Raw genomic sequence first — 60,315 nt, 5'->3', positions numbered from 1 at the left:
TTACCCAGCCTGGACAATTTTACTGCTTGCAAGGGTTGCAAGTTGCAACGGACCCCAAAACAGGCACAAAAAATGGCTCTGCTATAAAACATGTGTTCCATACAGGAGAAGTCTGTGCTGCAAGTGATGTCTGTTTGTGTGATATCTTCCCAAGAACCATCGAAAACTTGGAACGAAGTATGAGAGAGCCATTCCGGGGTTACCAACTTTCAAATCAGCGTTTGCAGTTATGCCGACCGAAGAAGTTATGCCTTTATATGTTTTGTTATTAACATTTGCTGGTGGCCTCATAACATAGTCCTATTGCAAAGATTTAGCAGTACTTAAGCACAAATTGTTCCAGAGAATCTAGTTGCAGGAATGGAGAGAAATACAGTGTTAATTAAAAAATGCAATCATGCTCCTATCCTGTACTTGTGCTTTGAGTGAGTCTGCTTGAATGATGGATGAAAGGGAGGCGGGTTCTCCCACACATTTGTGTCACAGCACAGAAACAGCGAGCGTTCCCAGGTTTTCGACTGGCCCTGCTTCAGTGCCTTTGCCCACATCCTGACACTCAGAAATTCAGAAGGCGACTCTTTTCTTATGAGTTCTTTTTCATGTCAGGAAAAGTTCCACATGCTAAGTTTCTACAGACTAGGCTGCCCTTAAAGAGACAGCAGAACTATTGGTGGCAGGCGGGCGCGGAGGGAGTTGGAAACTCTAGAAATAACTCCAGCAAATCCTCTACAACTATTCCTGAAGACAATGCATCTCAGGAGATTCACCCTCCATCTCCTGGAAAGACCTTTTGGGGTCCCATTGCTGGAAATCGGTTGCCTGCACCCTGCCCCTTACTGGTAATTTGTCAAATCACCCAGTGGACTTGAGTGTAAGTTGAGTGGTTGGAATATGCAGAATTGGACAAAATGACGGGAAGAATCTGGGAACAGCGGGACCAGAAATTCATCAAAGGCTGGTTTAAGTTTACGAACTATTTGAAAGACAATTTGCAGTTGAATACGCTAATAGGACTTCAAGAAGCTTTGTAGTTAATGTGTAGAAATATTATTGTAAGTATGATAGTTAGAGTATGTATGAGATTTAGGATAAAGTAAGCAATGGTAGATTAAAGAAGTATAATATTAAGATACAATTTTGAAAGCCACGTGGAAGGTCTGAAGGAAGTCACGTCTATGTTAGCCAAAATTGGAAAATGTATGAGAATGTATGTTTTATTTTTTGTAGTAGTATAGTATAAAATAATAAAAATTATTTTAAAAAAGAGTGTAAGTTGAGTGGTTGAGGTGCATAACTGATCATTGTGAACATTCACCAGGCCTTGTGGAGAATGTGCACACAATCCTTCATTGAACAGGGAATTGTGCACATTTCCCAGTCAATATGAATTCACCTCCCCTCTTCCTGCTGCTCTGTGGGAGCTGGGAGGGTATGTTGTAGACAAGAGGCAGCAGAGAGGACACAAGAGTCCGAGCACTCAGTTAGTTGGTTGGTTAGATTGCACACGTTTATTATTTTAGTATTATTTATTGAATATATAGACCACCCTATACATGGAGGTCTCAGGGCGGCTCACAGAGCAAAACCAGAACACAAAACCACAAAATATATAATCAAAATAAAAACAACAACCCAATAACCCCCCTTCTGAATAAGAGAAAGAAAAAAGGCACGTTTCTTGGAGACCATGCATACTGACTGGAGAATGTGCATGTTGCCCATAGAATGTGCAGGATGCAGTTGATAAATGTACATCCCCCAAGGCCTGTTGGCTGTTGGAGATTATGCATATTGGCCAGGGAATGTATAAAAGTTAATTGATTTATGCATAATTCCAAAGGCCTGTTGGAGATTATGTGTATTGTCCGGGAAATATGCACAATAGCTGGTTGTTATGCACACTACTGCTCAACTTACATTTCTCTCTTTACAGCTACAAAATATATGATATGTACAGGATGATATCTACTGAATGTCCTTACAAGAGAAAGGCTGCCCTTTTCTGAAGCTGTGTTAATTTTCCTTTCCAGATCTAATTTACTTTCCCAGTCTGCCACTATAATAGCAGCTGACTGTGTCTGCATGCTTGACCCAGAAGTTAAAAGACCCACATCCTAATAAGCTTGGTACATTTCTTCACCCATCCCCCACCGCTTTCACTGCAGATGAATCTGAACTTGTGTCAAAAGAAATGAATGCTCACATTTGATGTGGGAATCTGATAAGCTGCAGAGCACTCTTCGATATGTGCTTGTTAATTGGTAGGGTATTTAGCCTGATGGCCCGGCTCATGATCAAGGTCACTTGATGCATATTATAAATTAGCCTTTGAACACTGTTTATCCCTGCTGTCATGCTGACCATCAGGGGGGCTAAAGGGTGTTTTTAAAAGGCCAATTCCCACCTGCATCTTTCAGCATCTTAATGACTGTGAGTAGGGACTTTGTGCACAACACCAGCTTAAAATGCAACTTAGGTTGCTAAATTGACTCAGAGAGGGCCTGTTCTTTTAAGACTCTATGCCACATAAAAATCTTGCTCTGGGACAGGGTTCCCCAACCTTGGGTCTCACTCCAGCTGTTCTTGGACTACAATCCCCATCATCCCTGACCACTGGTTCTGCTAGCTAAGGATGATGGGAGTTGTAGTCCAAAACCAAAAGAGCACCGAGTTTGGGAAACCCTACTCTGGGACCTTTCCTGCAATGGAAACAGGTGATACCTATAGCAGAGATGGGGAACAGCTAGATGATGTTAGGAGTCTAGCTTCCATCATACCCAACCAGCAGAGCTATTGTTCAGGGATCATGGGAGTTGTAGCCCACCCACATCTGGAGGGCTCTGCATTCCTCACCCCTCACAGATATGCAACTCTTGTGTGACCTTTTTTTCTCAAGCTGTTTTGCATCCATGCCAATGCAGGCGGGGGGCGGGGCGATTTTTGGCACTTAAAAGCACTCACACAGGTAGGTCAATTGACCTCAGGTTTCGTTAGCCCAATAAAAAAGTTCTCCATCATAGCCATTTGGCGACTTCCAGTGAGGCTGCAATGCAATTGCATTGATGACCCTGCCTCCCGAGTAAGCATGGCAAGGATCCGGATTCCGGAGCACGGAACAATGCGGCAGATTATCAAACTGCGGTTTATCAGTCTTCAGATTTTTACTTTGATCGCGTGGGTGGAGGAAAGGGAACGTGCAGGCGTGGCGCTCCGAGTAACGTCTGAATAGTGCTGAGCAGCGCCAGCGCGTTGGCTTTGCGTGTAGCGGTTGCAATGTCGTATTTAAAAAGCCTGGAACACCTGCCGGTATAGTGGCCGTGTGAATCGACGCTCGCTTCTGTGCGCACTAAACTCTGGAATGAAAGAGCTGCCAAGTGGCGTTCCGAGTCCAAGAATGCGTGTTAGTGAGATCATGTAAAAGCTTGCCCAGAAAGTAAGGCGTGGCCCGATACGTATGTTGCTTTTCTCCAATGCATTTATTTATTATGACATTTATATCCCCACTATTCCTCCAAGGAATTCACGATGACATATGTCGTTCTGTCCCGATCCATCGTTCCTCACAACAACCCTGCGATGTAAATTAGGCTGAGAGGCGGTGATAGGCCTAAAATAATCCAAGTGATTTTCGTGGAGATTTCATAGAATATTAGAATTGTAAAGTTGGAAGGGAATTTAAGGGTAATCCAGTCCAACCCCCCTGCAATTTGATCCCGGACTTCCCAGCGTTGCTATGCGCGCACGCGCGCACAAACCCACGAGGAGACATCACCGTGTTGTTACCGAGGGTGGGCAAAGTCTGCAGCGATGGAAGAAAGCAAAGAGAAAGGACGGTCGTGGGGTGAGTGGGTGGGGGGCGTCAGGAAAAAAACCTGATTAAGGGGGCGGGGCGTGTGCCAGACAGAGAGGAGCGTCCACGCATTCCTCAGAGTCACTTTTTAGAAACACGAGTAAAAAAAGGAGGGGAAGAGAAATCGACGCCTGCCATGAACGGTCTTCGGCATGGATCTCATTCACTACACGCGTGTCCGCGCGCGTCAAGCAGCCCCACGCCCCGGATCTGCCGCGTGCGCCATCCACACGCAACCGCGAGGCGCGCTAGCTGTGCGCGCACGCCAACACGACAGCAGCCTGCCTGCCTCCCTTTCCCTCCTCCGGCCTTTCCCTCCGGCTGCTGACCCCCGGCCGGCCCCGCCGAGCTCCGCGCCCCGCCCAGGCCCGGCCGGCCCCCGCGGCGCCTCCCACGCCCACCCGGGTTCGCGCCGGCGACGAGGCTGCTTTCCGACGCTCGGCAAGGGAAGCGCGCCAAGGTCGGGACCACCGATCGGGCCCGGAACCGCGTGGCAAGCAGCGAGGACGGGTAAGAAGAGGTGGGGGCGACCGAAAGCAACCGGTGTTTGTGTGCGTCTCTGAACTTCTCGGAAAGCGCTTTGCCAAGTAAGTTCAAGGCAACGGTCTGCTGTTGTGGGTTTATTTCGAGGTGGGTGCGAGTGAACAGAGACGCCAGAATCTGGATAAGGGGCACGAAATCGCCTACTTTTGGAGGTCGGGTTTCCTTTTGTGCTGGAGATGAGCGTGACTTTGCTTCCTGGAAAGTGCTAATACTGTACTGAAAGTGCTAATAACTGGTGGTCACCCGTCATTAATGGACTATTAAATCTAAGTTGGGAGCTATTAGCGAAGTCAGCTCCAGGTTTTTGGAGGGCAGGACTCTCTCCATGGCCCCACGCCTCTTAGTGAGTCTTCTCCCTCACTGTGGCAGGTCTAGGGGGCTCTTGTTGGTGTGTTAGGGTCTGGGGTGGGGTGGGGTGGGGGTCTGACCTTTGCCAACTTAAGAAGGGAGGAAGCAGACCAACTGTCCCTCTAGTTCTGCATTGCCCACCACTGATTGTCAGCTGTTTCTCCAGGGTTTCAATCGGGAGAATTCCCCAGCTCCTAACTTGCAGAAGCCAAGGATTGGACCTGGAACCTTCGGCACTCAAAGCAGATGTTCTACAGCTGAGCCAAGACTTTCCCCCCTTGATGTTGCTGCCCCTGGTTGTTGGGGTGGTGTGCGTGCCTCTTGGTGCTCCGTTGATGGGGCAAATAAACAATTTTCCTTCCCCAAGCCCCATGAAACAGCTGAATAATGTGGAAGAGCCTGTGCCTGGGTTTCTCTGTATTAGTTGTGGTCTCTGAAAATTTAACAGCATACGAAGGATACTGTCCTCCTGCAAAGGGCATTGGGGTGATCTTGAAATCTGTGGGAAAGATCCAATATTTTGGAATAATCCCAGGGGTCTGGGAGGATAACTCCGAAGAGCCGCATGACTCTTATTAGAAAAGCTTCTGTGTCTTCCCCAGTGGTGCAAACGGGCACAAGTTCAACAGGGGAAACCTTCCCCCCCCCCACCCCATCATGTTATTGCCAGGGAAGCCTTCTCTTGTTGAATTTTTGCATGCCGCTCAGCTGGAAAGAGACACAGGATCCTAGGTGCTGGCGGTGGAGGTGGAGGTGGCTGGCAGGCAACCCTAAGTGGAAGATGGTTGAATGGGAGGTTTGTGTTAGGTGAGCATGGCAAGTGACCCAATCGACTCATGTTGACTAGAAATATTTGCTTGGCTTTAAGAGACAAAGAATAGCCCATTTCTTTGACTGCCTTTAGCAACATTCCAAAGGGAAACGTTCTGGGCTTGTGAGAATGCTGTGTTAGTGTTTTGCAAATTACAGAATTTCTTTATGGAACTTGGCGTGCTGGGGTGGCCCGGAAGGGGGCGTTAGGCAAATGGATGGAGGGTGTGTCTTACAAAGGGCTACATGCAAATGGCCAGGTCAAAGGCAGCCAGCCTGCCTCTTGAGGACCAGTTGCTGGGGAACGGCAGCAGCAAGAGAAAGGGCTAATGCTGTCAGGTTTTGCTGGCCACTGGGGGAAATGCAGGAAGTTGTCTTCTTATACCATGTAGGTCATGGGTAGGCAAACTAAGGCCCAGGGGCTGGATCCGGCCCAATCGCCTTCTCAATCCGGCCCGCGGACGGTCTGGGAATCAGCATGTTTCACATGAGTAGGATGTGTCCTTTTATTTAAAATGCATCTCTGGGTTGTTTGTGGGGCATAGGAATTCGTTCAACCCCCCCCCCCAAAAAAAATAATAGTCCGGCCCCCCACAAGGTCTGAGGGACAGTGGACCAGCCCCCTGCTGAAAAAGTTTGCTGACCCCTGATCTAGCTGACACCGAGCAGGAATTTTTTTCTTCCAGCCTTACCTGGAGATGCCAGGGATTGAACCTGAGACCTTTTGCAGGCAAAGGAGCTGCTCAACTGCTGAAGTACAACCTTTCCAGGATGCTGTGCAAACTAATCCTACAAGAGGTCTTCTTATGTGCTGTGTGGAAGCCTGATGATTCTCATTTCTACCAGCCTGTTTGTTACACTTGGGAATGATTGCAGTCCAAATAATCTGGAGAGCACCGTGATAACATAAATCTTCTTCTTTGGCGATCACTAACAGCCGAGTAAGATTGTCTTCCATAAACATGGTTTTAACAATGAGTCTGTAAGTGACTGTGGAGGCCAATTCTGGACCCACACATCCTTCCACAGTGGGGACATTGGTTCTTCCTTGTATGTTAAGCATATCCTCCTTCACCAGAGGTGAGGGGGCGTGCACTAACTGAGTCTAGGAATGCAATTCTGTGGTTTTAACTCCTTCATCCATTAACTAGCCCTAGGCTTGCTAGTTATATTTGACTGCAATTTCCCACAGTTGCTGTTAGCTATTTATTTATTTATATGCCGCTGAGTTGCCAAAAGAGCTTCTAAGCACTTTACAAGTATAAACGGCAACAAATATATCCAGACATGTTTAAAATACACAATAATGCAATTTCATCCAAAAGTTGAAGACATTCATTATTAAAAATGTAATACAAGTTCATGAAAACATTATAACTATTAAAACAGTAAAAAAAGCAATTAAAACAATATAACACTCTACTGACGTGGGTTTTAAAGTTTTATAATTTGCCCGAGTTTTTAATGTTCTGCTTCTTTTTTTTCTAATGTAGCCGCCTGTCATTTTAAATGGATAGTTTTAATTGTGAGCCTCTCTGACAACCCTTCTCAGGATCAAGGCCAGGGTGCAAATGCATGGAGATATTAACTGCTGCTCCCCACCCACAAACCCTTCTCCAGTCTTCTCCAGGCCCGTGAGTTTTGTGCAAATGGAGAACAGGCTTGCAGCAAAGGTGGAATGCTGTTGCTACTTATCGTCTTTGGAAGGGCTTGGTACTGAAATGAACCCAAGCAGAGCTGTGAGGCTGGATGCCATGGGGGTCGAGTATGGGGGATATTTATAACTCCAGCATCCTGCTAGCCTGGGTATATTTAGACAGGGCTGCCAAACAACATGTCAGGGGAGAGGGCTTGGCCAAAGGGCTTAGCTGAACTCCTGTGTGCTACACCCAAGAGGAATTTTCCTTGCTGGGTCACCTCTTCTCCTGCCTCCCACAATACTAACACCTACAAGAGCGATGAGCCAACGGATGGCTGAGTCTGAGGCAGGAACCAAGCCCCCCCTTTCTGTCTATATCTCCTAAACATCCCCAACCTGCTGCCTTCTGGATGTTTTGAACTACAGCTTCACATGAGATGACAGTGTGGTGATGCAGCAGCAGCAGCAGCAGGAAGAAGAAGAAAAGAAGAAGAAGAAGAAGAAGAAGAAGAAGAAGAAGAAGAAGAAGAAGAAGAAGAAGAAGAAAAGATAATGCCATTCTAGGCTGCATCAACAAAAGTATAGTGTCCAAGTCAAGGGAAGTCATAGTACCACTTTAGTAAGTTTTATTTACGGCCATTGGCCCAACACATAAAATACAATTCCAAAACAACCTATAATATTAAAAACCTTCGCCAGAGGCTAAAACCCTCTGCTCGTTACTAAATAAAAGCACAGACTGTCCGACTATCTATTTTCGCATTTTGGCTCCTGGATTAGCAGGGTTCTCCTGATCATATCAGAGCCCTTTTTTCTTCTTTAGAGCTAAGACTCTGTTCAAGTATTTGGCAACAGTGCGTGATCTAGATGGATCTTCGTCGTTCAGTAGAAATCTCAGTTTGGTTTCTTTGGCATCACCCGTACATCCCACTAGATATGGAGCAAGTAACTTACTCCTGAGCAAGGAATAATGAGGACAGCTAAGGAGTATGTGGTGCAGCGATTCAGGTGATCCACAGTGACAATCACATAAAAGAGATATCTGACCATTAGAGATTCTATTTTCCATTACATTGGAAGGGAAGACATTGAATCTTGCCTTTATAAAGGCATATCTGTGGGCTGCTACCGAAAGAGAATCCAAGTATTCAGGGAGTTTTTGCAAGGGTAATAAGCCAAGGTTTAAGGGAGAGCAAGTGCCATTACCCAGAGCCATCTTCTGCTGCAAATCTATCTCATCTAGTTTATAAATTACTGTTCTTTTGGCTGAAGCTAGATCCTGCTCCAGTAGCTTTGATGGGGAGAGTCCCATAGCCATAATTCTCAGTTGCAGTGTCTTAACCCATGGGGTAGTACCACTCTATTCTGCCTTGGTCAGACCACACCTGGAATACTTACTATGTCCAGTTCTGGGTGCCGCAATTTAAGAAGGATGGAACATGTGCAGAGGAGGGCAACTGAAATGACCAAGGGTCTGGAAACCAAGCCTTATGAGGAACAGTTGAAGGAGCTGGATATTTAGCCTGGAAAAGAGGAGACTGAAAGGAGATAGGATAGCCATTTTCAAATATCTAAAAAGCTGCCGCATGGAAGATGGAGCAAGCTTGTTTTCTCCTGCTCCAATGGCTTCAAGTTACAAGAAAGGAGATTCCTGCATTGCAGGGGGTTGGACAAAAAGACCTTGGCCTGCTCCCAACAGGTATTGTTGGGAGGCATAGACAGCTTAGCCTTATAGAGTCGGTGCCCCTGGCTCTCTTCATTATTCTCCCTTACTGCTGGAATTTAGATTTTCAGCTTCTTGAGGCAGAGATCTGTCTTCCTTTCGCCCCTTTGTTTTGAGTATATTAAAGTGAAGTAAGGTTGAAGAAGCTTTGGCCTTCGTCTCTGACCATTCACCATGCTGCTGCTAGGAAGGCCGCATGCTCCCCATTCCAAGTGCAAAGAGACGTGCATGGATGGTTCCACCGAAATAACGATAAAAGGATCTCACCTGTGCTGTGCCTCTCAGCTGGTTCTGGGGGGCATTTTTTGGTTTCTGATACCCAATGTACCAACCTGGATCCAGGGCCAGCGCGTCCATTTAGGCAAACTAGGCAGTTGCCTAGGGCGCCAAAATGGAGGGGGCGCTGGCCAGGCTTGGGTGGGGGTGTGGGACAGGCTAGCAGCAGCTTCTCCACTGTAGCGGAGAGGTGCTGCTTGCCCCCTACACCACCCCCCGGCTCCTGCTAAAGCAGGCTTTGGCAGGGGGCGCGGCGGGCGAGCAGCGGCTTCTCTGCTACAGCGGAGAAACCGCTGCTTGCCTCTCCACCCCCCCCACCTCCTGCTAAAGCAGGCTTTGGCAGGGGGAGGGGGGGCGCGCCAGAAGATTGGTCTCGCCTAGGGTGCCAGAAGCCCTAGCACCGGTCCTGCCTGGATCAAACCACTGACCCAATAGCCCCTTACAGCAAAAAGTCTAGTTAACTATGCTAAGGAACGGACAAACTGCAGTCTGCATTAAATGTGTAGTCTGTTGTTGCGTATTTTCTTCTTCTTAAGATAGCTGACGTGTGTGTTTGCCTGTGATAAGGACAAGAAGCAACGGGCCGGGTGGGAGGGCGGGGTGAGTTAACTAGCATGCAGAGAAAGGGTTAAACCTTTGCACTCTCCATTCCCAGTCCTACCCCTCCCATCCCACCCTTGCCTTGGAAATCAAAGGCAGGCCAGGTGCTTAGCTTAGGGGAGAGACAGTAAGGTGTAGTGGTTAGAGGGCCAGACTAGGACCTGGGAGACCGGGGTTCAAATTGCCATTTGGCCAGTATTATTTATTAAATTTATATACCACCCTTAATGAGGATCACAGGATGGTTTACAGTATATAAACACAGAAATATATAACATAATAAACAAAACAATAACACACACATCTTACACTTAGTTTTAAAAGCCATAGATTATATTAGCCAAAGGCCTGGGTGAAGAAGACTGTTTTAACCTGGCACCTAAAGATATGTAGTGAAGGTGCCAGTTGAGCCTCCCTAGGGAGAGCAGTCCACAAACAGGGAGCCACTGCAGAAAAGGCCCTGTTCTCATGTTGCCACTCTCCAGATGACGCTCCCTTGGGCCAGTCACTGCCTCTCAGCCTAACCTACCTTGCAGGGTTGTTGTGGCAATTCAGTGGGGAGGGGGAAAACCATGTTCACTACCTTGATCTCCTTGGAGGAAAAGGTGGGATATAAATGCAATAAATTAAATGGATAAATTAAATGCAGGAGTTTAGCCTCCAGGTAAGTCTGCAAAAGGGAAGAGAGGTGCTTCATTCTCTCTCCAAAGAGCGTGGCATCAGTTTGTGTGGGCAATCTAGCTAGTTAAAATGAATGAATCGTGAGTCATGGCAAAGCTTGCAGGCATCCCCGCAGAGGAGAAAACAAAAGGGCTGGTTTCATTTCAAGGTTTCCAAACCTGATGTACCCTTGGTTAACAGATTGTCCTCGGCATAATGTCAGATTCAGTCAGTTGCTACTTTAAAGAACAATAATACTGCATTGGCGCATGTATTTTAATGTCCTTGTAGCTTGCTTTCCTGTGGTATATATTCTCAAAACATGAAAACACACACACACACACACACACACACACACACACACTATACAAATGCATGAATTGTAGGGCCACTCTCTTCTGTAGACCTGCTTGGTAGTCCATCCCATAGTTTGGGGGCAGCAGTCTAGCCTGATCCAACACCACCTCCCTCTTTGGCTGTGTGCACCCCATACTTTTAAAGCACATTGCTTCCCCCAAAGCAGGGCTTCCAAAACGCGGGTCTCCAGCTGTTTTGGGACTACAACTCCCATCATCCTTAGCTAACAGGACCAGTGGTCAGGGGTGATGAGAATTGTAGTCCAAAAACAGCCAGAGACAAGTGTTTGGGAAACCCTGGCCCAAAGCATCCTAGGAACCACAGTTTGTTAAGGGTTCTGGGAACTGTAGTTCTGTGGAGGGCAAACTACAGTTCCCAGGCAGTCTCCTCTGCTGTGCTGTCTGTGGGTTTTTTCTTTTCTTTCGCACCTTCTGGTCAGCAGCACCCGCTGCTGTTCCCCTCCTGCCTTTGTCCTGGAGCCAAGGCAGACTTAATTTAGCTCCCCTAATCTTTCCCTCTCTGCCACTTGCTAGTACCTTCCCTCTTTTTTTAAAAAAAAGTTTGTTCCTTTCCCTCAGCTCCAACCAGCCCTTATCTCCTCTCAAAAGACCAGGGAGGCCCAGCAGTACGGATCCTGAGGGGTAAGTGCGAGGGGCTGCACGGGGCAGGTAGCAAAGCAGTTCTCCCACCCCTTATCTGGGGAAAAGAGACAGGACGACCCCAAGGGCACTGCTGTTGGGCAGGGTGAGTTTCCTGCGAGGGTGAGCCTATGGGTGGGATAATATAACACCCTTGTGTGCCAAAGCCCCAGCAGAATGGGCACCTCTCCGGGGAGGAACAGGGACAGCTGTGTCAGTGGCTGTAATGGAGCTGTCAGCCGAGTGGTTGTGTTGGCTTTTTGGAATGGGGCATGGCAGAATCAGGGGGCAAGCGTTTTTCTTTGGTGTGTAGCAATGCTTGGAAAGCCAGTGTTGTTTTTTTAAAACAAACTGCAGTTCTCAGGATTCTGTGGTGGGGGGGGGGCATGTGTTTTTAATGTGCTTTAAACATATATTGTGATTTTTCACATTGATGGAATATGCAGAAATGGCAAAAGTTTATCTAGTGAAATCAGAAATCAAGATGAGGCAGAATTCAAGGAGGATTGGAGAAAGTTTGTAGACTTTTTTAATTAAAAAAACTATTGTTAAACATGCTAAAATGCAAGCGGCTTTAGAGTAAAAACAGCAATAAAATACTGATTTGAAAATACTGTGGAAAAGGTAAGATATAGAATAACTAGCATGCAGCATAGATTAGAAAATCATGATTGTACATTGGCAAATGTTGCTTTAACTTTCTCTTTGAAATATATAAAAAAAGCTTATAAAAACAAATAAATGAAACAAACCTTTGGTGTGGATGTGACATGCTCCCAGCGCCCTCACTAAATTAAAGTTGCCAGGATTCTTTGTGGGGAGGGAAAGGGGCTTTAAGGGTACAGGCTTGTGTTCAACATAGTGCTAAGATTCTGCCAGCAAAAAGGTTGTGTGACGGAATCTCCTTCCCCCTCGCACCCCCCCTAAAACTGGTTGAAAATGGCCCTGGTGGGCATGCAGCCCCCAAGGAAAGGTCTTATCCAGTTGAGGTACAGTCAGTGTTAACTGGATCCATCAGTGGGTGCAAGGGGGCTCTTTTCTCTCTCTGCCCCCTTTCCTCTGAAACTCAGCACTGCAATGCCAAGATTGTCCAAGGCGTTTGGGTGCTTGAACCCGAAATTCTCTGCATCATGCTCCCATCAGGGCAAATTAACAATAATGCAATCGGCTTCATTAATGGCGACAGATTGGCACATGCATCGGACCTCCTGTTTTTGCAGCCCCTCTGGCCCGTCGGATACTAGGGGGTGGTGAAGCTTGAGAGCATGGCAGAATAGCCTACATTAATATTGGGCTCTTGCAGATCTGTTTCTTGAGCATTTATGTGGATTCGCTTGCGCACAGCTTACACAGAGGTTAGGCAATGTCTAGCTTTAATTTTTTTAAAAATATATATCTTATTTATTGCTTTTATACTCCACCTTTCCTCCAAGGAGCTCAGGGTGGTGTGCATGTTTTTCTCCCTTCCCCTTTTTTAACTTCACAACAACCCTGTGAGGTTGTTTAGGCTGGGAGACTGTGGCTGGCCCCAGGTCACCTAGTGAGCATCAGGTCTTCCTGGGGATTTGAACCCTGGTCTCCCAGGTCTCTTAACCACCCCACCATACTGACTCTATTTCATTGAGCATTCATGCTGATTTGTTTCTGGGGAGAGTATATGGTGATAAGCATTCGTCCTGGTTTGCCTTGCGGGGTGTTTATGCATCTTCCCATTAACCAACTTTCAGTTCAGCTCCCTGCCGCTTTCCTAACCACAAAAAAGGGTCTGTTGTCCGCCCTGCTCCACCAAGGATTTGTGGTTGCAGGACAACAGCTGGGCACTTTTACCCACTGGAATTCTGCAAGCCTAAATTTATTTCTGCGCTTGAATCCCTCCCGCAAAACACAGGCAGCCCGGAGGCGACAGATGTATTGCCCCCATAGTGGGGTTCAAAATCGGCTGCCAGGGGCATGCTGTTTCTCCTGGTGCCCGGTAGCATTGCTAGCCCTGCTGGAGGCAACCCCAGCAGCCAACTTGCTTTCTTCCAGGAATGTGCTCCCCGCTAGGGTGCAGTTATTGAGCAGCAGGGAAAGGCAGGCGGGTGCTGCTCTGCAGCTACAACAACAAACAATAGGGTGTGTATGTGTGGGAAATGAAGGGTACAAGGAACCGACAAAAGAACATTCAGGCAGCTCTAAACCTGGCTGTCCCTGGATTGTCCAGCCAGTCTAACCGTCTGCGTCCCCCCGTTTCAATCTCCCCAGCATGGAGAGAAGCTTTTGTACCCTTGTCCAATGGATCTGAAAATTACGAGCTGCCTGGGCAGGCCCAAACATCTCCTGTACATTCCACAAGGCTTTGGCGACACTCTGCTCCATGCCAGAGCCTGGCTTCCACATTTTTGGTCTTGTGCCATGGTTGTGAGGTCCCCAGGGTCGTCCTAGCAGAGGAGGAGGTCCCCTCCCACCCGCTTCTTTGCAGCCCCTCCCACACTCATTGATTGACAGGTGGTTGACAGGTCGCTGCTTCTACCCGCAAAACCTCTCTCAGTCGATGCCAGCACCATTGCCTAGCTGCAAATCTGGCTAATACAAGGAGGACGTGTTGTCGCTCTGCAGCAGAGCATCTGCAAACGCGTGGCGCTGTACCTTGAAAGGCCATTTGAAGCGAGTTCTGTTGCAGAGCTTGCAAACAAAATGGTTTGAGAGCAGACGTTTAAAGCAAGCTCCAAATGTGTGAGCCGGGGCGTTCTTTGTTGCACCGAGAAATCTGTTGGCTGACGTTTGCAGTTAAAAGCGTGGCCTTTCTGGCAGAGAGTGAGCCAAGGCATGGGAGTGTTCCTATTCCCCTTTCCTGCTGGGTCCGTGATAGCAGCAGCCAAACATGCAAGCCAGAAGGATGTTTGTGGAAAGGATCTGTTTGTCTGAGCACTATGGGGCTGGGGTAGGAAGTGAGGAAGCAGGGGCCGGCCTGCCCCCCAGGCAATTGTGTGTCTGCCTTCCAGCATTAGTCCAATGGTGGTGGTTGTTTTTGAACCGGTGCCTAGCAGCGAAGTTATGTGATGAGTGCCGACAGAAGTTGAGCCAAATGGGACCCCTGAGTAACGGGCAGGGGAGAGGGGTACAGAATGGAGTATCCTGGAGCAGGGCTGAGCAGGTCAGAGGCCTGATATATACTGCAGCATTTTATTGCAAGCCTCAGTTGTTTTCCGTAAGTGCTGCCTTGGCCATTGGAGGCCATGGGCACTTGCAAACAGAGACTCTGAATTTTAGCTGAGTTCCCCATCTTTCTTTTTAAATGCACTTTGATCCACACATGGTAGGGGGGCAGGCAGAAGGGAAACCCTGAAACGTCCCTGAGCGCCCTAGGGACAGGTTATCATTTGCAAACATTGCAAAGCAGTTTTCGGTGGCTGCAAAAAAGCCTGTTGCCATAGTTACAGGCCTTTGCCCTCCCTTCCACAGGGCCACTGAGGCCATTTCAGGATGTGAAATAATGGGTCCAGCTCCAGCTGTTTGAGGAACCATTTCCTCTCCTCTCCCAGTCCATTTCCCTTTCCACCTGGCTGATCTGGGACCCCCCCCCCCCCCCGCAACCGCCCCTCTCCCCGCAGCCGTCTTGCTGACACTTCTCAGCCATCTCTGTTTCCTGCTTGCATTTTGAGGGACGTTCTCTAATTCTGGAACGTTTCTCAGCAAAGCTCTATTTTTAATCGTACCCCCCCCCGGCTCCCGGTGGACTTGCTGTTTACTTTTCCATCCTTAAGAGTAGCTGACTTTGCGTTCTCTCAGGGTTCCTGCTTGTTCAGCGGGAACTCCTCAACAGGCTGGGTTCTTACTGCAGGGCAGTGCTGAGCGAGGTGGGAAACGTTACCTGTTGAATTTCTGCTGGTTGCCTCAGATTGGTGCGTCCGTTAACAGCGCAGGGGCCCTCTCAAGAGGGAAAGGCAGCAACCTTGCTGAACACTGCTGTTGGGAGAAAAGGGTGGAGGAGGGAGAAGAAAGGGGGAATGAAGAGGGGAAATGCCCTGAAGAAGAAGAAGGAGAGGTCTGAAAAGGTGGAATTTGTAGCTCATGGCAGCTGCTTTTTAGTGAAAAACAGGATAGGGGAGAAAGGTTTATCCCCTTCCTCTTGCACTGGGGTCTAGATGGACCCCAATAGGGTTCTCTTTGCATGCTGGGGCTAAGTACACTTTTTAGAAAGTGTGCTTAACACAATGTGTAGTTGGACCCTGTAGTAGGGAACCTCAGGGCTAAATGCAACCTTCCAGGACTCTCTGTGTGGTCCTCAGCTCTGTCTCTCCAGGCCACGCCCCCTTTCTCCAGGCCACACCGCTTTCCCTCCCGGTGCACACCTCACCAGCCTTGCTTTGTGCTCTACCTGAGAGTTTTTGCCTGGCTAGAATGCGTCCTTGAATTCTGACAATTCTTGCTTGCCCGGATGGTGGGCAGATCAAACCACAGAATCATAGAATTGGAAGGGACCCCGAGAGTCATCTAGTCCAACCCCCTGCAATGCAGGAATCTCAGCTAAGCATATTACATCCTGCACATTGCTCAAGCCAGGAATCTGACTATCCGTTGTTTTTATATCTCCTCAGAACAGTCATGGACTTGTGGTTCCTTCTGCCTCTGTGTGGGGTCTTGATAGGATCTGCAGTAGCAGGTAAGCTTGGGGGCAGGGGAGGAGGAGGAGGAGGAGGAGGAGGAGGAGAAACGTCTGAGAACGTCTGCTGACATTTGGGCATTTTGTACTCTGCACAAAAAGAAAATCCAGTTCAAAAATGTACTGCACCTTATAGTCAAAAAGGATCTTGGTGAGCCAAGGTGGTGTAGTGGTTAGAATCTTGGACTAGGACCTGGGAGACCAGGGTTCAAATCCACACTCACTGGGTGACCTTGGTCCAGTCACTGCCTCTCAGCCTACTTTACAGGGTTGCTGTGGGGATTAAATGGGGAAGGGGAAAACCATATACACCACCTCAAACTTCTGGTGGGGGGCAGGCGGCGGAAGGTAGGACAGAAATATAATAAATCAAATAAATAAACCTGAACTTGCCGGTATGTGCTTGAATGTCACCCGAAAATAGCAGGTGTCTGAAAGTGCCCCTTATATATCCAGGCCTTTTCGGCATTACTTTTGTTGTTATTTCTTAATTTATGTGCCGCTTAGTTGCCAGGTGGGATTGGAAACGCAATTTAAAAACGAGGGACGGTGGGGTATAAATAAAAACAAATAATAAAAACAAAACATTTTCCGCCAAATGGGGTTTATCAAGATCATGGAAAGCCATTATACTGCTAAGATGTTCAGTATAAAGTGATTGATTAATGGGGACGGGGGGTGGGGTGGGCAGGGAAGACTTAAGGATAACCGTATTATTAATCTCCTCTATATATGTGTGTTTGTTTGTTTGTCTCTCTTTCAGAACCACCACAACCCAAGGACATTCCATATGACCCATTCAATTATGGTGAGCCAGCTGTTACTACCTGGGGTCAGGAGATAGATGGCAAGGGCAGAGACCCCCTAACAGAATTTTAGAAACAAAAAACGTGTTGTCCGATCTCCTCGTTTTTGAAATTAAAAAAAATAAATACAACTTTACAAAGAGGTGCAAGACTCTTGACTTGGAGCGCAGCATTGATGCAAGGGAGAAGGTTTTACATTCTGTCGCCACCTGCGGAGGCTGTTTTCCTCAGCCTATGTCTCCCTTGCTCCCCACAGTGGAGACCCATCCATTTGAGAAAGTGGGGCACTGCTGCACCAAGATCAGTCTGTCCCCAGCCAGCCCTCACATGTCTGCCTACCTCTTCACTGACAAGAGGTGGCTCTGGCTGTTAGCTTCCTATTTCTTAGTCTCAGTGCTGGCCTTCTAGGACTCAACAGGGAGGAGGAAACCAGTGCCACATTTACACCGTGCCTTAAAAGTGCTGTGATACCGCTTTAAACAGTCTTCTCTCTCCCCCCCCCCCAAGAACCCTGGGAGCTGTTGTTCTGAGAGTTCTTAGGAGACCCCTATTCCCCTCATGGGGCTACAATTTCCAGAGCAGTTTAGCAGTCAATCCCTCTCCACGGGGAACTGTGGGAATTGGTGCTCTCCGAGGAGATTGGGGACTCCTTTCCTTAGTTGGCGCTTGCTATCATTGGCTTGGGAGCTCCGGCTACAGGTTGGGCTACCAGACTTTCGCCCTACCTGTCCCGATGGGCACCAGCTGCTACTGATCCGGAGAGCACCGGGTTGGGGAACACTGATGCAAGAGCGTCCCCTCATTCCAAGTCGGGGATATGTTCCCAGCTGGAAATGACCACTTCTTCCTTCTCCTTCCTTCTCAGATTACCACTCGCTGAGAATCGGGGGGCTGGTTTTTGCTGTCGTCCTGTTCCTGCTTGGCATTGTCATTGTGCTCAGTGAGTAGATTCTCTCTCTCTCTCTCTCTCTCTCCCTCCCTCCCCCCCTTTGCCTGCCTTATAATGAGCCAAGCTGAGCCGTGGCACCTGCTGAAATTCCCCAACATTGTGACTTTAATAAAATGCAGCTGCAGAAGCTGCAGCCTGTGCAGGCGGGGGGAGGAAGGGCTCCTTTCACATTCCTGTCTTGTGGAGGGCTGATTGCTCAGAGCGAAAGGGACACTGCCCCACCAACTCTTGCTTCCTTACATCCAGCATACATGGTACTACTGGCCATCCTTGTCCTCAATCTCAGAGTCATCAGGGAGGAGGATGTGGACAAAACTAGAATTAGCGTGTTCTGGCGCCACCTACTGTTGACCTCCCTAGCCAGTTCCAAATGGGAACCAGCCACCACTGTCCAGTTTTTTTTTTCTCCTCTAAGACCCACACAGCGGGGCTCAGCTGCACACTCTTGCCTCACACACTGGATACTTGTACCTTTTCTCTCGAGGAGTGAAAAGCAGGTGGTGTAGGCGGGGTAGGAGGGGGAAACTACTGAAGGGAAATGGATTGAGGAACCCATGTGGACATACGGATCAGTCAGTAGAGCATGCGACTCTTAATATCAGGGTTGTGGGTTCGAGGCCCACATTGGGCAAAAATAAAAATAAAAATCCTGCATTGCAGGTGGTTGGACTTCATGACCCTTGTGGTCCCTTCCAACTCTAGAATTCTATGATTCTATATATGAAGCTGTCTTTCACGGACTCAGGCATTTGGCCTGCCTTGTCCGCTATTGCTGCCTCTGACTGGAAGAGGCTCTACAGGGACCTCAGCTGAGGTCCTTCCCATCTCTCATTTCCCTGGAGACACTGGGGATTGAATTTGGGGCCTTCCACAGGCAAAGTTACATGCTCTGCCATATCTTTCTACTGCCACCTTCTGGTGGTCTTCTGCAGGACGTTAACAGCACATGCAGCTGCTGAGTGTCACCAGGCTTGTAGATAAATGGGAGCCTCTGAGATACAGGAGGGTGTGTTGGCATCCTTGGGGGAACCTTGAGGTTTGCAAAAGGAAAACACATCAAGGGAAAACCCGTGTGTCTTCTGCAACCAAAAGAGCAACCCAATGAAAACTGCTTGTGTCCTCAGAATGCCATTGAGAGGATGTGTGGAATGGAGTTTTCGGGGGGAGGGCATTGCTGCTGGAACCCCAAGCAGCAGCACTCTGTGCTGCAACATTTTGTTGCAGGTCTCACTTGTAGTCTCTGAGCCCCATGTGGACCTCAGACTGTTGATCTATTTAGCTCAAGACTGGCTGGCTGCAGTGCTCTTAAGTTTGGGACTGTCTCCATGCATTCTACCATTGATCCGTGGGCTCCCTCTAATGTGGGCTGCTTTCTGTTCCAGCCACTTGGCAACACTCCCTTCCCAAAAGAAGGCTGGCAATCCCAGAGTCTTTGCCCCTTGCCTGTCCCTGTACTGATTCTCTTTCACTGTTTGCCCTACTTGGGATTTCTCTCTCTCTTTTCCAGGTCGACGTTGTCGCTGCAAGTTCAACCAGCAACAGAGGTAATGCCTTTCTCCTGAAAAGCTTAAATGAGTGGGTGACCTAGGATGGAGGGGCTATTATATATGACAGATCAGACAGGTAACCTAGGAAGGAGAAAGAAAAGTAGCGTAATCAAATTATGAGTCTTGGAGAATGTGACATTATAACCTGAACAGGACAACAGCGCCCTCTAGAGTCTAGAACATCTGTGATCAGACCATTCCTCCGGAAGCCTGCAACAAACTGATATCCTGTCTTTTATTCTTCAGTATGCATTCTGAGGTTGATAACCATTTATTGCAGTGCCTCATCTAATCAAAAACAGCTAAGCCTTCTTGTAATTTAAGTTTTTATGAATCATCAAGGAGGTGGAATCAACCTCTAAAGAAATTCCTGATTGGCAAAATATACTTTATCTCTTGTGCCAGTAGTCTATCACACAAATAGGCCAAAAATCAATCTGCCTCTGCGAACAAACAGGCTTTGCGCTCTGTCTTTGTCTTATTGGAACCATCCAATCAGGAGACCAAAGATATTCTCTTGCTCAGAAATTCTCTTCTATAAGGAACTCTGCACATGCTCTGAAATCCAAGACTTTGCTTAAGCAGGTAAAATGTAACTAGCTAGGTCAGGCTGATTTTTCTTTTTCTTTGCAAGTCTTGTGTATGATTTTGTTGCCTTCCCTTTATTTATTATTATTTAAAATATTTGTATACCACCTCTCATTAAAACAATACCAAGGTGTACAGTAAAACAGTTTGGTACAAAACAACAAGAAGTACGATCGGAAAAAGATCTCCCCACACACACTTTCCTCCAGATAAAAACTATTTACACTTGGACATTTGGCTTCGCTCATTTCCAAAGGAATTTCTCACTAAAAGCTTCCCCATGTGCTAAGACGGCACAGTTGTTAAGCTACCTCCTTTGTTTTCTTCGGGAGCTTTCACAATATTTTGTTTATTTCTTTCTGTACATATTTATAGCCGGCAGTTTCATAAAAAATATATCCAGGTGGTATGCAACATATAAGGATAGAATCAGCCAAAAGCATCCATAAATACACCAGTGAAACATAGTGATTGCTTAAAAAGTTATGGTTCGTGACAATATAGTTTTCAAAAGACATCTTAAAGAAGGAAGGGATGGTTCCTGCCGAACTCTAGTGGCAGGGAGTTCCGCAGGGCAGGGCATTTAGACCAACCCAACCTTAAGAGCGTTGGGAACCAGCCAGAATTCATCCATCAGACAGTCTCAGTGATTGAGGTGGACCATAAGGAATCACGCAGTCCTTAAGGTATTTGGACCTCAAGTTGTTTAGGGCTTTATGAATTAACACAAGCAACTTGAATCTGGCCTGGTAGCAAGACAGCAAATTGTTAAACTTGGGGCTTTGGAAAAGTAAATACAAAGCTTCTCCCTCCCCGCCAGTGGCATAGCATGGGTTGCCAGCACTCCGGGCTGCCCAGAGGAGCGAGGGTGAGAAGGAAGAAAACAGACAGAGAACGCATGCGCATTCAGCTGCCTAACAGCATCTGCGGCACCCAAGGGACTGCAGCTGTAGAGATAAGAAAACTAAGTGAGTCGTTCCATTGCCTGGAGAGGTTCTCATGGAGAGGCCGTTTTCAATGGAGCCCAGCAACAGAATCACACAACTGTATTGAGACAGCACCAGGTGTTGAAATTTGGCGGCCTTAAAATTTTTGCTCCCGGGGCAATTACCCCTGTGGCCCTCCCCACGCTACGCCACTGCTTCCTGCTCCCCCACCAGAATAGTTGGGTTGGAAGGAGGGGTCCTTGGCAGTAGGGCTCAGACCACCAGCCCTCCAGACAGCAGGACAGAGCCTGCCACAATCCAAAACATAGGTAGTCAACCCTTTTGGGCCCATGGAAGTGTGAATAAATCCATAGTTGGCAAGGCTCATTAACTCACATCACCTTAATTAACCATTTCTGTTGGTGCTCTGAGTAGTTATTTTATCTGTCAACAGGAGGAGCTATCGCTTTGCTCTTTTACAAAACACCGTGGTTTTTAAAAAAACAGAAATAGCTGCAGGATATGAAGAGAACGAGGTGTTTTCATTAAGCGCAGCATGACAAATATATTTTTTTCTATTTACAGGACGGGTGAACCTGACGAGGAGGAGGGGGCCCTGCGCAGCTCGATTCGGCGTAAGATCCAGCCTACTTTAGTTATCCTTCACTTTCCCCTGCTGCGCCCTTCTTTTCCTCATACATGAGGACTAGAAACTTTAAAAAAAGAAAACCGAGGAGCTGAGCCTTGTGCCTACATCAGATTTATTTGTTTCGTTAAAAACTTTTTATTTGTTTATTTCATAAAAATTATGTACTGCTTGATTGTAAAAACAAAACAAAACAAAAGCTTGTATATGTATTAAGGGGTCGGCAGAAGGTAGATTGGGATCTGCTGGTAGGATTTCTAAGTGCATTGACTCCTGGCTCAGGTATTTAAAAATAGCAACCAGGATATGACTTTTCCCACCTTAATTGAGCTGCTGAAACAAAGAAAGCGAGTGGACTTTTGTGTGGCAGGACTGCGTGTTCAACTTGTGCCCCATCTGCACCACACATTTAAGGCAGTATCATACCACTTTAAACACTCATGGCCTCTCCCAAAGAATCCTGGGAGCTATAATTTGTTAAGGGTGCTGAGGGCTGTTAGGAGACCTCTATTCCCCTCACAGAGCAGCAGTTCCCAGAGTGGATTAACAATCAATTCTTCTTTCCAGGGAACTTTGGGGATTGTAGCTCTTTGACAGGATCCAGCCAGGCAAAAAAACCAAACAAAAAAAAACTTGAGGCACAAAGAAAGGCCTGTGAGGAAGCTGTGGCCTGCGGAGGGCCAGATTGAGATGTCTCGAGGGCCGCATTCCATCCCCAGGCCTGAGGTTCCCCACCCCTCTGCTAGATCCTGCGCTGTGGGGCAAAATGTGTTTTGGGACTGCTTTGATTTGTCACGTAACAGGACACACTGCTGGGGTGAATTGTTCCTGCCTGGGGTGGATTAGGAAAAAAGAAGGAAAGAAAGCTTAAAGCCTTTTAGGGAAAACAACAATTTTTTAAAACTGTCTCTTTCTGACTCTCCTTGCTAGGTTTATCCACAAGGATGAGATAGAAGAAGCCTGAAACTGGTGAGTTGCATATACTGCAGGACTGGGGAGATGGACCGTTGGTTTGGACAGACTGGTTGGGCTCCAGGTCCCCCAAGCATGTTCTGAAAATCAAGTCCACAGCTTTGTTCATAGTTTACACTATATCGGAATTGAAAGTGATTGTAGAACTTTCCAGTGGGCCAGTGAACACTACTGAATGGGCAGTGTGTCACAGTGGTTAGATTTTTGGACTAGGACCTGCGTGGCCAGGGTTCAGTCCAGGGGTATTGTGGGAAACGCTGAATGGCGGCTCGCACACCCTGCCAGTAGTGCTGATTGGAACACCGGAGTGGTTAAAGAGGGGGCTGAGGGGCAGCCATCAATAGGGCAGGGTCTGCCGGACCCCGGCAGCCAATTTAGGCTCATCCATTGGAGCGAATGGGCATTCCCCTGCCAAGCTCAATCAACCCAGCCTGCCTGCGTTCTTACCTCCAGCCAGCTCAGGGGTTGGCACTACCTGCCATCTTCCTGTCCCCTATCCTCAGCAGGGAAGAGGCTGGTGGGGAGAAAACGAGAATAAGTTACCTCTGCCAGACATTGTCTCTAGCGCCACCTGCTGTCGGTCTCCCTGCCTTAAAACCTACCAGTTCCAAGAGGCACCAGCCAACCACTACTGGCAACTGGCCAGGAATCCTGGGTGCCAACTCTGGGCCTGGCAGAGGCAGTCCTTGAGGTACGCAGGGCCTGAGCTGCCTAGGGCTTTTAAAGGTGAATCCTACCCCTTTTAATTTAGCCAGGCACCTCCAGGACTGCAATTACAGAGAGGCCTGGAAGGCAAGTGCACAAGAAGCTGCCTTATCCTAAGTCAGCAGCTCTCCAGGTTTCAGGCAAGAGCCTCTCCAAGACTTAGCTGGCGCTGATGGGATTCACTCTGAGACCTTCTGCATGCCAAACACGTGCTCTCCTACTGAGCTACAGTCCTTTCCTCTAAATTGACTGTGGGACACCTTACAGAGCAGTATGTCGTGGATGACCATCTGGAGAAACTGTGATCTCTTTGGGGGCATCTGTTGGGCTTCTGCCTTTCTGGATTTATTCTGAACTTAACTCCTTCTGCACCTGAGTTTTCTTTTTCTCCTCCCAGGCTGCTCCTGACATGCCGTCCCCTCATGATCCAGAGTGTTCCTGTCTCTGCACTGCACACAGCCCTCGCCTCCCTGCTCCCCAGCAAGCTGCCTGCCTCTTGCACCAAACCTGGCAAAATGCCATGCCTGCTGTCTTCGTGGTGATCCCAGCCTAACTTGGAAGTGCTTAGCTTGCTGCAAGACTCCGATTTCCCTCGCAGAGAGAGAAGGGTTGTCGTCCGGCACATTTTGCTCAAGCTTAATCCTAATCCTAGGCAATGGGGGATACTAAATTTGCCTTCCTGGTGCTCAAACGGTTACGATGAGACTTCCCAAGAGCCGTGGTAGAAATGATTTTCAGACATATCTAGGCATAAAGGCTGGCAGCTCTGTCCATGAAAAGAAAACAGAAGGGGTGTTCTTGTTCCAGAGAAGCTAGGAGCTCATCCAAAGTGGAGTTTTGCTTCCACTGGCCTTTCAGATTGTCACTCGGTGCAATCTCAGTTACTCAGTGCAAGTGCAGAGTGCAAGGCAGCCTTTTCTCACTCGGTGCATCCCAGATCTCGTTGGACTCCCAATTCCCATCAAACCTGGCCAGCGTGCCCAATGGCCAGGGATGAAGGGAGTTGCAGTCCTGGCGACATTTGGATGGCACTGTTTTTGGGAAAGGTGAAGGCGAGCACTTTGTTGGCACCTGTCTGTCTCAAGAGACAATGGAGTGCGCCTCCAGGGGTGAAGTCTGATTGCTGTGTTAGCAGCACCAGAGTGACCTCCCCAGGGCGCAAGCCTGGGCAGTGTGTATGGAGGTCCCGGGCTGCCCAGATGGCAAGACCCCTCTCTCGGCCTTGCTGATGTGGCCCAAAGGAAAGCAGAGCAATACGTTTGACAGCAGCTTGGCTGTAGGAGTTGCTGGACAGAGGCATACAAGATGCCTTCCAACCACCTTGGGAACTGCAGATTTGTGTAGGGGTTTCTCCTTAGCCTTGTCTTCTGTAGATATCCCTCAAGGCAGCAGAGGTCTAGGATCAGAGTCTTCCGTCTCCTAGATGGGCTGCCTTCCCAAGTTGATGAGGAGCCCCATTTGTCCCTCGCTTCCCTCTGCAGGATGTGCAGAAATTGCCTTCTTGACCATTGGGCCCACTATTGGTCTCATCCACTCAATCTGCTGGAGCCTGTCCTCATATGCAGGGGAAGTCCTTAACTCCCTGAGGGTTTGAGACCCATCGGCTACCCTCACCTGGTTTAGCCGGCCACTTGAAGCCATTTCTCAGAGTGTGGCTGCCGTCATATGCTCACAGCTTCTAGGAGCCACAGGTGAGAGCTGAGTGCAGGGTGGAGCCCAAAGCTGAACAAACTACCCCAATAGGAGCACAATGTGTCCCCCCATCAGAGGTACTAACCCTCTCCTAACCCCCACCCCCAGGAAGAGGGTGATGAATAATGCAGCCCTAACCGTGAGGCTCCCTAACCAGGATTTTGCAATTCCCCCAGAGCCTATTTGTTGTATTTAGCAGCTGCAGCCACAAGACGTAGCGGGGAATGTTCATTTTGTTCCTGTCTGGTGGAGTGCGAGTTCCCAGCCCTGCCAAATGCACAATAATACACTCTTATAAATGGGAAGGGAGTATGAGATCTTTCTCTTTTTTATGAGAGTAAATTGAGGCCTTTCTTTCTTGAACAAAAAATAGTGACAGTTTCGACAGGATGAAGAAGCTCTGGCCTTATTATAGCTTGCTTTTTTGCCAAGACCTTCCTACAGTCAGTGCAGAATATCCAGCTGCTGTGCTCAGCAAGCTGGCTGAATCTAACCAGCCAGGGATGCGGAAGCCGTAGCCCTTCCAGATGTGATAGGACTCTCAACTCAATTGCCTATGGTAACTGGGGCTGATGGGAGTCCAGCACCAAATTAGAGGACCACGGCTTCCCCATCCTTAGCCTAAATCTTTGCCTGTGGCATAGCAATGCAACCTGGCTCTGAAAATCCAGACCTAAACTGGAATTCTACTCCCAAGTGAAAACCTGGAGGCAGAAAGTAATTCCCGCCTTTGCCCTGAGTGTTGGGTGTGTAGGATGCAATAAATGAGTGTGTACGCTAGTTCTCCCATTACACCACCTTCACCTGCTTGGAAAAACGACTCTCAGTTATAGGCTAACCTTGCTGCATGTGGTATCATTTGAGGTTATCTGCATTCTCTCGCAACAGAGCAGTGTGGTTTCTTTCCAGCAGAGGGCAGTGCTATAACATTCACCTGCTTCAGTTCCCTCTAGGCTGTGTAGGAGGAGCAGGTGTGGGTGGCACCTGTCAAAGCTTAATGCCTGATGCTCATTGTACTGCTGGCCCTTAGGAAAGCTCTCCACTGAGCCCCGTTCTCCTGGTTTCGCTGACCCCTTTCTGTGTTTCTGACCTTTTATGTCTGCCAAGTCTCTTCCATGACATTAAAATGCTACTTTCTCCAGCTGCGGTGAAATGTCAGACTTTGTGTGTCTGTGTGCTTGTGCATGAATGTGCCTGGGTGCAGTAAGACATGGGTGCTGTTTTCGGGAATTTCCACACACAAACTCCCAGACACCTTGCTTGGACATAGAACTATCTCCTTCTCCAAATAACAGCTGTACCAAACAGCTGCGGAGGGATCAGAGGAGAGCTGCACACTTCCCCAGTGTTAGTTTAATTGCCTTAGCTTCCCCTAAGGCAGGAGTGACTTGCTACCTAGGTTGGGGGCCAAATCCAGCTCCTGCAGCAATCCCCCCCCACTCGATTTCGACAGCAGCAACAGAAGTAATATACCTGTAAATTAGGGTCCACAGGCTGGATAGCTCAGTCAGTAGAGCACAAGACTCTTGATCCTAGTGTCATGGGTTTGAGCCCCACGTTGGCTGAAAGATTCCTGCATTGCAGAGGGTTGGACTAGATGGCATCATAGGACTGCAAGTCATCCCTCCCCCCTCTTTGGTCATCACATCGATCATTTGATGAACAATAACCCCGTTGCTTTGCTGACCAGCATGAAGGGCTGTAACTCAGTGGCAGGGCCCCTGTTTTGCATGCAGAATTTTTCTGGCTCATTCCTCACCTACTCCAAGCAAGGCTAGGTGAGACGCCCTGCGTGGAAAGCTGGAAAGCACTGTAGACAGTGCTGAGCTAGATGGACCAGTTGTCCCTAACTCAGCATAGCGTGACTTCTGTGTTCCAGAATCACAGAACCGTAGAATTAGAAGGGACCCCAAGGACCATCTAGTCCAACCCCCTGCAACACAGGAATCTTTTTGCCTAAAGTGGGGCTTGAACCCATGACCCTGAGATGAAGAGGCTCATGCTCTACCAACAGAGCTTTTGCAGGTCCTCTTCCATCTATGGATCAGCTGAGGATGGGCTTATTGGGGGGGAAAGAAATGCCTAGCTGCGTTTTGAGCTGGTAACGTGCACACAGCCTTAGTTAAAAGCAGGACCTGCTGAGAAAGAGTCAGTGTTTCTTATGTGTGAGGAAAGAGTGCCCCAGGTTCGGAACAAAGTATTTTCTCAGTTATCTGCACCATCTATTGGCTCCAGTTCCAAAGGAGCCTGCTTCATCCAGATGGCAGATTGTTTGCATGTAAAAAACACACTGAGCCTCACAGATGTGCAACTGTTGTGTGCCCCCTACTTCCATGAGCGATGAGAAGTTTTGGGGGAAGCTCCACTTCCTTTGTCTATTCCAAAGCTTTCGCTCACTTCCTGCCTTTCACACTTGTGTGTGCACTGACACACGCCAGCTTCCTCGGCTGGAACGGCATCACCTTTGCAGAGGCCCATTGGGTATCTCATTCAAAAATGCGGAGAGAACCTCAGCTGGCAGGAGACCATCTCTAAACCATGAGCTCTCATTGATGAAATCTCGGCTGATCATGCCGGACTATTCACCAGCAATCTGAAAGGCACAAATGTGACAGGTCCAGGCCACAAGTGCCTGCAAGTAAGGAACTGTTTAATGCCACCTCCCCCATACTGATGCCCTCTTGATGTTTCTGACTACAATTCCCATCAACCCAAGCCAGCATGGTGATGGGAGCTGTAGTTCCAGACAAGTAGAGGGCACCAGGATGGGGAAGGCAGGAGTCCTAAATTCAGCCCATGAGCTTGCACACAAGGCTTGGCGGTTGACAGGGAGACGGTTTCATCAATCAGGCACACATCTTACATGAAAATCAAAACTGTTTTCTTCTCTGCCTTCCACTTGTCCCTCTAGGCCTTGCTCAGGGACTGGCACAACTCCCCAAAGTCTTAAATAAGCTGCCCCTCTGGGGCTCCCTGTACAGCTTCCTTGAACACTGCTTTGTCTCCGTGACTTGAGTGGAAAATAACAAAAATCTCCAGGGGAATGTAAGGTTTCCATTTCCCTGGGGCTCAGATCTCCAAAGCTGGGTTTCAGCTTCCAAAGAGGTAATCATGTTAATCTGCTGCAGCAGAAACAACAGAGGTTTTTGATGCCTGAAAAGCTAATAGATTAGGTGTGGCAAAGCTTCTGTGGATCTAACTCCACCATTAAGCCAATATAAAGTTTGTCCTCGGCTGTGTATGTGTGTACAGGCGTCCCCCATTTATGTGGGGGCTACGTTCTGGGTCCCTACATGCATAAGGAAAATTGGGCAAGTGGGGAGCACCCTCTGAAAAGCCTCTCAATGCCCATGTCCCTCTCTCCTGCTCTCTCTCCCCACACAACTCTCTCTTCAACTAGAGTTGAAGCTCTGGGGCCAGCTGGAGGATGTGCAGAAAAACAGCTGCTGCACTACGTGCGCATGTCAGCTGCTAGGTGGAGAGGCTGAGCAGCCTAAATAAAGCCTCACTGCACTTCAGGTCTCTGGGACTTGCTCCACCCTTACTTAAGTTCTTTTCAGGGTCTGGGGAGAGTCTCCTCTCAAGCCATGAGGACTCTGCAGCTGTCTCTTGCCATTTCCTGGTTTGAATCTATTTATTTCCTGGTGCTGCGTGGTTGCATGTGAGTTAATTGCATGTAAGTAGGGGACGCCTGTGTATAAGAGTTGGATCAGGCCAATGGCCTAACTGGTCTCACATCTTGTTCTCATAGTGACTAATCAGATGCTTCTGCGAAGCCTACAAAGCAGGACATGAGCACAACAGCACTCACATGGAATCATAGAACCATAGAGTTGGAAGGGACCCAAGGGTCATCTAGACTGACCCCCTGCAATGCAGGAATTTCGGCTAAAGCATCCATGACAGGTGGCCATCCAACCTTTACTCCCAACTCTCTCCAACTGTGATTCCCAGCAACTGGCATTCAGAAGCATCCTGAATGTAGAACATAATTTTTATGACGTGGCCACTGGTAACCTCATCCCTCTTAAATTTGTCTACTCTTCTAAAGCCATCCAAGCTGGTTTCCACCCCTGCTTCTTGTGGGATCAAATCCCACAGTGTGAAGAAGCTAATTCTTTCATCATTCCTAGAATCATAGAATTGTAGAGTTGGAAGGGACCTTGTGGGTCATCTAGACCAACCCCCTGCAATGCAGGAACAAGCTTCTGAAGCTTCCAATGTGCAGCTTCAATGGATGTCCACCAAACAGGTTCTTCACCCCTCTTTGACTTCCTCTTTCATCCCCCTCTTGAGATACTTCTGTGGCAACTACCAAGGTAGGCACCTGAACAGTTCGTCTCGTGGTTGACTCTGAATAGACCTCTCTTTCAGGCACTCCCTGTCCTAGATCCCAGGTAATCTCTTCTGAAAGAAGTAAATTAACACAACATCAGACTTGGCCAGTTTGGAACAGCCTGATCCTTTCCATCAACAGCTTCTCATCAGCAGCCTTACCTGAAAGATAACCTCTCTTTGCTTGCTCTGCTTTTGGCCATCACATGGCTTTTGGGAACAAGGTGTTGCCTGTAAATTTGGTGTTACTGAAGGTCATTATACTCCAGTCACCTGTCCCTTACTGGACAGTGCCTGGATTTATGAAGGTAGCGGCTGGGACATTTACAATGCAGCACAGGCAACTCCGTGTTTGCGTATGCTCAAGGCTTCTGCAACCATGCATGTGTGCATTGCTACGAAGCTGGAAGTGGCACGAAAACGGCAAAAACAGCCCTAAAATGAAAGCGGAACAAATGGCACATTTTTGCAAAATTGGCACAAAAACTGCATCTAGCAACCCCACAAGCCTTTGCAAATGCAATCCCATGAGCCTTTGAAGCCCACGGAGACTTGGAATTTGAGCAAGGAGGTTTCGAGGGCGCGATTGTGGTGGAGTTTGGTGGATATTCAAGGGTTTTTCAAGGGTCTAGAGTAGACATCTCCAAACTACGGTCCGCGGGCTGTATCTGGCCCACAGGACTCAATTATCCAGCCCGCAGCGACCCCCGCCGCCCGCCCGCTCTTACTGACACGACGCGGCTGCCCACTTCCAGGTCAGCGGAGCACCGGAAATAGCTTGTGCACATGCACAAGTGTCATTTCCGGTGCACATCCAGGTCTGAGGAGGCCTATGCGCATGCGCACAAGCTATTTCCGGTGCTCCACCGACCTGGAAGTGCGCCGGAAATAGCATTTGCACATGCACAAGCCTCGTTTCCGGTGCACATCCGGGTCTGAGGAGGCCGTGCACATGTGCACAAGCTATTTCCAGTACTCCGCCGATCTGGAAGTGTGCCAGAAATAGTGTGTGCACACATGTATGGGTGCACGCTCCCCCTGCCCTCCGGCCCGCTGCACGATCGGCGCTGGAGGAACCGGCCCGAGGCCCGGTACGTTTGCCAGCCCCTGGTCTAGAGAGTTTTTGCAGGCTTTTTCAATGGTGTTCCCAACATACACAATTTCACTTAAACACATGGTGCCTTGGAATGCAACACCCATGTAAATAGGGAGTTGCCTGTACTAAGCATTTTAACCCATAAGTAGCACCCACTGCATGCAGGAACACAGAAGCTGTCTTATACAGAGTCAGAGACTGGTCCATCTGGCTCAGTATTGTCTACATGCAATGGCACTGGTTCTCCAGGGTTTCCAGCAGGAGATATTCCCAGCCCTACCCAGAGATGCCAGCCTGGATCTGGCCTGCAACCAACCACACGAGAACCTGTTGCAAAAATAAGGGGAAGAGGAGAAAGAAGAAGAGGTTCTAGCAAAAGAAGAGTAGACATGGAATACAGTGGTACCTTGGTTTACGAACTTAACCCGTTCCAGAAGTCTGTTCTTAAACCAAAGCATTCTTAAACCAAGGCATGCTTTCCCATAGCAGTGGGGGACTCCATATTATAAATGGAAAACACTCAACAGGAAGCGAAACATGGTCTTATTCCAAGGCAAAGTTCACAAACCAAAACACCTACTTCCGGGCTTGCAGCATTCTTAATCCAAGTTGTTCATAAACTAAGCTGTTCTTTAAGCAATGTACCACTGTATGCAGAAACGGTGAAACATACCAGAAATGTAAGAAATCAAGACAACAAACTTTTTATAAAAAAGAATGGAAATGGTTTATTGAATATTTACAAACAGACTGTAAACAGATAAGAACATTGGCCGGATTATTGTAATAATCTGAAGTTTTATACGAGTACATATTTAAAGTAGATGAATAAATGAGCAAATTAAGTTGATTTGGATATGCAGAAAATATTAAAAATAAATTTAAGGAACCGCAGAAAGAGGGGGAAGGAAGTCAAGTTTTGAAATGTTAAAGTGATTGTAACATTACTAAAATGTATAAAACTGAAAATCATAAATAAAAACTTAAAAACAACAACAACAACATACTATATACACACAGAGAAGGGGCAAGGGGCAAGGGATTTGGGTCCTGTTGCAGCTTTCCCCTCTTTGATTTTCTTGAAATTGATGGAAGTAATTCAGAGACCTGCTTTGCTCTCTGCTGCCCTCCCTGTGCAAACCCAGGGCACAGTTTGTTTAGGTTCGAACGGCCCTGGAAATGTATTACACCAAGGATGATTGATTGCTTATACAGTGGTCTCCGGGGACCATCACCAAATGGCCCAGCACAAATGAATCACATCACCAAAGCCTCATATATTCATATGGAGTCAGTGCATCCAAGTGGCTGCATCAAAGCTATTCATAGCCCACGATGTGAGGGCAATGGCAGTGACTGAACATGTTCAATGGGCCAGAGGACTCTTATGCAAATCGAATGAAGAGCTCACAGACATTTGGGCACCCTTTCTGACACATATGCCAACACTCATCAGCAGATGGATTTCTTCAAAACCAAACACCGTGAGTGTATACTTGGATGACAAAGACACAATAATAACAGCTTGGTTTTGTACTAGAGATGGAGAAATTTGATTTCGCATTTAAACCCGAACTTCTCAAATCCGCCCTTTCTGAAACAAGATGAGAATCTAAACACAGCTAGCCTTTGAAAGCCGCATATCCAAATTTTGCAATGCAGTTCTCCAGCCAGTGTTTTCAAAAACACAATAGGGAAAGCGTGATTTTAAAAAGGAACATAATGTGCAAAAATGTGTTGTATTGGGATTACATTGCTTGTACAGTGGTACCTTGGGTTACAGATGCTTCAGGTTACAGACTCCGCTAACCCAGAAATAGTACCTTGGGTTAAGAACTTTGCTTCAGAATGAGAACAGAAATTGTGCGCTGGTTGCGCGGTGGCAGTGGGAGGCCCCATTAGCTAAAGTGGTACCTCAGGTTAAGAATGAATTATGTTCTTAACCCGAGGTTGTTGTTTAGTCGTGTTCGACTCTTCGTGACCCCATGGACCAGAGCACGCCAGGCACTCCTGTCTTCCACTGCCTCCCGCAGTTGGGTCAGACTTATGTTGGTAGCTTCAAGAACACTGTCCAACCATCTTGTCCTCTGTCGTCCCCTTCTCCGTGTGCCCTCCATCTTTCCCAACATCAGGGTCTTTTCCAGGAAGTCTTCTCTTCTCATGAAGTTGGCAAAGTATTGGAGCCTCAGCTTCAGGATCTGTCCTTCCAGTGAGCACTCCCACTGTACAAATTTGTACATTTGTCAAAGCAGTATGTATACAAATCTTATGAGGAGAAATTCGTGCTAATGTGCTGGTGAATTTTCATGAGGATTTTTAAAAAATGAATGTAGATTCCTACACAAACTGAATTTAAGACTGGAAAAAAAATGAGAAACTGAGAGAATCGAAAGTGACAGCTCCTTCCATCCTTATTCATATCTACTGTAGAAGGTGAGTTGTAAGACACTGCTATGTGCTCTTTGTGGACAAGAGGAGACAGGCATAAACACACCTAGTGTACTATATTTCCAATGTGGTGCCCTGCAGATGTTGCTGGACTCCAACACCCATCAGCCCCAGCTGCAATGGCCATTTGTTTGTGATGGTGAGAACTGGAACCCACCAAAAATCTGCTGGAGTCCATTGACATCCTTGCAGCAGATCCACAGAGACAGTCACTCTGAACCCTAATATTTCCATGGAATTGGGGAGAGGCATCCCTTTTTATCCATGGCTATTAGCCAGGATGGCTATGAACTACTTCCAGTGAATACCAGTTGCTGGGGTTGACAAACTATTGATCCTGCTTGCAGACTTCCTGTAGACATCTGGCTGGTCTCTATGAGAACAGGATGCTCAACTAAAGGGGCTGTTCTTACGTTCTTATGCAATGTGAACATGCAATCACATTATTTAAAAAAGGAAACCTGAGGCTCTTTTTCCATCCACAGTCTTCAGTCCGTAAATGCTCTTAGTAGGGTATAAATTCCACTGAACACGGTGGGGCTTATTTCTGAGCAACTGTGCTCAGGATGGCACAGCGAGTATCTAATGCCATTTGGCAGGTTGCAGCCAATATGCTCTGGAAATGTAAGAAACTCTTTGCGTCTGTTTTTTTGAAAGCTTACTCAAAAGCATAAGAACAAAAGGTACTGTGAGTCAGTCAACGACAGCCTTCTCTGTGCTTCTGTTATCATGAGAAGAGACCTGCTGGATCAGGCCCAAAACCCATCAACTCCAGAACTCTGATCTCACAGTGGCCAACCAGATGTCTATGGGAAGTCTGCAAGCGGGGTCTCGTTTTCATTTCGTTTCGTTTCTTGTCTTTCTATGCCTCTTTTCACTCCCATGAGTCACAAAGTGGCTTACACGCAATAAATAACAAAACAGAACACCACAATTACAACATAGATCATATAAAATAATTATCAAATCATCGGTAAAACAACCACCTTCTTTGACAAAACAAAAAAAGGCTAAACAGCACAACCACAAGAAAAATCACATTATAAAATTCACAAAGCATTGCAGCACTCTACAAAACAATATTAACAACATTAACAAACTAACAACCAAAGACAAACTAAGCCCTGCTGAATCCATACACACCCTCTCGCCAACCCCATGACTCATAGTCTTCCACTCAGTTCATCAAAAGACACATTCACATGGAATCTTTCACCCAACATGGGGCTTGAACACATGACCCTGTGATGAAGAGCCTCGTGCTCTACCGATGGAGCTATGGAGCTAAATCAGAAGAGTTTGAAGAAGAGAAGAGTTTGGATTTGATATCCCGCTTTATCACTACCCGAAGGAGTCTCAAAGCGGCTAACATTCTCCTTTCCCTTCCTCCCCCACAACAAACACTCTGTGAGGTGAGTGGGGCTGAGAGACTTCAGAGAAGTGTGACTGGCCCAAGGTCACCCAGCAGCTGCATGTGGAGGAGCGGAGATGCGAACCCGGTTCACCAGATTACGAGTCTACCGCTCTTAACCACTACACCACACTGGCTCTCTAAATCAGCTATGGTCTGATTCAGTATCAGCCTGCATGCACACTGTCCCTTTAAAGCACATCCTTTCCCTCAAAGAATTCTGGGAACTGAAGTTTATTCCTCATAGAGTTACAATTCTCAGCATCCTTTTAGAACTACAATGCCCAGAATTCTTTGAGGGAGAGGGGAAAGTGTGTGCACAGCCTTAGTCTTCTGAACAGTAAGCACCGAACAGTAACAGAATAGGCTGCTGGGGCAGGAGAAAGGCTTGCGACAGGCATTATCTATTGGGGATAATGTGTCTTGTCGCCTTCGGGGAGTTGATGGGATTAGAGAGCCTAATGGGCTCTGCTCCAGCAGCGCTGTCGTTCTTATGAGCTTGTGATCTTCTGTTTTGTGTTTTTATGAGGCTTGTCAATAGGGCGAGCTGGATGAGAAAAGCGATTCCATCAACACTATGTGTACTTGACCTTGGGCAAGATGGCTCAGCAAAATGTTAATTAGTTCTTGCATAAAACTAATTCCGCCTTAAATCACAGACTGGCTTCATTAGGGGGATGGAAAGACTTAACGAGGAACGGGGACGGCTATGAGCCACATGCGACCTCGTTTCCCGTGGCTCAAGGAGTCTGGTTAGGATCCTGAAAGTCTCAACACATCCTCCCGATAGATAATAATGGTTTTAAAAGGGTTTTAGCCTCCCATGGCTTCACAAATAGTTTAATAATGTAATGGACCAAAAGATAAAAAAAACTTAGCAGCCAGAAAGGCAAGTTGTTTTTCCCCAAATGTAAGCTCCTCAGGGCAGGGACCTGTCATGTTTTTTTTTTCCTCTTTAAAGTGCTTGTACACGTCGGTGGTGCTATATAAACGGTAAATAAACATAATAAACAGCAAATAAAAAATATTTGCTGAATCGGCATTCAATTTCGACACCTGCATCTCGGAAGTTGTTATGGTACAATGAAAGCAAGGAGGAGAACTGCACTGCTGTTTTAAAATGTGTTGGAGGGTTTTTTTGGGTGGTTTTTGTTTTTATTCTTATTATGTATTTTGTGTTTTTATATTGTGATTTTATGCTGTAAGCACCCTGAGACCTGTGGGTACAGGGCGGCATGCAAATTTTAATAATAATAATAATAATAATAATAATAATAATAATAATAATAGCAAGCTTTGCTGAACCCCCACGACTTATGTATGCGGTGGGGCATCAGTGGGGAACCTGTGGCCCTGCAGATGTTTCCAAGCTACAGCTTTCTTGCTATGTTATGCATTTTTGTGTTTTTATATTGTAAACTGCCCTGTGATCCTCGGAGGGAGGGTGGTATAGAAATTTAATAAATACATAAATACATGTTTTAAAAATTGGCCATGCTGGATGCAGATGATGGGGGTTTGAGTCCAACAACATCTGGAGGTTCTGCTCCCCTGCTTGGACTCCATATAAGGCATCTTCCTATTTTCCTAACCCCTGGCTTTAGCAAGTCTGCAATGTAGGCTACTGCTTTTGTTGCTGGCATCTGTTGCTCTGACCACTTTTTGCCTCTGCACCTGTTCCCCCCCCCCCCCGCCTACCACTGGAATATGCCCTGAAGGTAACTCATGAGGACATGTGGCTTCCTGGCTGAAAAAATGTATTTCCCCCTGCCCCTAAGTAGAACGAGGTTATGGAATCCTGAATGGTACCACTTCAGAGGGGAAAGAGAGGGTGGGGAGAGGTGTTTGACGCGGGTGGCGCTGTGGTCTAAACCAGCTCCCATTGCTCGGTCCCTGCTCCTGCCAACCTAGCAGTTCGAAAGCACGTCAAAGTGCAAGTAGATAAATAGGTACCACTCCGGCGGGAAGGTAAACGGCATTTCCATGCGCTGCTCTGGTTGGCCAGAAGTGGCTTAGTCATGCTGGCCACCACGCCAGCTCCCTTGGCCAATAAAGCAAGATGAGTGCTGCAACCCCAGATTCGTTTGCAAGTGGACCTAACGGTCATGGGCCCCTTTACCTTTACCCCAGTGGTAGCTGGTGCTCATTGTGAGCGGTAGGGCAGAAAGCAGGGAGCCAAACAGTAGGTGGAGCCACAGCCAGCTGATAGGCAGAGCCAAAGGATTACAGTAGTACCTTAGTTCTCAAATGCCTTGGTACTCAAACACCTTGGTTCTCAAACGCCAAAAACCCGGAAGTAAGTTTTTCGGAAGCCGAACGTCCGATGTGGCTGTCGGCTATTGTTTGCAGGGCACCTTCACCAATCAGAAGCTGCGCTTTGGTTTTCGAAGATTTTGGAAGTCAAGTGGACTTCCAGAACAGATTAAGCTTGGCACTTGTGTTTTTGCTATATATTTAGTGTTTTTGTTTTTGAGGCTTTTTTGGTTTATTTGTTTTTGTGACTGTGTGGAACCCAGTTCAGCTACTGATTGATGATCGATTGCATGACTGTGGAAATGGATAAAAGCCCCCCATCCAAACAATGACTATCATTAGTGCAGGTATGGAAAAAAATTAATTGTAATTTTTATCATCTACAATACTGTCTTAGTTATTTTATAGCACAGTACATTGATTATTGCTTTCATTTTATGGGTCAATGCTCTTGTTAGATAGTAAAATTCATGTTAAATTGCTGTTTTAGGGGTTGTTTTTAAAAGTCTGGAACTGATTAATCTGTTTTGCATTACTTTCTATGGGAAAGCGTGCCTTGGTTTTGGAGTGCTTTGGTTTTGGAATGGACTTCAGAATGGATTAAGTTTGAAAACCAAGGTACCACTGTAATACTTTTGTCCCCTGCTCTTTTCTGTTGTGTTCTACAAGGGCTGAGACTGAGGACTGGTTGTCAGTAGGAAGGAAGGCAGAGGTTGTTGATGGCAGTGCCCCAGTTGTCTTGATGGACCATCTCCCACTGGTCTAACCTCCATCCATTTGGCCAACCCCCTTTAAAAATAAGTTGTGCTATAGCAAAGGTACCATCAGGGCAGGACTTTCAGCCAGATGTCCAGCAGAATGAAGAGGAGGAGGAGGAGGGCTCCCCAACTCCATTAATCTGGGATAGTTCAGACAGTAGAGGATGAGACTCTTAATCTCAGGGTCATGGGTTCGAGCCCCATGCTGGGCAAAAGATTCCTGTGTTGCAGAGGGTTGGACTAGATGACCCTCGTGGTCCCTTCCAACTCTACGATTCTATCGCCAAAGGGCTGGTTTACTACATTTGGGAAGGAATGAAGCAACATCACCAGTACTACTTCAAAAAGATGTCTTCTTCCCATAAAGCCCATCAAGTCCTGAGACTAAAATTACCTAAGCACTCCGCTGCAGCCAGTGCCCATCACATTGTAGTCATGCGACCCCTCGTTCTCTAAGCTAGTTATGTTCTCTGTTAAAGAAGCCCTTTCTTTCGCTGCTGGTTCTAATCATCTTGACTTGGTTTCCTTTGAGAGAGTGAATTTTCTCTCTCTCGCCCTTGTGATCACAGAAAGCTGGATCTCACTGCTCATAGCATAGATCTTCCCCCACTCTAGTTTACAGCTTTGTGCATTTACCGGTGCTATCCTGCAAAAACCACCAATGCAAGCCACCAACCACAACAGGGTTTTAATTTTTCAAAGCCCTGCAGGCTCTTTAGCTGCAGGGCGCCTCCAGACGGTTGGACCAGAACATTAGGTTTGTGCAGTTAAAAGTGGATTAAAGCACTCTGTTGCCTTGGAGAAATAAATCAACTTCTTTCTCTTGTTTTAAATGGACTTTCTGCAGGTTGGAAAGTGACATGGAAATGCTTTGAAAGGGGTGGGACGAATGAATGAGAGAGGAAGACGTGCAATCTCTCTGCACACGAATCAGGATAATAAATAAAGATCACACTCTGGCTGCATTCACATGGCAGGTTATTTCATTTTGCCAATGTTTCCCTGTTAATTCTGCATTACAGTTTAGCTTTCACGCAACATAAAAGACATTTCCATAAATATAGCAGAATGTAGCACAAGTTGGGTGCTCCTTTCCATATTATTTGCTTCCAGAATATTTGCACATAACACCTCTCTCATAATATTGCTTCCTTTCTGGCTCTCTACAGGGTGTGCAAGACCTGGATTCTCCTGACTCTCCCAACCCTTGTCTCAAGCCTCTCTTATTAGCCTCCTTTTTCATGGAGGTAAGACTTTCCACTGGCCAGATTTGCCTCACCAATCCAGTCTAGACTTTGCTCTCGACTCCACTTTTCCGTTTAGAAAAATAGAAAGAGAAAGCCATGATAGAAGTCTACAAAATCAGGCACCGCGTGGAGAAAGTGGATTATAATACCACACCTTGGGGCCGTCCAATGAAGTGGAATGTTGAGACCATTCGGGACAGACAAAAGAAAGTATTTCTTCACACCGCATAGAGTTAAAATTTGGAATTTGCTGCCACAAGAGGTGGTGATGGACACTGGCTTGGATGGCTTGAAGAAAGAACTAAATCCATGGAAGTTAAGACTATTAAGGGCTGACATCCAGAATTCAGAATTGGATACCAGGAATTGCAGGAGGCGAAAGGTGCTGTTGCATTCAGATCCAGCTTGTGGACTTCATATGGGCATCTGGTTGACCACAGTGAGAACAGGATGCTGAACTAGATGGGCCCCTGGCCTGATCCTGCAGCACGCTTCTTATCTTCTTTCTCTCTTGCGGACCCCCTTCCCCTTTCAAGAGAGCGTTGGGCCTCCAGCCACCCTGCAGTTTAATACTCCCAGTCCACCTTGCTTCCTTTCATTCCAGCTGGAAGCATCACAGCATTAACCCCCCCCCCCCGCACCAGTCACACCCTGCCGGCTCTCACATTTTTTGTGCTGTTGATGTACCTGGATATGGTAATGGAGAATTGCGTTCTTTCCCCCTGTTAACTCTGACCTTGCATTTGCTTGTATTATTTCATCCTAATATTAAATTTGATTTATTGACTTTGCCTTACATACTTGTTTTCAGTAGTGCTGTGCATTTTTGAAAGATTTTTTTTTTTAAATCACAAATAAATAACAAGTAGCTGATGTCTCATTGTGAACTGCTTTGGATACAAAGTCAAACCACTGAGGGATAGTGGCATATCCATTAAATGATTAAAGGCTTAAAAAAAAAGTTAGCCCCCCCCCCAAAAAAACAAAGCTTCTAAGCTAGTGGCTACCACTACATCTTGTCTGGGGGTGGGGGAGAAGAGGAGGTGTGGTTTTGGGAGCTGGGAACTTTTGTGTGTGTGTGTGTGTGTGTGTGTCTGGGAATCACAAGCAGGATTCCTGGGTTCTCTTTACTAAGGGTCCTGGGATGCAGCACGTGGGGCGGTAAGAAGCAAGTCCAAGGTCTGAGGTTTCCTCCTCCTTCCTCGATCCTCCTCTCACTTTCCACTGGCCCCTCCCTCCCCACGTGGAACGAAGAGGGAGAGAGAGAGAAGGGGGGGGGAGGAAGAGAGGGGAAAAAACACCCGCCAGCCCCGCATCTTCACGCCAGTCTTAGCGCTTCTCCCTCCCAGCTGGGCTGTGCCGCATTCGCTCTTGGCTACGGATCGGACCCGCGAAGAGCAGCTGCTGCATCACCGCATCGACCACCACTACCATCACCATGGCTACCCCCCCGACGCCCCTGCATGGTGAGATTCCCCCCCTCCCACCTCCGGGGAAGACGGGGCAAGGACTGGGTGAGGGGGGCTTCCGAGCGGGGCACCCCACAAGCTCATCTAGTCCAGCCCCCCCCGCTTTGCCCAAGACTAGATATTGCGGGGCAGGAGGAAGCATCCTTGGAAATCAGAGGCAATGAGTTTTCTGGGTTGGGGGTAGTTTAGGTATTTGCCCGCCACGTTATTATTTTTTGAGGTATCCCGAGTTTTAGCCACCCCCTTCCTTCCAGAAGCAGAGAGAAATTGGAGGAGTGGGGCGCTGATGGGAGACCCCGCACAAAACCCACTCCTTTGCGCACGCAAAAAGGAAGCCCCGCTTGGTTCAAACGAGACTCGCTTCTCCGGGCAAAAACGATCCAGCAGATTTCCTTTGCAGGAGCCGGGAATCCGGAGCTGCTGCTCCTGCTCCGGAATCGCTCCGGAGTTGCTCCGGAGCGGGCGGAAGAACTTCCGATTTGGGTGTCGAAATTGCGCTAACCCTGGCTGCACTGAACTGCCCCCTTTCCCTGCAATTCCTTACATCAGGAGGGAGGAGGATGTGTGCGTGCGTGTTTGTGTGTTGCGGGGTGGAGTGGGGGGGGGCAGCGCTTGTGCTTCTGCAACTTTAAGGCACCGGGGAGCAGCTGCGATGGGGAGACGGTCCCACGGAATTAACTCCACGGGGGCTGCAGGACCATCCCAAGGAAACATTGGCTGGCTTGGGGCTGTTGGCAGTTTATTGGGAGCCTGCAGGTGCTCCGTGTGCGAGCGAGCACCTTTTGCCCTGGCATTTCTCTCTGTGTGGCTGTTGCTTAACTGGAGACTGCAGAGGCAGGTGTGAAGCTGTTGCCTTCCTGCTAGCTTCCTTCCTTCCTTGCCTCCTCTCGCCCCCCCCCCCCGCATAATCCCCCCCGGGAGGAGTTGCTGCAGGGGATAAATGTGTGGGCTCTCTCTCTCTCTCTCTCTCTCTCTCTCTCTCTCTCTGTGTGTGTGTGTGTGTGTGTGCTTGCAGTCACATAGCATGTTGCCCGGCTCACTGCAGTCCTGGGAAGCCTGAAGTCATCAGCTTCTGCAGCTGCTGTTTGACTGACAGCACGGGGAGGACCAGGATGCTGCCCGACGGCAGCGGCGGCAGCCTCTGTGCATCAAGGGGGTTGGATGCTTGGATGGAATGTGCAACTTTGCAGAAGCAGGGATGCTGCGGTTGTTTTGATGGCGGGGGTTGGCAGGGGTTGGCAGCGGGGTGGGAGAGGGATAGTTTGTGCAGAGCTCTGAATGCCCAGTCAGTTGTGCTTGTGTGCTGCTTGCACAATGTATATGCACTGTTTACTTTTCCTGGCTTCGACAGCGTTGAGAGTTGCTTGTGGTGCAGAGGTGTGTGTGTGTGTGTGTGTGTGTGTGTGAGAGAGAGAGAGAGAGAGAGAGAGAGAGAGAGAGAGAGATGCAGAAATTGTTGTAGATGGTATCACTCACATCTATGATGCTTCATACCATGTCAGACTGTTTGTCCACCCAGTCCAGTAAACTGACCAGCAGATCTCCAAGATCTCAGACAGAGGGTCCCCCACCCCACTGCCTGCTGCCTCACCCCTTTTAACTGGCAATATTGGAAACCGAACTCAGGACCTTCTGAATGCAAAGCATTGGCTCCCTGTCTGATCTTTGGCCCCTCCAGCCCACACATGCTAAGATTCACTTCTTCGGACACAATACCAAACTATGGTTAGAGAACCTTTGCCATAGTTTCCCGTGGAACCCGCACAGAGAAACCGTGTTGCGTGGACCAGAATCAGAAACCATGGTTTGTAATGGGTTTTCAAACTACGATTTGCAGTAAGTGTAGCTTGGCGTGGCATCTGAATGGATGAATTGCAGTTACAGTTGCTGTTCCACCTCCAAGGGCTGGTACACCCAGAAAAGAGAGTGCTGAGCAGACAGAAAAAGGAAAGCAAGTGAGCCGCTCTGAACCACGGTTTGCCTGTTGTACGTTTGAAAACACAAACTGGCTGGGGATCTAAACGATGGCAGGTGCAAACCATGGTTTGGCACGAAGTCTGAAGAGACACAGCCTTCTTGACATCTCACTCTCCCTAATTTACATCCATTAATGTGCCTGGATAGCTAATTTAAATGGAGTAACCCCTCCATATGAAAGTTGTCTCGGTTTGGATGTGATTGCGAACAGGAGCAAAAACAGGTGCTTGGCTTACTTGTATAAATGATGTTGTCCTGGGCATGTTAGGGTGCATGATTGAGCTGATTCTATTAATGCCATGTTACCATTGTGTGTGTGTGTGTGTGTGTGTGTGTGTGTGTAGTTTCAGGCTAGGTGCAGATGGTGTGATTGTGTGTGTATGCTGTACCATCTGCTAGTTTTGTGTGCATGCATGAATGGCATTTTCTCCTGGGTGTGTACGTTGTATTGAGTGGGTGTTTGCAAGAGGGCGAGATTGGTGATTCTGTGCATTTGAGTGCATAGACATGGTATCTAGTTTGTCCTGCATATCTGTGGCCTGATAGTGATGTGGGGAATCAGGAGGGCACTTGTCAGGTAAACATACATAGGTGTTAGGTACTAAGGATGAGACAACAATTGACAATAGGGGCATGAATACATTCCACCTCCCCATCAAACACCCCACACCAAACACTCCATATGTCTGCCAGCCTAGTGGTCACACATAAGTTATTACATGTGCTGTGTGTGTACATGCATAAGGTTCTTCTGCTCAATTGAGTAGGGGGTAACAACAACAACAACAAAAAATATTTTCTGGGTTGCCCCAGCCACTCCAGGCAGCTTCCAACACATAGAAAAACATAATAAAACATTAAACCTTCACAACCTCCCTATACAGGGCTGCCTTCAGGTGTCTTCTAAATGTTGTATAGGGTTGGAGCACCCTTAATGAAACCTGCAAGCCCCAACTGCTGACTTCCTCCAATTTCAGCTAAATCATACACCCTCAATAGATATCTAAAAACAGAAGCTGAAATGGCCGTCGAAAAGGCTAAGGGGGACAGACTCTCTCCCTGCAATTGAAGCGCTGCCTATTTTTGGACGATATGCCTGGATTTCTGGTTCTCCAGTTTTAGGACTCCGTTCCTTGATTCTTTTCATTACCAATCATCTTGGTTTTAAAACAAGAAAATGTTACCAGTACGTATCTTGTTTTATTGGTCTTGGAGCTTGCAACTGGATCAATGCAGTAGGCAGAGTCTCTGGGGAATAGTTACTTCCATCCTCTGCAAACAACAACAACCCCCCACCCCCCGCAAATATAAATAGTTATTCTGGAATATTTTACGGACTGTGTTTTAAGTATTAAATTATGGTTTATGCTGAGTATTATCTGGCTCCCTAATCAAATCTAAGCTCTTTTCATTCGCTTGATCCAGTTTCTAGGTTAAAGCTGTTATAGCTGTAGACATGCGTGGTTCGTAGTGATGTTGAATGCTCGGCCATTGGGGTGACAGGCTGGTGGGGTCAAGAGCACAATATCTCTCATTCTCCATACATTCATTTAACACATGGAGGGGGTGAGCTAACTTAGAATGTGTAGATTGTTCGCTGGAGGGTCTCTGTAGTCCTTGGGGAAGGACCGTATCTAAGTGGTAGAGGATCTGCTTCACATGCAGGAGGTTCCAGGTTCAGTCCCCAGCATTTCCAGGTAGAAGAGACTCCCTGCTTGAAATCCTGGAGAGCTGCTGCCAGTCAGTGTAGACAATACTGAGCTAGAGGGACCAGTGGCCTCACTCTGTAGAAGGCAGCTTCCTATGTTCCCCTCCTCCATGTGACCCAGCAACCAGGGTACCTGCGGTTTCATAAATGGGATGTTCGCCAGGTATGAAGCAAGGGAATAAGCCTCTATTACACATAATGCTCAAAATGTGTGGGCCCATCTCCCCTGTTTGAAGTGTGGTTGTAATACAATCTGGGAATGTGACCCTGTGGCAGGATATGTCAGTGAATAAGGCGTTGCTTGGGAGGGACTTTTGGATCAGCCACCAGTCTGCAGGCGTTCTAGGAAAGGTGTACGTACGTCTGTTTACTAGGGAAGGCGAGTGTACAGGGTGTGCTTTTGTGTGTGTTCGTGCATGCATGCATGCATCCAGCAGTCTGCAACAGTTCCCCTCCTCCTCGTCGTGATGGAACTGCCCTCTCTGCCCAGGCCAAGGTGATGTGCTTTCCTGCACGCAGACTGGGGAGTTGGAGGGAGTCAGGAAAGGTTATTGTTTGCTACATGCATCGATCCCAGCCACAGAGGGTTATGCGCCTGCTTAGTAACTCAGCTGCTCAGGGCCATTTGAAATGGCAAACTTAAGTTTGTGTACTCCACAGCAGTCAACAGGGAGATCCAGACAATCACAGCTCCTTGCCAAGCGTGCTTGTATGATGCAAAAGTTTGTTGCATTCAGTGCCAGATTTACGTATAAGCTAAACAAGCTATAGCCTAGGGCCCCACTCTCTTGGGGGCCCCAAAAAATTTAAGGGGGAAAAAACCTGGATGTACATTTCCAAAATATAAGATAAAAAAACAAATAAAATAAAGCCTACATACAGCAACAGTGTTTTCTGTTGTGTAGGCTCCTATGATGTAAGTAATGTGCCCCGCCTGCTAGCCTGCTCCCTAAAATATCACTGGTTTGCTCATCCTTTGAAAATCACTTGTGTAACGTTTGAGAAAGCCTTTCCCTCTCAGCCTCTAGGAGGAAGCTTCCCTTGCCAAGTTTGGGCAGCCTGCAAAACCGTACAACCATAGATTTATCCACATCTGCATTTATGTATTTATTTATTTATTGGATTGACTGATTGATATACTTCCCTTCATCAAAAGATCTCAGGTCAGCTCACAAGATAACAATACAGTGGTACCTCAGCTTACAGACGCTTCAGGTTACAGACTCCGCTAACCCAGAAATAGTACCTCGGGTTAAGAACTTTGCTTCAGGATGAGAACAGAAATCATGCTCTGGCGACGCAGCAGCAGCAGGAGGCCCCATTAGCTAAAGTGGTACCTCAGGTTAAGAACAGTTTCAGGTTAAGAACGGACCTCCGGAACAAATTAAGTTCTTAACCCGAGGTACCACTGTACAAGATAAGAGCACAAAGAAATAGTTAAAACAGAAGCAACAAAACAACTTAGCCAGATGGGTGGGGTATAAATAATATAATCGGCATCATCATCATCATCATTATTAATAACCCCACCTCCCACAAACACGTTTAAAAGGCTGCAGAATATTACTCAGTCAAAGGCCTGGTTGAAGAGGAATGTTTTCGCCTGGTGCCTTAAAATATATATAATGAAGATGCCTCATGAACCTCCCTGGGGAGAGCATTCCACAAATGGGGAGCCACTGCAAAAAAGGCCAATTCTCGTGTTGTTGTCACCCTCAGAACCTCTAATAGAGGAGGTACACGAAGAAGGGCCTCAGATTTACTAGGGAAAACAGGTAGGAAGTAAATTCCATGTGAATTCAGATACTCACAGATGCACTAACCTCCTTAGGGAATACTCTTCTGGGGTATTATTCAGAGATTCACATGTATTGTTGGTTTTTAACCCAAGTTACTGAATGTGGAAACATTTAGGCTGCAGTTCTGGGCCCACTTACCTGGGAGTTGAATTCAGTGGGGTTTATTTCTGATTATAGGCTTGGAATGTGTAGGTTTGTTTCTGTGGTCATCAATAGCCATTGAACACATAATTTGAATTAGGATGGGGGGGAGGCATTCTCAGCCACCTTGATTTTGTGGTCCAACAGAGTGGTTTAAAGGATATTAAGGATATTTCAGAAATCTGTGGAAGTTGATCATGAGGACATGCCTTGTGACACCAACAGAGACTTCCTCTGATATTTCTGCTGCTATTTTTCACCAGCAGAGAAACCTAAGAGCTGTCACTTATGTGTTAGTGCTGGATGTTTGCATATTCATGAAAAGTGGTTGCTATTTGTGCCCGATGGAGAATTATTTGAGGTGGAAAAGCTCCACTGTTTGCTGAAAGGCTCCTGACAAATAAGAGGGACCTATTGGACAAGTGCGCAAATTTTTAAATGTGTGACAGAACTCTTCGATTTGCCCGCTGAAGAGTTCTGTGTCACCTTGAAGCTTGAGTCCTCCTATGCCACTAGAGCCCAATCCCCCCAAATCTGTTCCATAGCTGATCCTCTCCAGAACCTATCCAGTAACAACTGGCTGTACTTGCTCATACCAAGATAAATGAGACAGTTCCTCCATCAAAGCTCTTGCCTGCCTATCCACAATTTTAAGGAGATACTGCTGTGCAGAATAATATTGGTGACTCATAATTAATGTATTACTTCTCATTTGAAGTATTTTACAGTCCTTATCTCACTGAGCCTCATAAGAAGCCTGTAGGCTCCTGCTTTATTACTTCCATTTCAGAGATGGAGAAGTCAAGTTAAACCATAGTGAGTTGTCTAGGACCACCCTCTGAGCCCACTGATGACTTCGCATTTGAGTAACAGACGAAACAAAATTCACACAAATTTGGAATTCATTAACACCTCCATATTCAGATTTGATTTTTTTAAAAAAGTTCAGACGATCCAGGTTTGCTACTGAAATTCAAATGAATATGATATTTAAAAGAACATGAGCTAATTTTTGTAGGTGAATTTTAAGGCAATATTAAGTATTCTCGCTAAAGTCAACCTCTCTGCACCTTAAAAACTAAGTATCCAACAGTCTCCATAGTTGGGTGTAGTGAAAAACAATCCAATGGGCAGGTTTTATAAACAAATTCAGATTAGAATCTGCTGGAGACTAAAGTCCTCTCCAACAATTGTTTCTGCTCTACAACAAACCTTTAAACAGCAATAGCAACAATAATAATACTTACCATCACCACCCAAAGCTAGTTCCCATGCACAGGATAGACTTGTGATCATTGCTCAATTTTTAAAGAGGGGCCAGACTAAAATATGGACTACACATGTAAACTGGTTTCAAGCCTGCTTAACTGTCATGATTACCAACCAATAACTCAGGAACTATAATGTAAAGATGCATTGGAGCCCCTAAAAGGGTGTTCTTTGCACACACAAAGCTGCAATTCCCAGAATCCTTGGGGGAAGCCACATTATTTACTGCTCAGTTTACATTTGTAGTGTGCAGATAGTGTCTGAAATCATACTACTTAAGCCTCGATGGCAGGCTGAGTCACTGATGAGAGAAAGGCACTCTGCACATGCTTAGGGCCACTGATCTTAATTGCGTTTCTAGGGCCGAGCTCTGACATTCTGAGAACAGGCTCTGTGACTTAATTACTGGGGCCGTCTAGCACAGAATGAAACTAATTGTGGTCAACACACCACTAATGCTTATCATATCAGAGCAGATATTATTGCATATTAAGAGTTCCTGCCTCAGGCAGTTTTCAGATGCAGAAGTACCTTTGCAAACGCTCACAGTTCCTAACCTACCACTGGCATTATCCTGAACCCCTGCCCAGCAAGAATCTGCCAGCCAAAGTAATGCTGCTGTCTTACTTCAAGGACTTTTGAGGGGCTGGCCTGGAGCCACACAAACCCCACCTCCACCTTCCAACCTCGAATCCCAAATTCCGAACAGGGTCAGCACTTTAAACAGAATTCCTAGGCATCTTCAGCACTGCAGAGAATCAGTCTGCTTTGATTTTGGTGGACAAGCAAGGGAAGAGAGTGCCAATGGACACCCTCAGCCTGACAGTGGCAGGAGGTGTTGTGGGGGGAAGGAGAGAGAGAGAGAGAGAGAGAGAGAGAGAGAGAGAGAGAGAGAGAGAGAGAGAGATGCTTCTCCATTTAATAAGCATCTCTGGGAAACGCCTCTCCCTTTATCGCTGCGGCTGCCCTGGTTATTGCTGTCTGCAGGGTGTTTCCCTGGCCTGCTTCCAGAACTTTCTGGGAAACCTGCTGACTCAGCAGTGGGGGAGCTTGACCCACACACCAGCCTCCTGTCTTGCCCCCTGGATTCCTGGATAGGCCGCAGGGGCTACAGGAGGGGCAGAGGGAAGCAGGAAGGGTGAGAGATGGGACTCCTGGGAGCATTAGAGGGGATCTGAGGACACGGGTGGTCGTTTTCATTCGCCAGTCCTCAACTGCCAGTTGAGGGTTTAAAAACAACAACGAGGGGTGCTTGTTTCGTGGTGGGGGCAGGAGGAGCCCCAGCCAGGAAAGTTTCCTGTCAACAGCTGGCAAGGCGCCAGCTGCGTGGCTCCCCAAGCGAGCATCCTGTCTCCTCAGCTGCCCCCTCCTAGCCCTGGCAGCGGATTAAGACACTGCGCCCGGCTATGCGGTGTCCTGTCTCCATGGCAACTCCCCATCCCCTGCATTGGAGTTTGCATTATTCATCCGCAGTCCCTGCGCTGCAGCAGCAACCGCCCTCAATCTTGCATCAAGCACTTTGGAGCCCTCTCCTTACCTATATTCTGCAGATAGGTTTGGGCCGGGGGGGGGGGAGAGATGGAATCACTTATGCAGGTGACTGGGATGGGTAGGATGGGTTTGTTTTATTATGAGATAGGGGCACTAGGAAGCAGGCCTTGCTCCCAATAACCCAGAATGATGTAGCCGAGATCTGCTCTTAGAGGAGGGGCATAGGTGGCGTTTTGACTTAGGGGGACAGTGGGAGGGGGCACTTTTGAGAATGGGAGAAGGGAGCAAGTGAAAACCGGTATGCGTGTGTATTGTTAACTCTCAATTTCAATGTCAGTTCCAACCGTAACAGAGAAAGCTGCCTGCTGCCTGAAGTATATATTGAGAGAAGTTGCAGCAGCTGGTATTTTCTCTTCTTGTTTTGCTCCTAAAAGACATAGCAGTTCCATTTGGAAATCTGGGGCATATCAAGTTTTGCACCAAAAGGGATGGATAGAGGGAGAGGTTGATGGTGCAGAGAACTAAATGTCATTTTGTGTGTGAAGTGAGTGGCCTTTACAAAAAGGTGGAAGAAATGTCAGAGTGGGCAGGTGTGTATATTTGTGTAGCTGGGTTATCTTTGGCTATGCAGATGATTATTTTTTTAATGTATTAATTTATCCCACTTTTTCCTCGAAGGAGCTCAAGATGGCCCAGGTACTTCATCCTCACAGCAACCCTGTGAGGTAGGCTGGGCTGAGAGACAGTGACTCGCTAAAGCTCACCCAGGGAGCTTCATGGCTGAGTGGGGCTTTGAATCCTGATTTCCCAGATCCTAGTCCAACACTCTAACCATTGCACCACACCGTCTTCCCAAGGATTTTCTCAAGTTGAGGGGAATTTGTCCCCTGTATGGGTTGCAAGAAGCTGGAAGATATGGGAGAGCTGCATTGATCTGCCTTTCCTGCAAATATGGCTGAAATTATATCAAGTGGCCAAGACACCAGTGGTGGTGAGGAGAATGAACACAGTCCCAATGTGATGTGTCTAGACCTCCGTTGGCCAAATACCTGTGGGATGTCATGTTCGCTGGAAATGTGTTTGAAATCATAACCTCTGGCCTAGAACCTCTTCCACCGAAGCATAGATGGATGGCTGTGTGTGATTAGTTACTGCTGAGGGACAGGCACTCTGTATATGCCCAGAGTCACTCTTGATGGTGTTCCATGTTCTATGGCCCTGGCATTCTGAAAATGGCCTCTGTGGCTAACCGCAGGTGCAAATTAGATTTCCCCTCTATGTGGAATGTGATCCACCACACAAACCCCATAAGTCAGAAACATGGCAATATTTTGAGATGCAAGAAGCTGTCAACGATGTTCCTCACAGGCAGAGAGGTCTCCCCCATCACCTGCTAGTAAATCCTTTTAACTGGTGATACCAGGGATTGAACCTGGGGCCTTCTGCCTTCAACGCAGGTGCCCTGCCACCGAGTTAAAAGGATCCACCATTGCCTGTAAGCATCTCAGACTCCCTGATGAGTCAATGTCATTCTGTCCTGTCTTGACACTACTGCTTGAATCATTATTAGGGCATGTCTACACTGCAAAATTAAAACCAAATTGAAACTGGTTTTACTCTCCAAGTCTCTTCTGAAGGATCATGGGAACTGGCATTTTTGGAAGGTACTGAGAAGTTTGCGTTAAGAGAGACCAGACCCTTTGCCAGAACAACAACAACAAGAAGAGTTTGGATTTGATATCCTGCTTTATCACTACCCGAAGGAGTCTCAAAGCGGCTAACATTCTCCTTTCCCTTCCTCCCCCACAACAAACACTCTGTGAGGTGAGTGGGGCTGAGAGACTTCAAAGAAGTGTGACTAGCCCAAGGTCACCCAGCAGCTGCATGTGGAGGAGCGGAGACGTGAACCCAGTTCACCAGATTATGAGTCTACCACTCTTAACCACTACACCACACTAGCTCTCAAGAGTTCACAGAGTTCCTTAGTTGGGAACTTCAGCCACTACCCAGAACACCAAAGGGCAGGAACCTATAAGGGCCTTCATGATCCATTGAAAGTGAGATTAGATTAGATGGCAGGTTGCAGTACTGTTGGATCTCCCATCTTTGCCTTCCTCAAAGGACCACTTGCACAACAAGCAAAACGCTTTCTGTACCACTCAAGAAAGAGGTACCATTTTGCAAGATTTATTTCCCTCCGATTGCACACCTTTAGTGGGCATGCACAAGACCAGAACTACATTCCCAGCTCAGAGGCAGCATCCAGAATTGCATTGTTAAAAGATGCTACCCAGTGTGGTCCAAGACCACTATTTGGAGAACTAGGGCCTGCCATTCCATTAAATGCCAAGATATAGTCTGAAGGAACGTGGGACCACCGCCTTACTGAAGCTAGATAGGTCCAAGTCTGGTTCATTTCTGCTAGGGTGACGCCTTGGGTTCAATGACGGAAGAAACACAATGCATCATTGTAAGAAAATAAACACAAATAACTAAATTTAGGAAGATTAAGGCAGTTGCCTCAAATTGTAGGCAATACTAAAGGATGTCAAACTGCCAGCTATTCACTTTTCTTCTTCTTTTTTTTACCATGGGGAGAGGACACCATTTGAATTTTCTAATCAGGTATCAAAACATTTTGGGATCAGAAGCAAAACACTCCCAACCAGAGTTGCTATATATATACACGCAGAGGCAGGCACTAAACGGTGAATTCTTAGAAAAATGTGTTCTTCATTCTACAATGGCATAAATCCCATTCTGGTCTGGAAGCAAGTGATAGGTGTCAATTCATACCTGTTATCTTTAACAGGTTGAAAGCAGCTGCAGTCGCTGCACCTCTCAACACACTGCCCATTGGTCCCACTACCTCCCCTCCTTTTCCACTTACTGTATCAAGGACAACTTATAGCTTTGCTGAATAACAGGTAGGGCAGAAGCGCTTAGTGGGTGGAGGACAATGGTCAAAAATCCAGCTATGATATCATCACTCATTGCTTTAGATATTATGAAGTTAGATGAACGATACCTGGCAATCCTATTTGAACCCATTCATGCCACGCTCAAATCCTGTCTTGATCTACACAAGGCAGTAAAGCAGGTTACCGGTAGTTGTTAACACCACCAAGGAGAGCTCCTAGGAAACAATTTGCTCCAACAGCACCAAGGAGAGCTCCCAGTGACAAGGGGTGGAAGAGGCCCTTAGAGTTTCTGTCTCTAGTCCACTCCTCCAAGGCTCTCTCTCTGGTCCTTGGGACTCCCCCCATGCCACACCCTCTCTCCAGGACACACCCCTCACCACCCCTACTTTGCACCTTCCTTGGATGCTTTTGCCTGTCTGGAATTTGCCCTTAAGCTCTGATCATGCCTCTTTCTTGCCTGGATGAAATTAAAGTTTGTGTGTGTGCATTTAGGAAATAGCCTACTATACCAAGATAACATGTACATTCATGGCTCCACCCACTTTTGCCTCTGGCCCCTCCTACCACCATCCTGGAAGGCAATGAGACCTTTGGCCTGAAAAATGTTCCCAAGCCCTGAACTAGGGTGAGGTAGTGTGGGAGTCAGTTTGTTCCTCAAGCCCTGGGCAAATTGCTTGTGAGAGTCCTGGTTCTGGTTCTACGACACCTGATTTAGATGTAGTGATGACCACCAAGCTTGATGGTTTTTGAAGAGGATTAGACAAATTCATGGATGGTGAGGCCATCAGTGTCTACTAGACTTTCTGGCTATTGTTCTGCCTCTACTGCTGGAGGCAGCATGCTGGGAATCACAAGAGAGGGTGCTACTACTTTCATGTCCTGCTTGGGGGCTTCTCGCAGGCATCTGGTTGGCCACTGTGAGAACAGGATGCTGGACTAAATGGGCCTTTGGCCTGATCCAGCAGGTCTCTTCTTATGTGGGCTCCTGCCTGGTAGATTTGGGTTTCAGCACCTTCTTAAGCACCAGCCAGGAACCTGGTGCAGCTCCTTGGGGAGTGATGCTGTAGCCTCCAACTCAGTGTCCTGGTCACTGCTGGACTCTCACTTCATGGCACATCCTGTGTCAAACGGTTTGAAGGGAACCAGTGACTTCAGATTCACCGGATTGTGCTCCCTAAACTGAGAAATGCAGAAGGATCTTTATGGAAGGCTTAGAGGATGCTTAGAAGAAGATAGGCAATAACTTTTAGCATCTCTCTTAAATAAGAACAGGACAGCAACAGGAAGTGCATGGCAATGCCCAGGTACAACTAAGCCCAGCGCCACCTAGTGATTAATGAGTATAATGACACTATCCGTGTAGTGAGCCTATGCAGGAATGAACTATGCAACATTTATTTAAGCTATTGTTTTGTAGTGAACCCTATTGGATGCGACATTACCAAACACAATGATTTACCAGCCAATGAAATGAAATGCACAATAGGCCTGGTTGCTCACTGTACTCTTACTCTCTGTTTTCTCCCCAGATAACAGCAGCCACATGGACCCCTTCACCTATGGTGAGTAATGTTGTAGAAATGCAGCACAGTCACTGGGTCTGAGGGTTGTGTCATACCCAAAGTAGACCCACTGAAATTACTGAGCATGGCTAACTTGAGTCCACTATTCTCAATGGGATCTGCTCTGAGAATTATTTACCTGGAGACAGAGCCGTCTCATCCATAGAGGCCGGTGGCGCGGCGCGCCAGAGCGCAGGGCACCCCAGGGGCGCCCCCGCGAGCCCACCGGCATACCGGGCTCCCCCTCCCCAACCCGCCCCGCCCCCACGGGCAGGCGCGCGCCGGCGGGCGGGCTGTAAGCCGCCCGCCCTCGTCTCCCGGAGCCCCAGCTGGAGCGCTGAAGCGGCGCGGGGCTTTGCGCGACCTTCCAGCACTCCAGCTGGGGCTCTGGGAGGCGAGGGCGGCCGGCTTGCAGCCCGCCCGCCCGCGCACCCCTCATCCTCCGCCCGCCGGAGCGCGGGCGCCCGCTCCAACGCCACGCCTCTCATCCCCGCTCGCCCACCCCCCCCTCCCGAGGGGCGGCCAGCGCGGGAGGGAGGCGGGCGGAGAGGCGGCAGGCTGGGGGCGCCGAGGGATCGCTGCGCCAGGGCGGCAGATCCCTCTAAGACGGGCCTGCCTGGAGATCCTTTTGCCCCACAAGAGAAGGAATAGATATTGGAGGGAGTTAGCTGCCCCTTGGGGGTCCCTTCCAACTCTAGGTGGGGTGTGCTTGTGTTAAGATGTTGGGGTGCAAGGGTGGTAGTGACTGGGTTTTACAGGGAGAGGCAAGGCATGTCTCTGGGTGGCAGATACGGCACCCAAAGCATCTTGGTTTGGGTGCTTAGGTGACCATGGGCATCGTACATTCTGACCGGCTCCATTACCCTTCCAGACTACGATACGCTGCGCACGGTGGGACTGGTCTTGGCCATCGTCATGTTTGTGCTGGGAATCTTGATAGCGCTGAGTGAGTCACTTCTTTTTTTATTGATTTATGCTTCCTTTATGCCTCTCTTGGCTCCTACACTGGCCTCCCTGTCTGGTTCCCTCAGCTTCCAGTTCTGATATTTTATTTAGGTCCAATATGTGCCCTATTCTGCAGACAAACCACCCAAATGCAGATACCTGTATCAGCCAAAGGAATCAGCAGCTACCGAAGAATCTGGCCTTCCTTCCTTACTTCCTGCCTGTCTACAAGGTTCTAGTCCTTAAAGTTGCTCAGCAAAAAAATTGCAGAAGTAACATCTCAGGAAGCTTTTGATGTCAGAGGTGCCAGAGGATCAGGGGCTCACAATAGCTCTCTGCTCATCCCCTCCAGTGACTAGAAGAAGCAACATAAATGAGATGCCACAGTGATGCAGTGTCTAGCATGCTGAACTTTGACCAACATCCATATCCCTGTTCAGCCACAAAGCTCACTGGCTGCTTTTGGACCAGTCATAGGAAGGCAGCTGATGTCAAGTCAAGACTCTTATGCATTCCAGTCCAGGGTTGTCTCCCTTGGTTGGATGCAGCTCTCCAGAAACTCATGGAGATGTCTTTCCCATCTCCTGTTACTTGATCTTTTAAAGTAGGTATGCTGGAGATTGAATGTTGGGACCTTCAATCTTCAAGGCATGAGCTGTTCCACTGAACAACTGTGTTGGTCCTTGTCATGGCCCTTCCCTCAGTTTAACCTAACTCACAGGGTGGTGGTGGTGGTGGTTGTATGTGGTGAATCCCCAGCAATACTCTAAGCTTCATGGAAGAAGGGTGGGGCACACATGTGATAGATAGGTAGATAAAAGAATGTAACATACGGTAAGCAAATTTAGTCATATTCTGCATCATGCTTATACATAACAACATAAGAAGAGCTTTGCTGGGTCAGACCAAAGGTTCAACATCCTGTTCTTACAATGGCCAACCAGATGCCCATGGGAAACCTGCTTTCGGGACACGAGTGTGAATAATTCTGCTTTTTTGGACACTTACTATTTTCATCCCAGAACATAGATAACCTTATCCACTGTGAGATACAGAAATGCAAGATACAGCTGCATGTGTTGGGCCTGGAGCAGTGACTTCTCAACTTCCAGGGCAAATAGCACCTTGGGGGGGGGGTTCATTGGAAGGGAAAGGGTTAACCAAGGGATCTGCCTAGGTACCTGTATATGTGGAAGGTGTATAAATACATTTGTCACTGAGGCCATCCAGAGGAGCTCTGTTAGTTATAGACCCTGACTGGCCCTAGCTAGATGTCAGTCATTTAGTTTCTCCTCCAGCAGTGATTGAGGAAGGCCGTTTTAGGCTGACAGGCCTTTGCAGCCATTAAAAACATTATTGATTAGCCAATCACCTTAATGGTTATTTTGTACTGTTTTTAAATAGCGTTTTATGTTTTATTGTCGAGCAATACCCTGATATTTTATTATACAGCTGTAATCTTTTCATAAGCAAAATATGAAAAGGAAAATACTTTTTAATAGCAGCCTGTTAAGGACCTGTGGCCTTTCAGGACTGTGCTGAACATTGAGTTGAAAGAGTGGCAGCGGTGGAGGAAGGAAGGAAACTGGGATAATGAGAGGAGAAGAGTTAATTGCCTTGCCTATTAGTTTTATCTAGACAAGGTGATAAATGGTGGTGAGGGGGTAGGCATGCTGTAAAGTTAACAAGCTAGTTTGCCTTCATTGTGCACTGGTCTTTCAGGTGTAAATATGAAAAAGGGTGCCCTTCCCCTTTCTCATTATCAAGACACTCACCCACCTTTCACTATAGAGCTACTGTACAAAATGCCCAAGTTCAGCTCATCTGAATGCTCCAGTCCTAAATCAGAGCCACATTTCACTACAAAGTACAGCTGAGGCCAGTGGGTCTACAGTGTGTTTTGAGAGAGGGGGGGTCCTTTCCTCCACTCTAGACCATGCTACCCTCATGCTGAGAGCTCTGAACAGCACTACATGGCTTCTTTTCCAGCTGGGCAGCAGCCCTGAATAAGAGCATTCTTACGGGGTGAGCTTACGCTGCAATGTTTCGTTACAGGCCCCAGTAGTATTTTTATTTACCGTATTTTTCGCACCATAAAACACACCTAACTATAAGGCGCACCTAGTTTTTAGAAGAGGAAAACAAGAAAAAAAATTCTGAGGAAGGATTGGGGAGGTCACCTTTTTTTGGAGGGGGTGCTCCTTCAAGTACTGTCTGTGGAGTGTCTGCCTCCTGCCTGAGGAGCACTCCATCGCCTTCTCCTCTGTGCCTTCTTAAACTGGTGTCAGTCTCCCCCCACACACACATATTTAGGGAGGGCATCAGGGGCAAGGGGGCATATTCTGGGAAAGTTTCAGGGTGGGCAGTTTCTAGGGTGGGCAGAGCTGGGATGGGGGCAGGGGTTAAGAGGGAAGGCTTGGAAAGAAAGGGTCTCTTACAGGGAGGGCTCAGGGGGCAAGGGGGGATATTGTGGGAAGGTTTCAGGAAGCAAGGGGGAATATTGTGGGAAGGTTTCAGGGGGAGGGGGCATATTCAGGGAGGGATTAAGGGGGAAGAGGGCAGATTCTGGGAAGGTTTCAGGGTGGGCAGTTCCTAGGGTGGGAAGGAAGGAAGGAAGGAAGGGGTGAGAGAGAGCGGAAGAAAGAGGGAGAAGGGAGAAGGAAGGAAGGAAGGAAGGAAGGAAGGAAGGAAGGGGTGAGAAGCATCTCCCTCCCTCCCTCCTTGTGCTCTCCAGGTGCGGGGGAGGAACAGACATCCCAAAAGCACCCCCTTTGCCACTGTGCAGGTGTCGCTGTGCAGGAGTCATGGCTCCGGCGGCAGAGGCACCCCTCCACTTACGACTGTAGCGCCAGCCAAGGGATGCTGCTGCCGTTCAGTGCCTTCACTCCATAAGATGCACAGACATTTCCCCTACCTTTTTTTTGGGGGGGGGGTGCGTCTTATGGAGTGAAAAATGCGGTATTTATGAATGACACTTGGTCCCACCAGATAGCAAGACAGGATCATTGTCACAGCCTCCCAGCCCTTCCCTTCCACTCATACTTTGCTCTCTCTCTTTCCTTCCTGTTGCAGGTAAAAAGTTCAAGTGCAAAAAATCTGACCCCAGGTAGGTGCTTCCTGACCACCTTCTCTTGTCTTCATCCCTGACCTGAACTCTGCAACACCCCCCACCTAACCTCCCTCCTCCTCAAACATTGTGTTCTTCACCCCTATTTACTTGTTCCCTTTTCTGTGTCTTCATCTCTGCAGCCTGTCGGACCCCAGGGCATCGGGCAAGACTCCTAGTAAGTGTGACGTAGCCTTGGGAGGAAGGGAGGCAAAGGGCAAGTGATATCTCATGGGCCTGTTTGTGTGTGTAGCCTTGTGCAAACCTAGCAGGGAACAGAACCTCTCCCTCTCTCTTTTTTCAATCTACTTAAAAGCAGACCAGGGGTCAGTGGTGGCTGGTGCACTGGGAGGCCAACAGTAGGGGGCGACAGAGACACCAATAGGTGAATAGTGAAGCCAACTAATTCTCGTTTTATCCTCATCCTCTTCCCTGTTGAGTTCTACAAATGCAACACTGAGACCATACCTTCCAGCATGGCATGGCCCAAATATGGGACGCCATCTTCTGGGTCCACACTCTGGAATGAGTCACATGACCTGCACATGATCTGCATGAGATTGTGCCCTGCCAAAGAACTGCTTTCAGGCACACCACCCAAAAACATGAGTTTTGGGGTGCCTTGAAATGCAAATTTCTGTGCAGCCCGAAATAGTGTGACATCATGACTGCCATTTGGGCCACTGTCCTCTTGTATGAAAAAAAAGGGTGTCCTGTTTTTTTCCAGGGCAGTTGACGGGTGAGACTAAGGAGGAGGAAGCTGACAGCCAGAGCCTTCCCCGCACCCCAGAATGGGTGCTAAGGCAGGCAGGTGGGGGCAGACTGAGGATGGTGGGGCAGTGCCTCATATGCATGCCCTAACAGACCAGCCTCCACTGTCAGGGGTCCACCTGAACCGCCATATTTTACCCATAAGAGAGGTCACGTTTATTAGACATCAATTCTGATTTCTTTCCAGAGAGGTTAGACAACATTGCTTCAAAAGCAGCCATTACCTCAGTTTCCAGCGCATCCCTTTCCTTACTGCAAAAATAAATATTTTGGGGGAGGGGGAGGGGAATGGGCCCTGTTGCACAAGAGGGCCGAATCCACTTCAACGGTGCAAGTTGGATTTGCCAGGATGTGGTCGGACCCCAATAAGAACAAGTACCCGCCTGAAAGTGCCCAGAGTGTTTCGCCGAGGCGAAAACAGCCCCCCTCCCACTGATCTGTGTTTGCGCACATGCAAAGGTGCCTGCCTCACTGCCCCCTGCCCCTTCTCCTTGTGGAGGCATTGAGGAAATTGCGAGAGGGAGGGCGGCTTGAAGCTCCCACACCTGAGGTAACCTCCCGCCCACCTTCCGTTACCATGGAGTTTGCTGACGTCGGAGGGGATGCTGAGGACTCTATGGTGACGCCATGGCAACGGAGAGCATGATTCCTGCAGCAGCTGGGAGGCCTACAGGGAGACATTGTTTGCCAGGGCTCCTGAATGCTAGGATTCGTCTCTCCCCATCTTGCCACGGTCACTGCCACTCTTCTTTCAAACTCTCCCTCTCTTCTTCTTCTTCTTCTTCTTCTTCTTCTTCTTCTTCTTCTTCTTCTCTCTTTCAGCTCCAGCCGGCGGTGTGTAGGTGCCCTCGCAAATCTCTGCTGCTCCCGACTGGCTGGGGGATGAACTGCGCCCAGGAACATTTCTCCTGAGACCTTGGCACCTTGGCACCAACTGCCCGGGAGGGGGAGGGGCTCTCCGTTCTATCCTCGACAAGGGAGGGGCAATTTTATAACCAGTTAGCTCTTGCGCTTCCATTGCATGACGGGGGCGGGCACCTGGGCGGGGTTGGGGCGCTACACAGGCCATGAGGTAGCAAAGTCCCTCCGCCTGTCTGTTTCAGCTGGCACCCACCCCGCTGGGGGCTGGTTCCCATAACCCCCAAAACAGGGTCCCTTTAAACTGCAATAACGCTGCCTGCTGCCACCCTCTGGGAAACACCCCCCCCACCTCCCAGCGATGCCCCCTTTCTTCTGGGCATATTAACCACCACCACCCCATAGCTGCTGCTGCTTTGCTTTCTGTGCCTCCCGCTACGCTGTGAGTAAAAAGAAGAAGTCCAATGACCACAACAGCCACAAGGGGAACGGGGATTCTTCCCAAGAGCCAATCTGCCCCAGTGCTAGAAACCAGGATGCTTTTTTGGGGGAGGGGTGGTGGTGTTGGGCCACCTGTGAAGCCAAGGATAGGGCCAGCCGAAGGAATAAAAAGGAGCGAGGGAGGGCTTGCTTTTGTGGCATACACTCCACTCCCCCCAAGGGGCGCTGCTCACAGCTTCTCCTTGCTGTACCATCCACATCTCCATGTCTCTCATCCAAGCATGGAGCAAACTTTGACCAATCAATAAACGTGGGTTGTTGTTTTTCTAACTAGACTCACTTGCTTCGTTTTGTTTGTTGGTACCCTAATGGGCTCAAAAGTTCCATGTCACCACTGGGTAGCTCAGGGGGTTAGAGCATGGTGCCGATAACGCCAAGGTTGAAGGTTCGATTCCCCTTGTGGGACAAATGCATATTCCTGCAGTGCAGGGGGTTAGACTTAGGTCCTTCCTAACTCTACAAGTCTATGATTCCAAGCTGTCTTGGGATCTGCAGGAGTTGGGCTCTAAAAGAGCTGAGCTCTACCCCCCTTTTTTTACTGATCTTCCGCTCCTGCGAGAAGTGATGTTACAGGGAACCAGGCAGAGGGCCTCCTTGGTAGTGGCGCCCGCCCTGTGGAACGCCCTCCCATCAGATGTCAAGGAAATAAACAACTTTTAGAAGACATCTGAAGGCAGCCCTGTTTACGGAAGTTTTTAATGTCTGGTGTTTTATTCTGTTTTTAGTCCTCTGTTGGGAACCGCCCAGAGTGGCTGGGGAAACCCAGCCAGATGGGTGGGGCATAAATATAAATAATAATAATAATAATAATAATAATAATACTCCAGAACTAAGGAATAAGCTACACACCAGGTTGTAGGCAGCTAAGTTCTATGTGGAGTGCACTCATAGAAATTAATGGACGTAAGTTTCTCATGCTAATTAATCCCAATGGGCCTAATGTTGGAAACAATCCTTTGCATTAAATGTGGAGTTGAACTTACGATGCCTTTTAAAATGGTGGCTTTGGGAGGGGCTGATTAGGATCAGGTAGAAAAGGTAAAGGATGCCTGGGGGGTTAAGATCAGTCAAAGGCAAATATGGGGTTGTGGCGCTCATCTCGCTTTCAGGCCAAGGGAGCTGGCGTTTGTCCGGAGACAGCTTTCTGGGTCATGTGGCCAGCATGACTAAACCGCCTCTGGTGCTACGGAACACCATGACAAGTGCCAGAGCTCACGGAAACGCCGTTTACCTTCCCGCCACAGTGGTACCTATTTATGTACTTGCACTGGTATGCCTTTAAACTGCTAGGTTGGCAAAAGCTAGGACAGAGCAATGGGAACTCACCCC

At 47.8% G+C, this 60,315-nt stretch overlaps 2 protein-coding genes across 2 annotated transcripts; both read left to right on the top strand.

The window, feature by feature from the left end:
• The first annotated feature begins 4,217 nt into the window (after positions 1–4,217).
• Positions 4,218–24,359, top strand: FXYD1 (FXYD domain containing ion transport regulator 1). The gene is made up of 8 exons (XM_033158121.1): positions 4,218–4,437; positions 16,025–16,089; positions 16,853–16,897; positions 17,761–17,835; positions 19,352–19,388; positions 21,491–21,540; positions 22,482–22,520; positions 23,626–24,359. The coding sequence occupies exons 2-7, from the start codon at positions 16,032–16,034 to the stop codon at positions 22,502–22,504; spliced, it is 288 nt and encodes a 95-aa protein (XP_033014012.1). The 5' UTR covers positions 4,218–4,437; positions 16,025–16,031; the 3' UTR covers positions 22,505–22,520; positions 23,626–24,359.
• Positions 24,360–39,749: 15,390 nt separating this feature from the next.
• FXYD7 (FXYD domain containing ion transport regulator 7) lies at positions 39,750–59,259 on the top strand. The gene is made up of 6 exons (XM_033158123.1): positions 39,750–39,934; positions 52,773–52,805; positions 53,677–53,751; positions 56,823–56,856; positions 57,000–57,034; positions 58,450–59,259. Exons 1-6 carry the CDS (start codon positions 39,907–39,909, stop codon positions 58,467–58,469), a joined length of 225 nt encoding a protein of 74 aa, XP_033014014.1. The 5' UTR covers positions 39,750–39,906; the 3' UTR covers positions 58,470–59,259.
• Positions 59,260–60,315: the final 1,056 nt, after the last annotated feature.

The sequence above is a fragment of the Lacerta agilis genome, chromosome 8 (genome assembly GCF_009819535.1).
Source record: "Lacerta agilis isolate rLacAgi1 chromosome 8, rLacAgi1.pri, whole genome shotgun sequence".
Classification (NCBI taxonomy): Eukaryota; Metazoa; Chordata; class Lepidosauria; order Squamata; family Lacertidae; genus Lacerta; species Lacerta agilis.
This window is presented reverse-complemented; position numbering and strand designations above follow the sequence as displayed.

Bases quoted from the DNA above. Each gene is read 5' to 3' on its own strand.
- FXYD1 (XM_033158121.1), top strand. From the start codon at position 16,032: ATGGACTTGTGGTTCCTTCTGCCTCTGTGTGGGGTCTTGATAGGATCT. The intron at 16,090-16,852 runs GTAAGCTTGGGG...TCTCTCTTTCAG, and splicing joins GATAGGATCTGCAGTAGCAG to AACCACCACAACCCAAGGAC. The intron at 16,898-17,760 runs GTGAGCCAGCTG...CTTCCTTCTCAG, and splicing joins ATATGACCCATTCAATTATG to ATTACCACTCGCTGAGAATC.
- FXYD7 (XM_033158123.1), top strand. From the start codon at position 39,907: ATGGCTACCCCCCCGACGCCCCTGCATG. The intron at 39,935-52,772 runs GTGAGATTCCCC...TTTTCTCCCCAG, and splicing joins CCCCCCGACGCCCCTGCATG to ATAACAGCAGCCACATGGAC. The intron at 52,806-53,676 runs GTGAGTAATGTT...TTACCCTTCCAG, and splicing joins CATGGACCCCTTCACCTATG to ACTACGATACGCTGCGCACG.